General features: G+C 42.5%; 1 protein-coding gene across 2 annotated transcripts; it reads right to left on the reverse strand.

The window, feature by feature from the left end:
* Positions 1–6498: 6498 nt before the first annotated feature.
* STC1 (stanniocalcin 1) lies at positions 6499–38421 on the reverse strand. Of its 2 annotated transcripts, none has more exons than XM_033949948.1 (4): positions 38306–38421; positions 23172–23314; positions 16759–16970; positions 6499–8305 (listed from the first exon to the last, which is right to left on the reverse strand). In XM_033949948.1, exons 1-4 carry the CDS (start codon positions 38361–38363, stop codon positions 8038–8040), a joined length of 681 nt encoding a protein of 226 aa, XP_033805839.1. In that variant the 5' UTR covers positions 38364–38421; the 3' UTR covers positions 6499–8037. The 2 variants fall into 2 exon arrangements, with proteins under 2 accessions (XP_033805839.1, XP_033805838.1); XM_033949947.1 differs by lacking the exon at positions 38306–38421 and adding an exon at positions 27964–28125.
* Positions 38422–72089: the final 33668 nt, after the last annotated feature.

Consider the following 72089-nt stretch of genomic DNA (forward strand, 5'->3'; position numbering starts at 1 on the left):
TTGGCCACGTGCTTTATTTCCACCTCCACAACCCTGTCAGCTAATTCATTAGACTGGATATTTAACACTACAAACATAATTGCCTAAGAGGCAGGTTCAAAAGGTGTGGATAATACTGAGGACTAATTCTAATTCATTGTATAATAGAAGATTTTGTGTTCCTATTAAACACATGTGAACTATTCACTTAGAGTAACCAGGCCAGGACTACATCTGAGCCACAATAGCTAGTATACTTATCACTCAGCTTAGATCTTGCTTGAGAAGTCACCCAGCTGAGAGAGACTGAAAGAATAGTATGCAGGCTTATGAAATAAAAACAGAAAAATGTAGTCAGATAAAGACTATATGGCCTATCTAGTCTGCCCAAGCATACCATCCACTATCCCCTCCTCTCCCTTAGTGATCCAGCTTACTTGTCTCAAGTTGTCCTGATTCAGATAAAGCACTCTTTGTCTCCATCACTGAGGTTGTTCCAAGCATTCACCACTCCTTCTGTTAAGATTTTATTTTGATTGGCTAAGGACTCTGCTCTAGAGGCCTGCACGGGAACGGGTCCCACGGGCTTCCCCCCAGGTTTACAGGGGTCCTGCAGGGACCCCTCCCAGGTCCACAGGACGCTCACAGGGATGGACCCGGGGTTCCAATCCCGAGGCCTACCTAATGATGATAAAGATGAGACGGGTCTGGCATCGCAGCGAGAACAGCCATGCTGAACAATGAGCTCAGAACATAAGCTCAACACATAGGCACACTGAGCGGAGCACTACTGCTGATTCGTCGAGAGGTGCCACATGCACGCTAGAGCGGGAAAACAGCCTATATTTAGTGAGTTGCCTGAGCCCCCCAAAGACCCCGATACCGGCGAATAAGAGAGAACAGCTTCAGAAGCAGTGGCGACGCGACTGAGGGGATTTGAAAAATGAGGATTCCTTTGGAAGCCAGAATGAGTAGCAGTGAGACTCTACACTTATAAAAAAGTAAGTGCACTGAAGTAATAATGTTGCTTCTTTTCTAATTCTTGCCAGTGATGTATGCATCTCTTATTTGGGGTAATGGAGGATTAAGTGCTTGCACAAAGTTACAAGGAGCTGCTGTAGGAACTGTACCCAGTTCCCCAGGTTTTCAGGCTGCTGCACTAACCACTAGACTACTCTACTCGGCCAGGGACAACAAAACCTCAGAAGGTGATGGGATACACAGTATTCAGTTACTGAAAACACATCTGCTATCATTGTCCTCAACATGTTTCATTGTGTTAAGACAACCTTAAAATACTATAGAGATACCACTGAGTGGTATGCTTTGAGGGGGGGGGGGGTAATTTTTTAAGTTTTTTTTTCCCTACAGCTATACCCAGTTTTACCAGAGGAAAATGACTTATTAAAAAGTGCTTGCCTTTGCATAATCTGAGTGTGGACATTTGGGGGAGGGGAGGGGAGTTAGGTCAGCAGTAAACTACACATTGTAGAAGACACATGCATACGTTTACATCGGAATAGGTATAAATAGATGTGTATTCATTTTAACCACGATTTTTGAGGCTATTTTATAAAAAACATATGAAATAGCATTTTTAGACAGGTCTCCTGAGTCTATAAAAGAGATTAATTCTGGATGAGCTCAGCTGTCATAGGCGACAAGTGGACAGGAACAAAAACACCATTTTAAAAAGCTGAATGTCTAAACTAGGGATGTGCCAAAACCAGAACTTGGATGGCAACATGAATGGCTATGTTCTAAACTTTCTACAAAACATTTTAGAACCATGAATGTCCATCATTTCCAAAGAAGATTAAGAAAGCCTTTAAGTTGAAGATTCTTTGTCAAGTCCGCGTGTTTTTCCTATTTGATCAGTTTAAGGTATTAGTACAACCTTTGATTATTGTAATATTTTAGATGGTTGCTACCCCAAAGGACAATTGGAATTATTATAAATGCTGCAAAATATTGTAGCATGTCACTTGCAGAGCAAACAGATATGACAGAGTGAACTCACATTTGTCAAAATTGCACTGGCTTCTGACTGATGCTCAATTAAGAACATAACAATTGCCATACTGGGAAGACCAAAAGGTCCATCAGGCCCAGTATCCCGTTTCCAAAAGTAGTCAACCCAGATGTACATTTGTTTTTCTGTGTTATTCACGGGTTAGCACCAGACTATATGCTTCCTCTAGGCTATCTCCCACTGCGTTATCATAACGCTATATAACAAAATTATACTTTTTTTTGTTCCTGGGTAATAAGTGTTCTTTCTTAATTGCCTATGTCATAAAAGTATTGAAAATGGCTATCATTCCCTTAAACTTTGCTTTTGTGACCAGGACATTAATATTCTGAAATTTACCTTTTCTGCAAAACAGTCAAAATTAATTCCAAGCTGAGTAAATTTAGGGGTCCTTTAACTAATGCACAATAGGGTATTGTAGAACTTGTTAGTTGTTAGATGAAAGTGTGCAAGTCACAGATCAGAAGAAGCATCACCAAGCTTTTTCTACCTTCACCCATCAGTCTGTTTGAGACAATTGAAAGCACCTGTAATCCAAAAGACAGTGGCATCTCTTCATTGACACTCATTCAGGAGCATCAAAGCTGTGCTGTTCCATAACAAAAACAAGTACACATCTTTTATTGGTTCACTCAGTGCATGTCAGAGGATTACAGTACCATCAAGACCTTACTAGGTGCTTTGAAGGTTGATGAATATGGCAGGGAGGTCATCAGAGACTTCAAAATGTGGCATTCCTAATGGGTTTCCAAAGCGATTTTACCAAGTTTCCCTACCATCTCTGCCTTTGGACAGCAGGGACACAAAGGTGCACTAACAAAGGCAGGACTGGCCACAGTGGACTGAGTTCTCTGTGGGGAGAAACAATGTCAAATAGGGATCACTGGTGGACCCCTGGAAGGTGCAGATTCTATAACTACATATCAAATTGGACCTAATGAAAATTTGTCAGAGCTCTAGGAGTCGGCAGCCTTCAAGACATCTTTCCTACTCTGTCTGAGGCAAAGGTCAAAGCTGGTGTCTTCATCAGACCACAGATTTCAAGGAATTTGTTGCAGTGGTTTGGGGCTTCCTGGACAATCACAAGGTAAAAAGTACATGGAGCTGGAGTTGAGAATCTGGTAAAGAATTACAGTAAAATACTTGATGTCTTAAAATGACTTGAGGCTCATCTTGAGACATTCAAGGAGACATGGAAGCAAACTCAAAAGGAGCAAGGTGAGCGCTTCCACCAGGATATACTGGACTTCAAATGCCGCTACCAGACACCATATAATGAGAACATGATGGGAGACATCTAGGGGCTGATTTGTGAAAGTGACTAACATAAAATCACAAAAAACAACAACAACAAAAAACCCAAAACTACTCATCTTCAATATAAATACATGTTATTTGTGATTCCGATGTTGCTTTTTATGACTTTATAAGAATGAAAAGATGAAAATTTGGCTTGTGCATGTTTTAAATAGATAAATTGCAAAAATTTTTGACTATCCTGATCACAAAAGCAAACTTTTTATGGAAAGAACATTTTCTACAATTTAGGTATGAACATTTAGGGCTCCTTTTTTACAAAGCTGCGCTAGCGTTTTTAGCGCGTGGTAGCCGAAAAACTACCTCCTGCTCAAGAGGAGGCGATAGCACGTTAAGGCCCTAACGCATCTTTGTAAAAGGAGCCCTAAGTAAATTACACATTATCACCCAGGAAAATAAATTGTGTTACAAAAGTGTACTCACTTAAGCCTTTGACTTCCACCACTAAGCATGAGTCAAATTGAAATGAATTCATTCTCTAACCTTGTGGAATTTTGTCCCATTACAATTAAGAATATAAACTAATTCTATGACAGTTAGGTATAAATCAGAAACATCTCTAAAATTTGCTGTAATCTGTTGGCAGGTTTTTTTCTGTGTTATTCCTAATTTTGTACTGTCTTCATGCTACGAACTGTTGGGTAATTACATTATCTAAGAATCGATATTATATTGTATTGTTTTCAAGGCAGATGACATGTATATGGAGATTACAGGGGTGAAGCAAAGCTTAATTTGAGCACCCTTCTGTAACTTAGATATTCCAAGGAGCAAATCAAAAAATATCAACATCTATATTTGTGGGAATGCACATTACTTCCCCTTCTAAAATAGGGAAGGGCTGGAACATGGCTGTCCGAGTATTCACCACTGCCTAATGCCCCCTTGTCATATTTTAAATTGTTTTACATAGTAACATAGTAACATAGTAGATGACGGCAGATAAAGACCCGAATGGTCCATCCAGTCTGCCCAACCTGATTCAATTTAAATATATATATATTTTTTTATTTTTTTTATTCTTCTTAGCTATTTCTGGGCAAGAATCCAAAGCTTTACCCGGTACTGTGCTTGGGTTCCAACTACCGAAATCTCTGTTAAGACTTACTCCAGCCCATCTACACCCTCCCAGCCATTGAAGCCCTCCCCTGCCCATCCTCCACCAAACGGCCATACACAGACACAGACCGTGCAAGTCTGCCCAGTAACTGGCCTAGTTCAATATTTAATATTATTTTCTGATTCTAAATCTTCTGTGTTCATCCCACGCTTCTTTGAACTCAGTCACAGTTTTACTCTCCACCACCTTTCTCGGGAGCGCATTCCAGGCATCCACTACCCTCTCCGTAAAGTAGAATTTCCTAACATTGCCCCTGAATATTTATATTTTATACATATATTGATTGTATGTATTTTTTACTTTGTTGTGAACCGCTTTGAACTTCTGGTATAGCAGTATACAAAAAAAATAAATTATTATTATATTGATGATCTGCAAATTTGGACGACCATTACCATGCATTGCAAAAATCAGCATTTGGACATCTATGCATGATGGGACATCTCCATGCCAGGGTAGGAACATCTAGGCACCTGTGCTGTCTTTATAAAATAGCCCCAAGAGAGTTACCTGTTTCGTCTTCTTTAGACAACCTGCTATCACGTAGGGTTACCAGATTTTCCTGAAGGAAAATCCAGATTCAAGGCCACGCCCCCCGAGACCCGCACCATTTCACCCGTATCACTCCCTGTTCTGCCCCCAGATGGCATCCACACAAGCACGGATGCAATGCCATGTTGTCACACGCATGCACTTGCAACAGCACCGTGTTGCGTCCATGCACGCGCAGATGCCCCTTCCCGACGCGATTTCAAAATCCGGACAAAGTGCCGAGTTTTGAAAAGCTGTCCAGACCCCCGGACATGTCCTCGAAAAGAAGGACATGTCCGGGGAAATTCGGACATCTGCTCAACCTAACCTAGAGAAGGAACACATGCACATTCAAGAGAGTTTTCAGGGAAAACTAAAAAAAAAAAAAAAAGTTACAAAAAAACCCCCCCCCAAAACCTCAAACCTGCAATAAAGGTGGCAGCTTACTCAATTCCACTTCTTAAAACTGAAATTATGTACACTTTAAATCATTAATGTAGATATTTACAGCACCATTAAAATTATACCTTTCCTATTTCTCCCTAGAATACCTTTAAAGCAGGGATCTCAAAGTCCCTCCTTGAGGGCCGCAATCCAGTCGGGTTTTCAGGATTTCCCTAATGAGTATGCATTGAAAACAGTGCATGCAAATAGATCTAATACATATTCATTGGGGAAATCCTGAAAACCCGACTGGATTACAGCCCTCAAGGAGGGACTTTGAGACCCCTGCTTTAAAGCTTTTGACTACAGTACCTACACATTTTTTCCTAGAATTGCACCTACATGCATATCACAATACCTACGTATTCTACTAAATTAGCCATTTCTGAAGTTGATAAAGATTGGTTTCAGTGGCATAGTAAGGGTGGGGGGTGGACCTCCTCAGGTGCCATCTTGGTGGCGTGCCAGCAACTCTCGCCCCACCATGCCATGTTCACGCCCTCCCTTCCCACCCCCATAACTTTAAATCTTCACCAGCGCGAGCAACTACTCTAGCCTATTGTGCACATTGACCTCGCTCCTTCCGAAATCACTTCTGGGTCGCAAGGCCAGGAAGCGACAGAGGGGAAAGGCAATGCCAGCACAAGCAGCAGGCCGGCAAAGTTGCTCATGCTGTCAAAGGTTTAAAGAGGTACTGGGAAGTGTGGTGTGTGTGTGTGTAGGGGGAGGGGGGGACACCAGCATCCTGGCTGCTTCCTACCCTTGCTACATCACTGACTGGTTTGTTATTGAAGTAACGCCTAAAGTCTCTCACATTTCATTCATGTTTTTCCATGACCAGCATAGATTCTTAACATGAATTTTATGCCTCCTCTCCCACTATGACAGGACTGCCCAAATCCGGTCCTCGAGATCTACTGGCAGGCCAGGTTTTCAGGATATCCACAATGAACATGCATGTGAGAAATTTGCCTGCACTGCCTTCTTGGTATGCAAATCTCTCATATGCATAGTCATTGTGGATATCCCGTGGATATCCTGAAAACCTGGCCTTGAATATCTTGAAAACCTGGCCTGCCAGTAGATCATTGTGGATATCCTGAAAACCTGGCCTGCCAGTAGATCTCGAGGATCTGACTTGGGCAGTCCTGCTCTGATATTTACTGTGGTACCTTAGGTGGATTTTTACAAATGTGCGCTGCCATAGGAATAGAAAGGGCAGCTCGGCATTTAGCATGGATTGCTCAGCAACATACCTTTGTAAAAGGACCCGTTAATTTGTAGAAGACTAAATCTTGCCTATTCCTCATCTCCCACAAAGAAACTTAGGGCCATTCTATAAACTGTGCCCATATTAGGCACCGCTAAGTGCCCTAACTGCAGCTGCTTAGCAATGCCTACGTTTGGAATCCACACCAATTTCTTTTTGATTGGCATGGTAATTGACCGCATTAGTTTTCAACAACCAATTAAATGAAACAATTTAAGAGAGTTTGGTGCCACGCCCTCAGGATGCTTAGCGACAGCCAAGCGGACAAGCCCTCCCACCCTCAAGGATACTCAACTATACCTATCTAAAAGATTAAATGTGGTTAGGGGCAGAGAAGAGGCATGGTTGAGTTAGGCATCATTAGGCATCCAACATAGGTGCCGCCAAATTAGGCGAGTGACAAGCTGGCCTAATGAGGCAGCGCCTATGTCTAGGACACTTAGCAATGCATAAGTCCACTTGGTCAACCGCTAGGTGTTTATAGAAGCAAGCCTAGCAAAACCTGATAACCATACCAAGTGGCACCATTTATAGAATCCAGGCCTTAAGTGTTGCACAGTTCATATTCCCTTTGCTTAAATGTCTTCAAACCAAAAGCGGGAAATTCAGCTACACATTGCACTAGAACAGCACACATTTGCTTTTTCAACAGTTCTAGGGTCACTGGAATATCCTAAAAAAAAAAAAAAAAATTACTGAGAGCCAGAAGCCAGCCTCTGAAGTACTGCTACAGCTGCCCTCCTCTCCCTCAAGTAAAATGGTATAACCCTGAGGACTTAACCCTTATATGTAGCACTTTTACATATTAGTACAGTAGTTAAATGCTTTGAAAGTTCATGAGCTTTTGGGATGGAACATTTCAATAGGTTCCATGAATGTGGTTGGTATATAGTGCACAGAGGGTAGCGACCCAGGCTTTGAACCAGAAAGGTCTCCAGACTTATAGGTTCTTCTCCATGGACAGAAACCTGAAACTGGCCAACAGGACTGTACAGCTTTTGCAAATATAAATAACTGAGCAGCTGGGGCTTTCTAGCTGCAGTGGACTTATCTGAATGTCTGTCTATCTAAACCCTAATCCATTTTCAGAATACGTAAAGAACATAGGGGGGTTTTATAAGTGAAAATGAAGATACCGATCAGGAACAATGAGAACAGATACCCTACTGTCACATCTCTATCGGAATATTGGAAAAAGGGGAACCAGTGAATCAAAACCAAATTTCTAATTTTTTTGTTTTTAAAGAAACTACATTTGTATGTTTAGTTATTCTTGTGCAGGAGGCTTCTACTTTGGTAAGGTATACATTCGTGTACAGCCCATGTCTGCTTCCTGCAAGCTTATTAAGCGCTCTCTGAAGAGGCATGCTTCATGTGGGGACCCTCACCTCTAAGGTTTCTGAGGTAAACTTTTAGCTTCTGAGGCTCAGGGGCCCGTCTCCTGTTAAAGTCAGCTTGAAGCCTGGCATTGATTTGGGAGCAGTGGTGCGTCTGCAACAGGTGGAAGAGACTAGCCAGGTTTGGGCCAATTTTTTCCATCAAACTGTCCTTTATTGTGTTCACCGTTTCTTCCTCACATTCCAAAAGGCTTCTTATGAGCTTATTGTAATATCTGCATGGAAGAACAAGAGGAGACTTTGAAACTGAGATGCAATGAGAAAGTCAAGAAAAATAAAACAAACATGGATTCTGGAACCTTAAACTATTCTTTAAAATATTCATTACAGATAATACCTTTATATTAGGTTACTGAAAATGTAGCTTGCAAGCTTGAAACTACTAAAGTCCTTCTTTCCTCAGGCAATTCAAGTAGACCTAAAGCAGTGGTCTCAAACTCAAACCCTTTGCAGGACCACATTTTGGATTTGTAGGTACAGTGCTACCCTGAGATTCGTGGGGGTTCCATTCTAGGAACCCCCGCAAATCTCAAAAAACTGTGAATACGGTTTTTCATGGGGGAGCCTGAAGAGGGCAGTGGGAGAGGGCAGCAGGAGAGCAGCTGGAGCGCCGCTCCAACCGCCTCTTCCTGCATGAAGTCGTGCCTTAACCAATCAGGATCTGCGTGTCAAAGCAGCTCCTGATTGGATAAGGCCCGACTTCGTGCAGGAAGAGGTGGTCGGAGCAAACCGCGAGTGATTTCCTGCACTTGCAGTGTTCTGGCTGCTCTCTCCCACTGCCCTCTTCTTGTCAGCGGTTCGCGGTCCGAAAATGCCGCAAATGACTGGGACCGCGAACAACCGGTGGAACACTGTACTTGGAGGGCCTCAAAAAAAAAAAAAAAAGTTAGTCTTATTAAAGAAATTACAATTTTGCATGAGGTAAAACTTTATAGTTTAAAAATCTTTCCTTTTGGCTAAGTCTTAATAATAATATTGTAATTTATAGCTAAAGAGATATATGATCAAGAAACTGATTTTTTACTTTTTTTTTTATTATTTATTGATTTTATAAATATACTGTTCCAGTATATAAATGAGAGAGATTAACACATAATTAAAAATAAACAAAATTCCTTAGAAATTAAACAGTCTCTTTAATAATCCACAATATGAGAAAAGCAATTCACATTACATCATGGGAATTGATGAATATCAAAAAAATATATACAATACTACTACAACAAAGCGGTGTTACATCTTCTAGTTAAGGACTAAGTCCGCGTGAGGGTACTGGGAGGGACAACTCCTTTCCCCTCTAGGAAAAACCATAACTGAACAGGGTCAAAAAAAAAAATGATATGAATGTTGGTCCAAAAGGATCAAACATTTACAAGGGTATCTAAACTGAAATTTAGCACCCAAAGACAGTACAGATTGTCTCAATTGCAGGAACCCTTCTAGTTTTTTAGTTTTGAAACATCTGGGAACATGGAGATCTTAGAATCCATAAAGGTCACGTCTTTAAGCCTAAAAAACAGCCTAAGAAGCGCCTCTGTCTTGTTGAAAGACAAGTCACCAGAAGTGTGGAGTACGAGATGGCTTCAGCCACTGAAGTTTACAATATTCTTGTTATATCCATTATGTTTGCTGGGTCAGGTTGTGAAACCTTCTTTGATACTGGAAGGAAATATTTTATGTAACGGTGGAAGTCCCGAATCAAGATATTTAAATACTTCCTTAAGGAATTTGTTAAATAAATCTCTAGGAGACAAAGTCAGTACTTTAGGAAAGTTGAGTATTCTTAAATTTAGCATTTTAGTACAGTTTTCCATATTTTCAACTTTCCTTACTAACAATTGTCTATCTTGCATTAAGGTAATTTGAGATTTTTGTATCCCTTGAACCTGTTGGTCCAAGGAATCCATTCTTACCCCCTGATTCTTCATTCCTTCCTGTAAGGATTCAATTTTCTTCTCTTGTTCTTTGACTAGAGGTAGCATTCCTGCACATAACTGGTATAGGGAGTCTAATGCCTTCCAGATAGGCTCCAACGTGAACTCTGCTGGCCTTTCCAGTATGGGGACCGCTGGAATCTGTCCTCCTTCTGTTATGGTCAGTTCTACCCTCTTCCCATTCACCTCTGCTACCTCTCGAGAATCCAGGGATGCCGGAGAGCCCTCCAGCTCAGAAAGGGAAGCTTCCAGTCCCTTCTGAGCCACCGTAGTTTCCCTTTCTCGTGGCTGCTGGGGAGGGAGTGGTCCTGCTGGGCTAAGCGACACCTCGCTCCTGAAAGCCGAAACCGCCATTCGGTTCAGCAATGCCGGTTCGCCCTGAGGCAAATATGTGAGGAAGCCGTCCATCGTCCCTTGCCGTCGTGGGGTAAGTTCGGGTTGCCGGACTGTGGCAGCCACTCTCCCCCTCCTTTTAGGCATTGATATAATCTCCGCTAAACTTGGATAAGAGGAAAATTTTCCTGGCAGGGAGACAAATTGTCGGGGTCCTAACTACACCACGGCCATCTTGCTCCGATTTATTTTACTTTTTGTGATTATGATAAATATACCGAGGGCCTCAAAATAGTACCTGACGGGGGCTGCATGTGGACCCCAGGCCGCGAATTTGAGACCACTGACCTAAAGGCTTGTATTTTTAGCTTCTAAACTTAAATTTGAAAATTTACTCAGGCCGAGTTTATAAATTTAGGAGACTAAGAAGTAGGTTGCAACTGGAATAGATTTAGGATGGAGAATCTAACTTAAGTCTCTTAAATTTAGGCGAACGCATGGTAAGCTTGAATCTGGGCACTTAAAACATTAGGGATCAATGTTTAAATCCATTTAACCTGGCACAAAGCTCCGGCAATTCAGTAGAGAGTACCATGTTGGGAGCAATTTTGTTTTGCAGGGCTCTGATCAGCACAAATAGCATGCAAACGATATGCATTCTATTTGTACTGTGCAACTCCGTAAAAAAAAAAGGGGGGGGGGGGGGGTGAACTGTGCCTGGTGCCTGTGCAGAAGAGCAAATTGGTAGGCACTGCTTTTCTGTGCAGGTCCAGCACAGCTCCTGATTGTTGTACAGCCCTAACTTCTTTAGCCTTTACTGATAGGGATGTCATCCCATCCTTTTATCATTTTCATCACCCTTCTCTGTACCTTTTCTAATTCTGCTATATCTTTCTTGAGATGCAGTGACCATAATTGCACATAATATTGAAGGTGCAGTCACACCATGGAGCAATACAAAGGCATAACGTGTTCTTTTCTGTTTTTCATGCTTTTCCTGATCATTCCTAACATTCTATTTGCTTTCTTAGCCACTGCTGCATCCCGAACCGAGGATTTCAATGTTATCAACAATACCTAGCTCCTTTCATTGGGCAGCGACTCCTAATCTGGAACCCTGCATTACAGCTATACTTTGGGTTTCTTTCCCACATGCATTACTTTGCACTTGCTCACATTAACCATCTGTCATTTTGATGCCTAGTCGCAGTATTGCAATTTTTCACAATCCTCTTCGATTTAACGGCTTTGTGTAATGAGCAAATTTAATTCTAACTAGTTATTCCCATCTCTAGATAATTTATAAATTGTACATTCAAGGACTGGCGATGCTATGGTGTTGGTGCTGGGGGTGTGGGGCAAAGCTTGGGAACGCTCTGGCTGGAACTTTGTGGTTATGTGTGTCTAGATTAGGCTTTAAGAAACTATTAAAAAAACATACCTTTTTGTCAATGCATTTATGTGAGGAGATTTGACTAAAGGTTAGGAGACGAGGCTTGCGGTAGGTTAAGGATTTGGTTTGTGTATTTTGATGTTATTCTAAAGTTATGTAGGATTTGCTTTTATAACTACTATGTCTATTTTGTCAAATTTTTAATGCATGTTTAGGTGAACTGTGTAGGTCGGGGCGGCCCAAGTCTGGTCCTTGAGATCTACTGGCAGGCCAGGTTTTCAGGAAGTTCACAATGCAGGCAAGTCGATCTCGTGCATGTTCATTGTGGGTATCCTGAAAACCTGGCCTGCCAGTAGATCTCGAGGACCGGACTTGGGCAGCCCTGATGTAGGTTATATGTGGTATATAACAGGCCTGCACAACTTCAGCCCTTGCCAGGCCAGGTTTTCAGGATTTCCCCAATGAATATGCATTGAAAGCAGTGCATGCAAATAGATCTCGTGCATATTCACTGGGGAAATCCCGAAAACACGAGCACCGGAGTTATGCAGGCCTGGTATATAAACTTTTAAAATAAGTTAAAAAGCAGCGGTCCCAACACAGATCCTGGGGGAACCCTACTATCCATCCACACTATTCTCCCAAAATAATATTTCTTATTGATCCGGAACACAACTTACAACCGATTCTACATCAGAACACATGTACAAGTTCTATTATTCTTTAAATATGGGAACCTTATTGGCACTTAAATTTAGGTGCACTATAGTCAACTGCCCTTCAATTGTTCATTTTCAGAACTTGGGGATAATGATCATTTTTCTTGCAATACAATCTGGACTAACAGCATTATCAAACACTCATTTCACAATAGTACCATTAACCATATAATGAAACTTGATTTCGCACCAACTAAGGGCCCCTTTTAAAAAGTCACAGTAGAGGTTTCCACCTCAGGCCAGCGAGGCAAATGCTCAGATGCTCATAAGAATTCTATGAGCATTTACCTAGCCGGCCTATGGTAGAAACCTCTACCGCAGCTTTGTAAATAAAATTTCCTATGCCACTCTAAAAAGCATTCACTCCTTCCTACCCTCTCTCAGAGAAAAAAAAGAAAAAAACCCCAAAAAACTCTCCTCTTGTTTACTTCAGAATTAGTAAAGCCAAACTGATGTGAATTTAAAAAAAGCCTCTGTGAAGGAGCCATTATGCGTGATAGAAATTTTTTATTTCATAATCTCCATCTTACTGTTGACAGATGCAGATGAACAATGGAAGTGATAAATGTTAAACGATGTTGTTTTTTTTTTTATAGGTGACTCTCAAAGAATCATGACCAAATAGACAACCAGTGCTTTGTGCTTTTCAACAAAAATACCTAGCCGATACCAGTGGTGTACCAAAGGGGGGGAATGGAGGGGGGGAGGTCCACCCCGGGTGCACACCCCAAGGGGGTGCACAACTGGCCACCCACCGGGGAATAGGCTACCACCATCGGAACAAGCCAGCACCGAGTTCTTCCTCCCTGCTTTTCTTCACCATGGGGCCAACCAACTCTCGCCACCCAACGTCAATTCTGACGTCGGAGAGGACATTCTGGGCTAGCCAATCGCTGCCTGGCTGGCCCGGAACGTCTTCTCCGACGTTAAAATTGACTTCGGGTGGCGAGAATTGGTCAGTCCCGTGGGGAGGAAAAGCAGGGAGGGAGAACTCGGCGCCGGTGGCAGCAGCATGTTTCCCAATGGCGGTGGCATGGGGAGGGCAGGGAGAAAGAAAGAAAGGGGGCAGGGTGAAACAAAGAAAAAAAAATGGGGCAGAGAGAGAGAGAAAGAAAGAAAGGGGGCACGGAGAGATACAGACATACAGAAAGAAAAGGGGCATGGAGAGAGAAAAAAAGAAGGGGCAGGATGAAAACAAAGAAAAAGTTGGGGAAGGGAATGAGATCTGGAGGAGAGGAAGCATACAGAGGCTCAAAGGGAAGAAATATTGGATGCACAGTCAGAAGAATAAAGTGCAACCAGAGACTGATGAAATTACCAAACAAAGGTAGGAAAAATTATTTTATTTTCAATTTAGTGATCAAAATGTCCGTTTTGAGAATTTATATTTGCTGTCTATATTTTGCACTATGGCCCCCTTTTACTAAACCACAATAGCGGTTTTTAGCACAGGGAGCCTATGAGCGCCGAGAGCAGCGTGGGGCATTCAGCGCAGCTCCCTGCGCTAAAAACCACTATCGCAGTTTAGTAAAAAGGGAGGGGGGTATATCTGTCTATTTTTGTATAGTTGTTACTGAGGTGATATTGCATAACGTCTCATCTGCCTTGACCTCTTTGAAAACCCGTGGAATATAAATGATAATTAACGTTTTCTCTGCGTACAGTGTGCTTTGTGTTTTTAAAATTTTATTGTTGGTAGATCATTTTGACTTGGCCACAAAGGTAAGGGGGAGGGAGGGAGAAGAGCTGCTGAAAGACATCTAGTAATCCTTGCAGGCTTGACTGTGGAGGGAATTATTTTTATAAAATCATGTTTTGTTATGTGACTGGCATTATTTAGACTTTAATATCTATGAATAAATAGAATGAAAATGATATAAAATTACTTGCTTGTTTTTATGTGCGTGCGCTGAAGGAAAGTGGAGAGAGTGGGCTGAGGACGCTGACGGGAAATGGGGAAGAGAGAGTGGGGAGAAGACGCCGATTTATAAATTGACAATTGTACAGAATATTGTTTTTTTATACTTTAATATAATAGGTTCAATATAAAACAATTCAAGGCTTGTGTGGATGGAATCAGGTGGGGACCAAGCTTATGGGGATTAGTCCAATAAAATGGTATTTTCTTATTTCTCATTTGTTTTATTTTATTTGTTAATTTGTAAAGTGGTGATTGTTATGTATCAGTTTTTTCAAATTTACATCTACTGTCTTTATATTTTGCACAGTATTAGAGGATATGTGTTACTGTTTTTGTGGTGTCATGGTGTTGCATTGTATGCAGAGTCTGGTTTCTTGGCGGTTCAGTTTAACTTTGTCTACATATTTCTATTTTAATTTGTGATTATTCCATATTGGGTGAGGGTTTATCTCTGTTCTGTGTGTATGAAAAGAACATAGTTTTCAGTTGGCATTGACTACAGGATCAACTGACTGTGCGGGATCTAGCTTGTTTAGTTTTACAATGTATGTGCTGGTGTTCTAGTGCTCACTGCAGTGTTTAAGATGCTGCCTTTTCCTAGGTACACTCTTGTGCGATATAGATGGGGGCGTGTCAAAAAAAATGATGGGCCCTGGGTGTCACATATGCTAGATACGCCACTGGCTGATACCACCAAATGATATACAATTAGTTTTCTATAAATCTGCAGTATTTTTGATAGGGCCTAAAGATGTTACAAAACAAACCTATGCTTTGGAATGTCTTCAATAGTGAGGATGGAAATGTTCCCATTTTGGAAAAAACATAACATACATTCCCACATTCTTCATGCCAACTGCCTTGAGCAGAGCTGTTTTGTTTTTACTCTGAATACTCTAACCTTATCCACAATGAATATGGGAATGGAACTTGTATACTGCTTTTTTGTGCTTACACATGCAAAGCAGTTTACATATTATGCAGGTACTTATTTTGTACATGGGGCAATGGAGGATTCAGTAACTAACCCTGATTCACAAGGAGTAGCGCTGTGATTTGATCCCACAACCTCAGGGTGCTGAGGCAGCAGCTCTACCACTAGACCTCTCCGAATATGTATGATATTTGAACACAATGGAAGCAGTACATACAATCTCTCATTCACTCGGATAGCCTGAAAACCAGACTACTGGGAAGTCCTTAACACATCCAATTAATAATAACCACTGGTGTTGGGTGCACTACATTTGTCCGAGCATCCCATTCCTACAGCTTGGGAAGTGAATTTGAATCTTAAAAGTACAGAAGAAAGCACTGCAATGTGTAAGGCATGTAGATTATTCCACATAAATAAAAATTGTGTGGCAGTCTTCAGTTTCTGGATAGTGAATTGGGTCAACTGGACTGCTGAGTAGCTGCTCTCAATCTACCTCAGAGAGGAGGAAATACCTGCTGTCACTGAGAAAACAGCTTAAATATCAAGGAGTATAAGCTGATACTTGACTAAATGTACACATCTTAAGTAAAAACTAGGAAGCATAAGCTAGCAGAACTTTCACTCATCTATAGCTCTCATATTATCACTCCTGCAAGAAATATTTCTGTTATAAGAATAATACAAAGCACAAATAATTGACCTTAAAGTTTGGGCATCAGAATGCTAGCAGAGATCATATTGCAGAAAGGAAGACATTCAAACAATTTGACATCTCTTTAAACTCCCAAGTCATATTGGTGCTCTGTGTGTCCCTTTTTCACATTGCTAGCATGGAATGTGATCTATTCTTGGCCATAGTCAATAGGAGATAAGGTAATAAATACCTCAAGTAGCTAGCTAATCATTCTGACATCAGCTCAGGAAAGACTGCATCCCAAGCCATGCATTTAAACTGTAGTGACTAGATGCAGTTAAAAGCCATTATAACAAACAGATGAAGTAGATGCTACCCAGTCAAAAGAGCAACAATTTAAACAAATTTCTACAAAGGAGTTATTGGAAATTCTTTCGAACAATATTTTGTATGGGTGTAGACAAGTTGGCATAATGGTGCAAGGATGTTGCATCCTTGTATTTATGGGAAAAGAAAAGGTCAGTGTCTTTAGATGTGAAAATGTACTATTTTGCGAACCACGTGGCAGACCTTTGTCTTCAGTATTATATTTCTGAACAATGCATTTGTTTAATCCCCTTTATTAAACAGATGCTCTACAAGAATTAAAATACCACCCTCTATATTGTTCTTATTGGCACTTCGGTAACAAATCACAAAATGAAACATTAGCCCATAAATTGTAGGTTCACCCTTCCTTTTCCTAATACTTGAACAAGTGATGCATCTGATTTTCCCCTTGATGTTCTTCCTCCTACCTGTTGGAAAAGTGATTGGGGAACTGCACAACTTCGGTTATTGCTTCAGGGTTCCTTTTGGCAACGCTGCATATGCCCAGTTTGGTGTAACATTCCTCCTGGACCTCCGAGATCATTCTTTGGAAAGTGGAGCATCTCCGAATAGCTTGGAAAACTTTGGATGTCACTCCATTTGCAATGCACTTCAAACTTTCCTTCACAAATGCTTTTCCCTGTGAATGAACATAGAAGTCTTAAATCGTGTAAGTTACATGTGTAAGTTACATGTGTAAGTTACATGTGTAAGTTCTGATCACTATTCTATGTAAAATGAGCCATTACCTATCTTAGGGATCTTTTTACTAAGTGGTGTTAGAGCATTTTACTCTGGGCTGGTGAGGTAAATTCTGACACTCATTTAATTCCTAGAAGCAATGGAGCATTTACCTCGTCAGCCTGCTGTAGAAATCTCTATTGTAGCTTTGTAAAAGAAGCCCTCAGTTCTTTCCAACCATTGCTTTTTTGCTCTCATTTAATCTGAAGCTTTTATGAATTCAAACCCTTTACGATAGAGTAGGATAGAGCACTTGGACACATTTTTCCTTCAGAAAGGTGACATGCTGCTATAGTCTCTCCAGCATCACTCTCAGGGGTGTAATTGCATCCCCAAGAGTAAATGATACACAAGAAATCAGATTTCTCAATGCCAGTACAGCATTTCAATCACTTGACTAACTAGGTAGCCATTAATGTGTAATGTATATTGAATTTGGTGATTGTTTTATTAATTTATCAGTTGCCCACCGTCTTGATTCTAAACAAATAAAATAAGCCATGGGTAAAATGATGAATGTACAAGAAAGTTACAGACATGCATATAGTTACTGGAAACTGAGGTCTGGTACCATGTGTGATTTTTCAAAATATTTAAGACACAAAAACAGCCAAATGAGCTTGCATTTACATAACATAAGAATTGCCGCTGCTGGGTCAGACCAGTGGTCCATCATGCCCAGCAGTCCGCTCACATAGCGGCCCTCTGGTCAAAGACCAGCACCCTAACTGAGACGACCTACCAGCGCACGTTCTTGTTCAGCAGAAACTTGTCTAACTTTATCTTGAATCCCTGGAGTGTGTTTTCTCCTATATCAGCCTCTGGAAGAGCGTTCCAGCTTTCTACCACTCTCTGGGTGAAGAACTTCCTTATGTTTGTACGGAATCTATCCCCTTTCAACTTTAGAGAGTGCCCTATCGTTCTCCCTACCTTGGAGAGGGTGAACAACCTGTCTTTATCTACTAAGTCTATCCCCTTCAGTACCTTGAAGGTTTTGATCATGTCCCCTCTCAATCTCCTCTGTTTGAGGGAGAAGAGGTCTAGTTTCTCTAATCTTTTGCTGTACGGTAGCCCCTCCAACCCCTTAACATCTTAGTCGCTCTTCTCTGGACCCTTTCGAGTAGTACCATGTCCTTCACGTATGGTGACCAGTGCTGGACGCAGTACTCCAGGTGAGGGTGCACCATGGCCCGGTACAGCGGCATGATAAAACCTTCTCTGATCTGTTCGTGATCCCCTTCTTTATCATTCCTAGCATTCTGTTTGCCCTTTTTGTTGCCGCTGCACATTGTGTGGACTGGCTTCATCGACTTGTCGATCAGAACTCCCAAGTCCCTTTCCTGGGAGGTTCTCTCCAAGTACCGCCCTGGACATCCTGTATTCGTGCATGAGATTTGTTACCCACATGCATCACTTTACATTTATCCACGTTGAACCTCATCTGCCATGTTGATGCCCATTCCTTGAGCCTGATTATGTCACATTGCAGATCTTCGCAATCCCCCTGCGTCTTCACTATTCTGAATAACTTCGTATTGTCTGCAAATTTCATCACCTCACTCGTCGTATCTATGTCCAGATCATTTATAAAGATGTTAAAGAACACGGGTCCAAGCACCGAGCCCTGTGGCACCCCACTGGTGACACTCTTCCAGTCCAAGTATTGTCCATTTACCCCCACTCTCTGTTTCCTATGATCCAGCCAGTTTTTAATCCACGTGAGTATTTCACCCTCGATTCCATGGCTCGCAATTTTCCAAAGTAGTCGTTCATACGGAACCTTGTCGAATGCCTTCTGAAAATCCAGATATACAATGTTAACTGGATCACCCTTGTCTATCTGTTTACTCCCTCAAAGAAGTGCAGCAAGTTCATCAAACACGATCTGCCTTTGCTAAAACCGTGCTAACTGGTCCTCAGCCCGTGTCCATCAAGGTGATCAATGATGCTGTCTTTTATCAGTGACTCTACCATCTTTCCCGTGAGAATCAGCAGCATCGATCTAGGTTTCAAACCAAGCTATTGCCCATTTGCACATCTCCCCAAGAGTTGACAAGGTGACCTCAGTGTTTCCTGCATTTGTAACTCTGGCAGTTCCACAGCATGCATCTTTAGTGTTTTCTCCATTTCAGCATTCTGCCTCATTGAAGCCTGAGCAGACCACCAACTGCCAGAACTTATGTTGATCACCCTGATGCCTGCCCTGCATTCTGGGATACAGATGCCTCTCCTGCCATTTTGCCTTTTGTCTTCTGTCCCACTATCATTGGCAGACTGCACATAGCACTGTGAGCTAATGCAGAATGCTCACTCTTTAGTGTACTGAGGCAAATGTCATTAAAACCCCCCCAACATTTTGTAAGAGTACAGCTCATCTTTGGAGACCACAAGCACCATAAGCTCATTAGCAAAATTTAATTTCAGAAGGAATAAGTTTTTAGGAAAATGCAATTGTCTAGGAAAGAGAAGAGGGTTGGGACTAGAACAAAGCTGAAGGGATCAATTTGGGGACCGAGGTTAAGGTCATGTCCAAGTCAGCATCCCAGGCCCTTCTTTCTCCCTCGTCAGTCATAACGCTTTACAAACTTGGTTTCCCACCGACATTCATGTCTCCTAAAAAAATGCTGATGTAGTAGGATTCAGTGTAGCCAGAATAACCAGCCCTCTGACCAAAGCAAGTAGTGAGTACATGTTAAGATATGTTTACAAAAAAGTCATACTGATGGCTTGATGAATGGGCTATTGTTTACATTTTATATGGAACCCCCCCCCCAAAAAAAAAAAAAACACACAACTTATCCTAATCCAGCCCTAATGCCTGTACCATGTGTTCAATGTACCATACTATATTCAACTATGCATAGACATTTTCCTTCAATCTGCTCACAAGTTTATCACAGTGAGACTTTGTCTAACCCACCTTTGCTGTCTGTTTTAGCTATACATCCCTTTTAATGCCTATTAAAAAGTTTCATTGGCATTGTACTGGGATTGATTAAATTTTTATTACTGGATGTTCTACTTGGCTTTTTAATGAGTGCAATATTGACATTATACCGGAAGCTGACAGGCTATACACAGGAAATGAAGACAGGAAACTGACAGGGATGACAGTCAGTCTAGAAGAGATATGCAAACAGATTGATAGGCTTAAAAACGATATATCCCCAGGACCGGACAGCATTCACCTGAGGGTAATCAAGGAACTGAAAGGGGTTAAAGCTGAACTGCTCCAGCTAATAGCAAATCTGTCGATCAAATCAGGAATGAGGTGAATGTTATGCTGATCTTCAAGAAAGGTTCGAAGGGAGATCGGTAAACTATAGACCGGTGAATCTGACTTCGGTACTGGGAAATATTGTAGAGGCACTGATAAAGGACCACATCGATCACCTTGATGGACACAAACTGATGAGGACCAGCCAGCATGGCTTCAGCAAAGGAAGATCTTGATTGACAAACTTACTACACTTCTTCAAAGGAGTAAATGGGCAGATAGACAAGGTTGACCCAGTTAACATCGCATATCTAGATTTTCAGAAGGCGTTCAACAAGGTTCCGCATGAACATCTACTTTGAAAAATTGTGAGCCATGGAATTGAGGGCGATATACTCACGTGGATTAAAAACTGGTTGGCGGATAGTGAGGTTGAATGGACAATACTCAGACTGGAAAAGTGTCACGAGTGGAGTGCCGCAGGGTTCAGTGCTCGGTCCTGTGCTATTTATAAACGACCTAGAAATTGGCATGACGAGTGAGGTGATTAAATTTGCAGATGATACAAAATTATTCAAGAGCAGTGATGACACAGAAGGATTACAAAGACCTACAAAGAGAAATGCGCTCGCAGAATGGGCCGCAAAATGGCAAATGAGGTTCAACATGGATAAGTGCAAGGTGATGCATGTTGGTAACCAAAATCATGTGCACGAATACAGGATATCTAGTGCTATACTCGGAGAGCACCCCCAGGAAAGAGACTTGGGAGTACTTCTAGACAACTCAATGAAACCATCCATGCAATGTGTGGCAGTGGTGATAAGGACTAACAGAATGCTAGGAATGATTAAGAAGGGGATAACGAACAGATCTGAAAAGGTTATCATGCCGTTATACCGGGCCATGGTACGCCCCCACCTGGAATACTGCGTCCAACACTGGTCACCATACATGAAAAAGGACATAGTACTACTTGAAAGGGTCTAGAGAAGAACAACAATAAATGGTTAAGAGACTGGGGGAGTTGCCGTACAACGAAAGGCTAGAGAAACTGGGCCTCTTCTCCCTTGAAAAGAGAAGACTGAGGAGGGACATGATCGAAACACTCAAGATATTGAAGGAAATTGACTTAGAGATGGAGATTGTTCACCCTCTCCAAGGTGAAGAGAATGAGAGGGCACTTGCTAAAGTTAGAAGGGAAAAGATTCCGTGCAAACATAAGGAAGTTCTTCACCCAGAGAGAGTAGTGGAGGTCTGGAACGCTCTTCCAGAGGCTGTTATAGGGGAAAGCACCCTTCAGGGATTCAAGACAAGGTTAGATAAGTTCCTACTGGAACAGAACATGTGCAAGTAAGGCTAGACTCAAATAAGGCACTGGTCTTTGAGCTAAGGGCCACCGTGTGAGTGGACTGCTGGGCACGATGGACCACTGGTCTGACCCAGCAGTGGCAAATCTTATGTTCTTATATTGCTATATTTAGCCTATTTCACTCAAATGTCAGTATAATAATGCTATTAGGTCATTTTTATAAAACTACACTATTACTACAAGGTGAGTTATCTACAAGGGGGCGCTGAAAAATAGAGAATGGCACGGTGACAAAATTCATCACCGTCCCCGCGGATAACCGTGGGAAATAATCCCATGTCATTTTTTAGTGTCTATTTCAACCTCAGTCTTTCTACACCAGCATTCTTCAAAGCAAAGCTTGAGGGCCAGTGGTTGTGGCCATTCATACTCCGATTCTTCTCTCTCTCCTTAAAGAATGACATGAAGATGGTTTGGGGACTGGAACGGTGATTAATTTTGTCACTGTGTCATTCTCTACTGAAAAATTCAGCCCAACCAACAGAGTTGGGGCATTTCCATCAAGGGCTATACACCTAGTCCAGTGATTTTCTACATTTTTTTGTTCCATCGGAAAAATATGGAACAAAAAAAAAAAAAAGCGGAAAATCACTGGACTAAGTGTAAAGCCCTCAAATCACTGGACTAAGTGTAAAGCCCTCAATGGAAGTTGCTCTAACTTTGTTGGGCTGAGAACTTTTCAGTAGCCCCTCATGTGTCTAATTTCAGCTGCTATATACCACCTTGGATGAATCTCTCCACAAAAGCAGTTGAGAAATCATGTGTCCAAGTATCAATAGAAATTTGGGAAGTGCTTTTTAAAAAATTTAAGGTGCACTAAGAAGAGTGCTATTTACTGAATCAGGTCCATAACGTGTAAGGTGCAACATATTAAAAAGATTGAACTAAAATTTAAAACAAAACTGCAAAACATTTTTCTGGTGCCTGATTATCCAAAATGTGTTGCTACATATGACAAAAACTAGCCATATTAGACCAGTAAAGGAACTATGGTCAAGCATATAAACTAAACTAAACTATACTGGTAGATAAACAGTATCATTTGTCCATACAAACCATAGCTCATTTTTGACCAAAAGAGGACTCAGTGGGTTATAGAAATAAGCCATTCAATTTGAGATTCTTAAAAAACTGCAGCAGTATAAGTCAATATCCTAGAATTAGTTACTGCTGGGTGGAACAATGGTGCAAGGTCCCCCCATTCTGCCAAATTTATTTTATTAAACCAGTTTCCAAAGATAATCTAATCCTAAACTCTCTCTCCAACCCCCACATACCAATAAGAGGTCAATGCTTTGTCTGCAGTCTGAGACTGCATTTTTTTAGAACCTGGATCACTTCCTCAGCTATGACTCCATGTCATATCAATAGATGGAGTAATTACCACAAAACAGTCACAGGAACAGGCAGACCTCTATCTCCCATTATTTCACTGCTATTTACAGCAACAAAAAAGGGATGAGAAAAGACAGTCTAACCTGAAGACGACTTATAAGTAGTAACCTTCATACCTGAGTGTCAAATTTAGCAGCACTGTAGAGGAAGGACATGCAGATGTCATACAATCCATCGGTGTCACAAGTTGAATTTTCTAGGCAAGTGAACACACTGCATCCTACTTGGATGGCGCTATTGAGACAGCGAACCACTTCAACTGAAAAGAAAGGGAAGGTCTGTATAAAGGCAGGATATATGTTTGCATTCTCTTCAGATATGTAGCCTTGCTTTGAAGGCACATATATGATCACCTCTAGGAAAAAGTGATTAAAGCCACCGCAAACAAACAATAATAAGAGTTTTTAAATGAATTTTTAGAGCAAACAATTTGAAATACAACAGTCCAAACCTCATCCTTTTATGTTAAGAATTTTTTTAAAAAGTTAACATGTAACTTTTGTAGACTGCTTATTAAACTCATGATAAAAAAAACAAACACATAAAAACACCACCCTGACCATTCTCTAGATTTTGGGTCTGCTACTTATTCACCTTTTCTCATAGCTAATCACATATGACAAACTAAACCTTTTACAAAGCCGCGTTAGGCTTTTTTTTTTTTTTAATCACTGGCCACAGCGGTATTAGCTCCAACGTTCATAGGAATTCTATGAGTGTTGAAGCCATTACCGCCATAGCCAGCAATAAAAAAGCCTAATGCGGCTTCGTAAATGGAGCCCTAAAGCACTGCTTGCAAAATGAGGAGAATTCTTCCTGGCATGTCATCTTGCAATAATATGAAGAAAAAAAAATCTCCGATTATATACTGTGCCTTACAACAATTGCTCAGAGTTGTATAGCCTTACCAAGGGCTGAATGCCCCTATATTAGGACCTACTACCCAATCATTGCAGATATAATTAATTCAAGGATATTTATACTTGTTTTTAACTTGTACGTTCAATTTACAAAAAGTATGTATATTTGAAGCAAAAATCACTTAGCTTTGAAACGTGCTCATGAACACGTATCAAAGCTACCGGAAGTGATTTTTGCTTCAAATATATATACTTTTTGTAATTTGAAGAACATACAAGTTAAAAACAAGTATAAATATCCTTGAATATACAATTCTGAGCAATTGTTGTAAGGCACAGTGAACTCTATGATAATAGAGTTAAAGATAAAGAATATATAATCAGAGATTTTTTTTTCTTCACATTATTATAATGTTACCCTTAGATCTCCATCTTCACAAAAACAAATATTTCCTTGGTTTTCATTACAAGGTGACCATGTCATCTTCTTGGCCAACCCTTTCCCCCAAGTAGGTGCAACTGAAACACAAGAGCAGTACTCTGTCTAGGAGAGAGTTTCTGACCTCCAGAACGGACATTTACTTGTCCTTTGGCTACAGACTTTTGTAACACCAGTAATCCCAGTTCTGCCTTCTTCCTCTCTCAAGTTTAAACACTTGAGATATTCCAAACATGCTGGCAAAACGTTTCACATCATTACATGCAGGTCTTTTTCGAACCTTCAATATTTTTCACTGCGATAAATTTTTACATTTCATATCAGGGGATTCTGACTGTACTGTATTATATTTTGAGTTAGATACACATTGAATTGCATAGTAAACCTTAAAATAAGTGATGGTCAGTTATAAGCATTTTTTTTGTCTAAGTCAGTTCATTCAAGAGCATGCCAGAAAAGGATTGGGACATGTATACTGCCTTTTTGTAGCTGTGTTACAAACTAGAGAATGACACGGTAACAAAATTCATCACTGTTCCCGTCCCCGCGGATAACCGCGGGAAATAATCCCATGTCATTTTCTAGTGTCTATTTCAACCTCAGTCCTTCTATACCAGCATTCTTCAAAGCAAAGCTTGTGGGTCAGTGGTTGTGGCCATTCATACTCTGATTCTTCCCTTTCTCCTTAAAGAATGACATGAAAATGGTTTCATAAGAACATAAGAAGTTGCCTCTGCTGGGTCAGACCAGAGGTCCATCGCGCCCAGCAGTCCGCACCCACGGCGGCCCATTAGGCCCATGACCTATACGGTGATCATTGTCTGAACCCTTAAATCCCCTTTGGTCTCTATCTATACTCTCTCTATATCCCATCTCTACCTCTATCTGTATCCTTCAATCCCCCTATCTTTCAGGAATTTATCCAATCCTTCTTTAAAACCCTGTAGTGTACTCTGTCCCATCAGAACCTCCGGCAGTGCGTTCCAGGTGTCCACCACCCTCTTGAGTGAAAAAGAACTTCTAGCATTGGTTCTAAACCTGTCCCCTTTCAGCTTCTCCGAGTGCCCCCTTGTACTTGTGGTCCCCATTAGTCTGAAGAATCTATCTCTGTCTACCTTCTCGATACTTCTCATGATCTTGAAAGTCACTATCATGTCTCCTCTGAGTCTCCGCTTTTCCAGGGAGAAGAGCCCCAGCCTTTCTAACCTGTCTGCGTATGAAAGGTTCTCCATGCCTTTTATCATTTTCGTCGCTCTTCTCTGAACCCTCTCAAGCATCGCCATGTCCTTCTTGAGGTACGGCGACCAATACTGGACACTCGATACAGCAGCATGATGACTTCCTTCGTCCTGGTTGTGATACCCTTCTTAATAATACCGCCAGTCCGAGTATTGTCCCTTCACCCCAACCCTTTGTTTTCTGCCTGCCAACCAATGTTTAATCCATCTGTATATATCCCCTTCTACCCCGTGGTTTTGCAGTTTCCTAAGTAGTCGCTCATGGGGTACCTTGTCAAAGGTTTATCCGCGGGGACGGGAACGGTGATGAATTTTGTCACTGTGTCATTTTCTATTACAAACACACTCAAACTAGTTTACATACAGGTACTTCAAGAATTTTCCCTATCTGTTCCAGTGGGCTCACAATCTAACATACCTGGGACAGTGGAGGATTAAGCAACTTACCCAGGGTCATATGGAACAGTACAGGGTTTGAACCCACAACCTCAGGGTGCCAAGGCACTCTAATCACTACACCATACTCTCCCAAACATCTAGTGTAGATGGTTTGCAGGAGGGTGATAGGACTTGCAAGCCTGTCAGGCAAGAGCAAAGAGCAGCTCCACAATGGGCTATTGTTTGTTTAAATACATCAATACTGTGTCTTAAAAGCAGGTGTTAACCTTTCCTATAAGCTGAATGTCTGTCCCATTACATCATCCAGGCAAGCAGGTTCATTCTTTTCTTTGTGTAGAGTCTGAGTGGAGAGAGTGTCAAATAGTTAATAGTTATGGGCATGGCAAGCCTTCAGTACAACCTTCTTAGCCTAACATATCTTCACTTAATTAAAAAGAAAGTGAAAGGTCCTTTGAAACTAGTGTGCTGAGAGAAGGTAAGAAGGAGATCCCATATAGGGTCCCTTTTACAAAGCTGCGGTAGTGGGTCTGATGCAGCAAGTGCACTGAAGGCCATAGGAATTGGATGGGTTTCAGTGCCTTTGCCGCTGCAGACTTGCTACCATGGCTTGTAAAAAGGGCCCATAGTCTTATGACAAAATCTTAAATACAGATGGGTATACTGGTAAATAGCTTATAGATCAGAAAAGGACGGAAGGGAATAATGTAGTACAGTGGTTAAAGCTACAGCCTCAGCATCCTGAGGTTGTGGGTTCAAGCCCACACTGCTCCTTGTGACCTTGGGCAAGTCACTCTATCTCCCCCCCCCCTTGCCCCAGGTACATTAGACAGATTGTGAGACCACCAGGACAGACAGGGGAAAAAATGCAAAATGTTCTGAGCTCCCTTGAATGAAGTGTTTCTGAGCCTGGCATCTGTATAGGAAGAAATGTTAAACTGAGGTCTAAACTGGAACTGCATTTCATCTCATTTGCTTTAAAGACCTACTGTCTTAACACACATATTTTGGCTCCAGTATGAATAAAAGTGTCATTTTGCATTAAAAGAAAGTATGCAAAAAATCTTATGGTAGCCCATCTGTTTGTTGTACAGTGAAGTCAAGAAGCAATTATGAATAAGGCTTCCCACTATCTTTTTTTCCCCCCCGGTTAGCTATTTTAATATGCATTATAAGTTTGCATTGCTTTAGGCATACTGAAGTCAGGATATGTTTCTATAGCAACTAAAGTACTAAAAAAAAAGTGAGCAAATATACCCAGAAACCCCACTGCAGTGCTTTGCAAATGTGCAATGGACCATCATCTGTTCATGTGCTCCAAATTGGCCACCTGTACTCTTTTCATTAATGTCTGATCTCAGCACTTTAATAAGAAAGGGGTCAAGTACATGAAAGGCATTTGGTTTCAGGTTTGACAATGCCCTTATGCCACTTGCTTGTCTTCAAAGTGTTGATCTATATTTCTTTCCAAGACCAACCAGACTGCATAAAACACCTTTTAAGATTTCTGTGAATCTTAATTCAGAGATAGAGAATACTGGCATCCTGACAAGCAATGGTTCAAAATACTTAATAAATTTCTCTGCACACATTCTCAGAAAGGACACATATCAAATGCTACTTTTTAGTAGTTTTTCTGCATCAAAAAATGCAGAATCTATTCTAATATTTTATTCTATTACATCTTATTATTAAGATCTTAATTCTTTGTACAGAAAAGTACCTCTTCCTATTAGGAAAAAAAAAATCCTTTCCCCAGCTAAATTCATCTTTTATTCTCTTGTCAAATAAGTGTATCGCGTCTTTGTTTTCAATTACATGACAATTTATTCCTAACCACTATAAAGTATGTGGCAGGAAGCCTGTAACTGGGACCAGCCATCAGATGACATTTTAAAAAGCTGCTTGATCATGAGATGCCCGGAAAGGAGAGCAGCCGGCTCCAATCGAGTGCTGCTGCTTGGGCTGCCTTTACCTGAGTGTTGGGCGGCCAGCCTCGCCTTCCTGGGGCTCACCGAGTCATTCTGCTCCATTTCGTAGGCTATGGACGCACCGACGAGCAGCACAAGGACCGCACCTGCCTTGGGAAGCATTCTCAGAAGTTCTCGGATCATTTCTCTCTCTCTCTTTCTTTCTTTCTTGGCTGTGCTTTTTTTTTTTTTTTTTGAATGAAGATCTGGAAGTGGTCTCCCTGCTGTCCCTCCTCCTCCCAACCCCACCTTGCTCCCGGCTCCCTCACCCCCCTTGCCTGACTGCCGACTGGTGGGACCGCACGTACAGCTTATATGCACGAGACTTATCTGGAAGAGGAATCGGCGACCAATGGGCAGTCGCCCAGGGTCCAGCCAATGGGAGGCTGGGCTCATTCAAGCACAGGAGAGGTACAGCTGCCGATAAGATATAGTGGAGTAGTAGAATGAAATATATTAGAGCAGTTTCGGCATCGTTGATGCAGAAAACAACTACTTAAAGGGAGATATATTTTGGCAATAAAACTAACATTTAATATGTGCACACTTAGCCACTGAAGTTCAAAACATCTGTGCCTCCAGGCCATCTTGAACTGTTCTCCCCCCGCCCCCTTTTTCGTGGAAGACAGGAGAGCAGCTCAGACCATGGCACCTTTCTTCTGTGGAGCAAAGAAGAACTGCTGAAAAAGGTTTCTCTCAGTTAACTAAGTAAAACTTCAGAGTTCTGTTTTTTTTTTCTCTCTCTCTCTCATCGTTTGACTTTGACCGTGTCTACATACCTCAGGCGGGGGGTGAGCGGAGGGATCTGTTCTTGTAGCACATTGCACAGCGTGGGTGAGATTCATCCAATTATTCCACAGGTCATCTCAGAAGATTTAATAGGCAGATACAAAAAAAACCCCAAACAGTAGACTAAAAGTCGTGTTAAGAATCCTTCTTTTACCACTGCAGTCCCCCCCCCCCCCTTTCTTTAAGTGAGACATATAATTCAACCGTTAGAGTAGCTGGAGTCCAATCCCAGACTTGCACTTTTAATTTTAATCGACTTTGCTAGATCACGATATCCATGAGCCAGCTGGCTATTCTAAATAGAACTGTGAAGTTGGCAAATGCAGGCTATTAACCACGAAAGCCTGCCTTGTAAGTTGTATCTCCTGTAGGGGAGTAGCTTAACGCTTAGAGCTGGCTACCTAAATCATCCTGTAGGTTTAAATCCTCTTTGTAGAAATGGGTCATTCTGCCTATTTTGATACCCTGGATGTATAATTTTCTATGTAAGTTATAGTGCACAGACAAAACATCCACAGTATTAGCCACTGCAGCTCTATGGGAACATAATAGGCTAAGACAGTTATCATTGATGTATTTATCAGAAATGGGAGCCCGAGACCGAGTATCAAGGGCGAAATATAATGCGGGGCTGGAGAGCCTCCACGTGGCGCGTCGGCGGGGCGGTCGGGGGGGCGGAAAATTAAATGAAAATTATAAAAGAAATTTATCTTGATGTCTGATTGGCTGGGGTAAGGCAAAAGCCGACCTTCAAATTTGATAGGTCGGGAATCGACGTGCTCGCGAGGAGAGGGCTTAAAAGGGGGTGGGCCTGGAGGACTCAACCGTTTTGGGTCCTCCAGGGCGTTTTTCTGACCTTCTGTGCTTGTTGTAGCGGCGGCATGGCAGCGAGGTCGGCGATGGCTGGTGTGCAGCAGTCGGAGGCGGCGGAGATTTCTTTCAGGGCCGGTGATTCCCTGATTGAAGACCCCGATGAGCAGGTGGGTGCGGTTTGTGGAGTGGCACAGGGCAGGCCTGAGCGTAGGTCCAAGCGCGATGCGCTCTCGGCCATCGCGATTGCAGGCTCTGCGGGCCGTGTGGGTGGGCGGTCTCCGGTGCAGGGGGTGTCCCAGATTGTGACTGCACCGCGCAAAGCGACGGAGAAGACAAAAGCCGGAGGGCGGTGCAAGTCGGGTGGACGGACGTCCGTTCGGCCTGAAAGCGGCAGCTCTGAGGTTCCTGGTTCTCTGCAGGGGGCTGGGAGTGCGGTTCCTGTTTCCCTCCAGGCTTCCGGTGACTTACCCGAGCCTGTAGTGCTTCCCCTGTCTCTCTCCGGCGCTAGCGGTGTAGAGGTGCATGCGGCCCCGATTTCAGGGTCGGATGGGTCTGCCCGCTTAGAGGGGAGGGTTTTTCAAGCGTCGCCCCAGCCTTCCACTAGCTGGGGCGCTGGAGCGTGGGGTGCTGGTTCTGGGGGGCCTCTGGGGGTGCCTTACGGGGCCTTCCCGTGGGGTCCTAGGCAGCAAGGGTGGTGTTCTGGGCAGCCAGGTTGGGGTCTGGGTTTGTTTTCTCCTTACTGGGGTGGAGGTGTGCCCCCTGGGTGGATGGGCGGTTCCTTGCCGAGTGGGACTGGGGGCGCTGGTTGGGGGGCGCCTGGGGCTGGTTTCCTGGGCTCTGTTCCTGGTTTTGGTTTTTCTTCGCAGAGTCCGCTGGTCATGCAGGAGCCTCCTTGGAGTGCGGTTGGCAGCGTTCCTGGACCCTCGTCATGCAGCGTCAGGGCAGTGTCGGATCGGCAGCACAGCGAGAGAGCTTCGGTTGCTTCTGCGGCGGAGCCAGTTGCTGTTGGCGGAGGCGCTGCTGGTCCCTCGGCCGATGTGGTGGTTGCTGGACGTGGCGTCACTGTTGTGGAGCGTCCATCGGTGGCGTCGACGGAGGTTGTTTCCAGTGGCATCTCCGTTCCTGTGGAAGGACCTTCTACTTCGGGTAAGGCGGCGCCTGCTGTGGTTGCTGGGGGGAAATCCTGTCAGAAGAGGAGTAAGGGGAAGCGGCGGCATAGGCGGCATTCCTCTTCGTCTAGTCAGTCTTCCTCCTCGTCCTCCTCTGCTTCGTCGGCCTCCTCTTCTTTGGGTCCGGGTCCGGTGGGGGATGTTGGTGCTGCTGGGAGCGGTAACGTTGCTCCGCAGGGGGAGGGTCAGGGTGTGCCTGCGCTGGTGGCACTGACCGAACTTTGGGAACGGGTGCCGCGTTCTTTGAGGCGTAAGATTAGGCGGCGTTCTTGCTTGGATATTTTTCGTCTTATGGAGGGTAGGGTTCATCGTCGGAGCCTTAAGTAGTCTAAGCGGGAGGCAGGCGCTACCAAGCCCTTTCCGGTCGCACGGTCCATTCTCAATTGGATCCATTCTTTTATGCGGCTTGCTAGTGTTTGGGGTCGTGCGCATCCGGGAGATTACGGTCTGTTGTTAGCTTATGCGGATTCTGTGCTCGACGCGTACCAGCGCTTCGGGGGCTGGACGTGGTTGAATTACGATGAGGCCTTTAGGGACAAGATGGAGGAGAACTCCCATATGTCGTGGGGTACGCAGGATGTTAACCTGTGGCTGACACATATGTCCTCTAAGCCTGGCTCGGCCTCCGGGAGTGGGGGTCGTGTGCCGGCAGGTGTTTCTGGCGGCGGACGGCCCTTTCGGTCCGGGGCGGGGGTGGGATCCGTTGGGGGAGCTGTCAGCGATGTCTGTTGGAGATTCAACAAATTGGGCTGCTCCTTCTCTGATTGCAGGTTTCGTCACGCCTGCTCTCAATGTGGGCAGCCTCATCCCCTGCCTAAGTGCCCCAAGAAGCCCTCTGTGGGGCCCGCAAGTGTTGGCAAATAGCGGCGGATTCGTTGCTGTTCCCACTCCGGTTTTGGTGGGCGTTTTGGGCCCGTGGCTGCGTCGCTACCGGCCGGTGCGAGTTGCTGCTCTGTTGGAGCGCGGGTTCTCGGTTGGCTTTGACATACCGTTTCAGGGCGAGTTGTCGGGTGTGCGGTCGCGCAATGCGCCGTCAGTTTCTCATTTACGTTTAGTTGTCCGTTGTAAGTTGGAGGAGGAATTGCGTTTGGGGCGGATTGCTGGTCCTTTCCGGGAGCGGCCGTTTCCGGTTATGGTGGTGTCTCCACTGGCGGTCGTTCCTAAGAAGGAACTTGGTAAGTTCCGCCTTATTCACAATTTATCACGTCCTGTTGGGTGTTCTGTTAATGATGGTATTCCGCGGGAGCTGTGTACAGTGCGGTATTCTTCGGTGGACTGCGCTATTCGGCTTATCCTCCGGGCCGGCCGTGGGGCTCTGTTAGTGAAGGTTGATATTCAGTCTGCATTCAGGTTATTGCCCGTTCATCCTCAGTCTTACCCTTTATTAGGGTTTCGTTTTGAGGGTGCTTACTTTTATGACCGTTGTCTGCCGATGGGTTGTTCTATCTCGTGCGCTTATTTCGAGATGTTCAGCACGTTCCTTCATTGGGTGGTGGTTCAGCGTGCTGGGTTGGATGCCGTGGTTCACTATCTGGATGATTTTTTGTTTATAGGTCCACGGGGTTTGGACGATTATGGGCACCTAAAGCGGGTTTTCGAAGCAATGGCTGATGAATTTGGGATACCTTTGGCGCTGGACAAGTCCGAGGGACCTGTTACGTCCCTGGTTTTTCTGGGTATTGAATTGGATTCTGAGGCCTTGGTGACTCGCTTGCCTTTGGTTAAGGTTCGGAAGTTGCTCGATCTTATTGAGCGCGTGTTATCCGCTTCTAAGGTTACTTTGCATGTCGTGCAGTCTCTGATTGGCTCCCTTAACTTTGCTTGTCGCGTCTTGCCCATGGGTCGTGTTTTTTCGCGTCGGCTGGCTGCTTCCACGGCCGGGGTTAGGGATAAGCAACATTTTTTGCGTCTGTCAGCTGTGGTGCGGGCGGATCTCCGCATGTGGGCCTGTTTCTTGCGAGACTTCAATGGCTGCTTGCCTATGCAGGCTCCGGAAGTTTCTAATGGGGATTTGGAGTTATTTTCTGACGCTGCGGGAGGAGTTGGTTTTGGCCTTCACTGTCAGGGTGCTTGGTGTGCTGAGCGGTGGCCCCAGGCTTGGGTGGCTAAGGGTATTACGCGCAATATCACGCTGTTGGAACTGTTTCCCTTCGTTGTGGCCTGTGAACTGTGGCCTGACAAATTGAGGGACAAGCGTGTTATATTTTGGTGCGATAACCTTGGGGTGGTGGAGGTAGTTAACAGGCAGACGGCTCACTGCCTGTCGGTGGCCGTTTTGGTCAGGGCACTGGTTTTGCGCTGTCTGCGCCTCAATGTGTTTCTCAGGGCTCGGCATGTGCCCGGTTTGCAGAATGGCATTGCTGATGCTCTCTCTCGTTTCCATTTTTCGCAGTTTCGACGACTGGCACCGGAGGCTCGAGAGGAAGGTTCGGTGATGCCGGAGCATTTGTGGAGCCTGGTCGAGAAGGAGTGTGGGAAATGCTCCATTTGTCGGTAGCGCCTGCTACCTGGTCACAGTACTCAGCGGGTTTCCGCGTGGTTTCTACCTTCTTGTTCAGCAAGGGTTGGGTTCCAGGGCATGTGGCCGAGTCCTTTCTTGAGGATTTTGTGCTGGATTTGAGCAGGGCTGGGGTCTCTAAAGGGGTGGTGCAGGGGCGGTTGGCTGGTTTTGCCTTTTTCTGTCGGGCGCTAGGTTGGAATTGTCTTTCCTCGGGTTTCGTGGTTCAGCGTTTGCTTCGTGCTCTGGGGAGGGTTTTGCCTTCCAGGCCCGATTCTCGCTTGTCTATTCAGCACGACTTGCTTGTTCAGCTTCTGTTGGTGCTACCTGATCTGGCCCACTCTCCTTATGAGTCGTCCCTTTTTCGGGCGGCTTTTTCGTTAGCCTTTTTTGGGGCTTTGCGGGTAGGGGAGTTGCTGGTTTGTGTGGGTGACAGGGCTAGAGGGCGCGGGTTGCTAGTTCACCATGTGCGGCTGGGAGCAGGGGAGGTCCGGGTCTGTGTGGCTAGTTCTAAGACGGATCAGGCTGGTCGTGGTCGGTGGTTGGTGCTTCACCGGGTCGTGGGTTGTGTTTCTTGTCCTGTGGCTTGTTTGACCGAGTTTTTGTCGGTGCGGGTTGCGGTTTCTCCTGTATTGTTTGTGCACGCTAACGGGTCCCCGCTTTCCAAGTTTCAGTTCTTGGCTGTGCTTCGTTTGGCCTTGGTCCGCTGCGGTGAGGAGCCTAGGCGTTATGGCACTCATTCGTTTCGGATCGGTGCGGCCACCAGTGCTAGTGCCGCTGGTATGTCAGAGGCGGGCATTCGTCGGTTGGGTCTGGGGCTTTCCGCGGTTACATTCGCCCGTCGGGTTCGGTTTCGGGAGGTGGGGGTAGTTCACTTGGTTTGTAATTGGTCCTGTGGGATATTGTGGCTAGTCTTGTCCTGTTATGGCTCTTTTTGTTTATTTTTCAGGTGCTGTTCGGAGCATTTTGGTGTGGATAATCGGCCATTCCTTTGTTCATTGGGATGGAGAGAGGTCCTTGTTGCGCCCTGGAGGTCGACATCTTGGACTTGGCCATCTTGGCGTACAGGTGTCCTGCTGGGGTCAGCGCGGCATGAGATGGTGTCAGCTTTTGCCGTTCTTGTTGCATTTGCGTGCTTGTCCTCGCTGTCCTGATGTGCTTATCATGCATTTGGGGGGTAATGATGTTGATTCGCTGTCGGCCAGACAGTTAGTCAATGTCATTAAGGATGATTTGCGGGTTCTGTTTGCCTGGTTCCCGGGTACGTGGGTGCTTTGGTCCGATGTTATTCCGCGACCGCGGTGTCTTGCGTCCCGGCGGTGGACGAGGGGTTTGGCTAAGTTTAATCGTCAGGTCGGTAAGTGGGTGGAGTCGCAAGGCGGTACTCAGTTATTGCATGGGTGGGTTGACGTCGGTTGTGGGGGGCTTTACCATAAAGACAGAGTGCTTTTGTCTGACATTGGGTGGGATTTGCTGTTAGATGATTTCGCGGTGGGTTGTGAGCGTGTGTTGGGTTTGGGTTAGCCGCTGCTCTGTTGTTTGGGGGGGGGCCTGTGGGGTCACAGGCCTGTGGCGGATCTCCCGAGCTACTTGGTCATTGGGGCTCATCGGGTGATGAGCGGTGGGCCGGCGTGGTGCCGTTCCTGGTGGGGTCAGGTGACCCTGATAAAGGGGCATGAGGGACATGCCACCCCTCTGACCCTTGTTGTAGTGGCAGGGTCGAGGGCACAGAAAGTTTGTTTTTGGTAGCTCGGGGAGAGCTCTTGTTATGTTCAATTAAAGTTGTAATGAAATTATAATATGTTATTTTAATATTAATAAACTGAGCTGCGGCTAATTACCAAATGCAGAGTTGGTGTGTTCTTGTTGAATAGGTAGGCTGAGGGTCAGGGGATCCAGTGTAAAGGTTAGGGGGAACAGGGGAGCTCGTCCAGATCCCGACATTATTGCATTTCTGTTTCTTGTTGTGAGCCACTTAGAACCTCCCCGGTATGGCGGCATATAAATAAATAGTAATAATTATTATTATTATTATTGAACAATAATTTTAGTCACCCACTTTTATTATACTAGCCTAGTACACTTCTTGAATAGGAAACTAAGAAACGGGAAGGGGTAAAACACGGACCTTGCGGATCTAAAACCGCATGTCCTTAAAAATCCGAGGTACCGCGCCACTTTTGAGGTCCGTGCCACTTTTAGTCTCTGGCTCTGACAGAGGTCTATGACAATTTAACTCTGACGGGACAATTTAACTCTGACGGATCCTAGCATAGGGAGGGAAAAGCATTAGGATCCGTCAGAGTTAAATTGTCCCATCAGAGTTAAATTGTCATAGAGCTCTGTCAGAGCCAGAGACTAAAAGTGGCACAGACCTCAAAAGTGGTGCAGACCTCAGATTTTTAAAGATGTGACGTGCAGTTCAGATCTGTGAGGTCCGCGAGGGAGCCGGGGGCCTGAGCTGAGTTGCAGGGAAACGAAGACGGACTTGTCAATGCACGGACCTTGGATTTTTAAGGACGTGCGGTTTTAGATCCGCGAGGTCTGTAAGGTCCGTGAGGTCCACGTTTTACCCCTTCCACTAAGAAACACAAATTTAAGTATCCATGTAGCACAAAATTACTCTGACCCCCATTTTGCTGCTCTGATGCAAGACACACTCACACCTGATCAAAATGCAGCAGAAGCCAGTGCTAATCCATCCCAACCTTGGTTCACCATACTATGCCTGCCACCACATAGATTTACTGATTCAAGGAACCTTCCCATTCCTAAGCTCCATGGCTGAGTATCCACCATCACTCAGGGAGCAATCACCAGTCCCCATTGCTTCAACATCGTTGCATTTTGCCCCTTCACAAATGCATGTTCTAATGGCTACTGAAAATGCACAACAGGCAGAGACAATCATGACACAGATGACCTTTTTCTGTATGATATTAGCAGAAGTTCAGAGCCATCAGTCAGTCAGATATCTTATACCCTGACATATGGCCTGACGCTTCGTACAGTCATCAGGGAGAAATAGCCATAGAAGGCACAGGCAATATTCCTGTTGCTCTACCCATAACTGATGAAAACATTTACCTCAGGAACTTATCAAGATCATGTGACTACCACTCCCCCAGATCAGATAAAAGTAAAAGAAATCTCAAAGTTAAGTGAACAACTTATGACTGCTGTTAAAATGATCTGGTTCACTTAATTTCCTTATGTTCCCACACAAAATCTGGTCTGATATTATACCCAGGACCCAGACTGAAGTGGTTGGGGAGCAAATTGTGGAACAGAGGCCTCAAAAAAGTAAACAGATAAATTGGCAAGTGGGTTCAGGAAAAGGGGGTGGGGGATAAAGATTTGGCAGCATTGAGTTCAATCTAACCCTGGTTATTTGAGATGAAACAAGGGGCACCTTTCAGATGTGGCACAGGATTTGTTACTTAATGACGTATAGGAGGCCTTGGAAGAGTTGTGAGATTAGGCCACAGGCCCTCTTCCATAAGAAGGTGTGTAGGTGGGGGAGGGGTTACTCACAGTATTCTTTGAATTCCCCAGATCCATTTTGGAGCATCCAAACATTGAGGGCTTAGGGAGTAATATAATTGTGAAATGCTGGAGTATCGCTGTTCATTAGGGTCAAGATAGTACTGGCTAAGGGGCAAGCATAGTACAAGCACAGCTGGCCCTACAGAGGGCTCACTATTTTGGAGGTGTTGGAAACCCTGTCAAGTGAAGCACATTGGGTATGTATACAGTTGCAATGGAATGAGCTCTAAGCCTAGTGACCGAGGCAAAACTGAGTTTTGTTTAGGCCTGTCCTATATTTTGATGGGAGTTATTTTTCTTTGCATTTCATTGTATTTTAAGCATGTAAACTGCTTGGACCTGTCATAAGAACAAGTGGTATATCGTTTTTATTGATAAAACATAAAACACAGGGTGAACAGCTATGATTAATTAGACAAGGATTGGATGACTTTATCATAAATTGTCATAATGGAATTGTTAATATAATTTTTTTTGCTTCCTGTGTTTTCATTGAATAACTGAAAGAATAGGCTTGGCTTATAATTCCTGCAAGGTAGCAGGAACTCAAAACTATCCGCACACATTTTCAGAAGAACACACATATTAAATACTATTTTTATGTATTCCTTTTAAATAAGTAGTTTTTTCCTGCATCAAAAATGCAGAAACTGTTCTAATAGTTCATTCTACTATATCTTATCATTAAGATCTTATTCTAGGTATAGGAAAGCACCACTTCCTCTTACAGCAATTAGAGACTCTTTCCCTCAGCTAAATTCATCTTTTCTACCTTGTCAAAAAAGTGTCGCTTGCCTTTGTTTCCAGTTATTTAGGCCCCCTTTTACTAAAACGCGCTAGTGTTTTTTTAGCGCCGGGAGCTGCGCTGAATGCTGTGCGCTGCTCCCGAAGCTCATAGAGTTCATATGAGTGTCGGAAGCTGCGCACAGCATTCAGTGCAGCTCCCGGAGCTAAAAACTGCTAGCACGGTTTAGTAAAACGGGGCCTTATTTATTTATTTTAGTATTTATATTACCACTAATAAACTAAGGGCTCCTTTTACAAAGCCGTGCTAGTGGTTTAACGCGTGTAACACACCTAATAGCGCACACTAAACTGCCGGTCGTGCTAGCCGCTACCACCTCCTCTTGAGCAGGCAGTAGTTTTTCGGCCAGCGCGGGGGTTAGCGCGTGATGAAAAGTCACGCGTGTTAAACCCGCTAGCATGGCTTTGTAAAAGGAGCCCTAAGTGCTGTACATTCAGGTACTAAAGCATTTTCCCCTATCTATCCTGGTGGGCTCACACTCTATCTAATGTACCTGGGGCAATGGGGAAGTAAGTGACTTGCCCAGGGTCACAAGGAGCAGCATGGGATTTGAACCCACAACCTCAGGGTGCTGTGGCTCTAACCACTGCACCACTATAAAGTATGTGGCAGGAATCTTGTAACTGGGATCTAGCCATCAGAAGACATTTAAAAGTTGTATGATCATGAGATGCCCGGAAAGGAGACCAGCCGGCTCCAATTAAGTGCTACTGCCTGGGTTGCCTTACCTGAGAATTGCACAGCCAGCTTTGCCTTCCTGGGGCTCACTGAATCATTCTGCTCCATTTCGTAGGCTACAGCGGCACCAATGAGCAGCACAAGGACCACAACTGTCTTGGGAAGCATTCTCAGAAATTCTTAGAGCGAGTTTTTTTTTCTCTCTCTTTTTCTTTGCTGTGCTTTTCTTGAATAACGATCTGGAGGCGGTCTACCTGCTGTTCTTCCTCCCAGTCTCACCCTGGCTTGTCTACAGATTGGTGGAACCACCTGTAGAGTTTATATGCACAAGGCTTATCTGAAAAAGAAATCGGCAACCTATGGGCAGTTGCCAAGGATCCAGCCAATGGGAGTCCGGGCTCATTCAAGCAGGGGTGAAGTGCGGCCACCAAACTCGGTGAGAATTGTTTTCCAGCAGATTAAAGCACCTGCCAACACTATATCAAAGGAAAATTTAATGAAGGGGAAAAATAACTTCCTATTATTGCGCTGAAGGAAATTACCTGGCAGTCATAAATCTCTATTTCCCATGATCACCTGTCTTATTAAACACTTATCTAGATGGCATCTACTTAATTGTTGATGTATTTTAAGTATTTGTATGCTGTTAGCAGCCTTGGGAAGACAGGTTAAAAATCAAAATAATTTGCTCAATAATAAGGCAGTTGTACACTGTATATTGAATGCTATAGCTCTCTATGGTATTTCCAAAACAATATATTTATCCCAGTTTACTAAATATCATGCAAGTAACACTTGTGTGTTTAAATTATACTGATGTATCTTCTATATCAAAAGATTTTCTCTCTCTATTGTTTCTCTCTATTCTTCGGGCATCAGACATGCCAGTTGTTCGCCTCAATTTTTGGCTATGGCTGTGGCTTCTTCATTCATGCTCGGGATGGTCAGTTAAAATTGAAAAAAAGGGGGACTTAATCTTGAAAAAGCCTTATGGCGAAACATGTCGATATGACAGGTCCCTGACCCGATCCTATCAAGGAAACAACGCTTTTAAGATAAGTTATTTCTTTACAATCATGTGTGAGATTATATAAAAAATCTAAAAAATATAAATATATAAAAATATAAAAAATGTTAAAAGTTTTTTCAGCAAATGGGCGAATGAAGAAGCCACAGCCATAGCCACTAAGATTGTTGTATCGCCAAAAATTGAGGCGAACAACTGGCATGTCTGATGCCCGAAGAATAGAGAGAAACAATAGAGAGAGAAAATCTTTTGATATAGAAGATACATTGACTGATTGATATTTGGTACATTACACTGGCCAATGTAGAAGTTATAGACTGGCACATTTACTTATAAATTATACTGATGACATGGGAGGAGGGGGCAAGCTAAGGGCTCCTTTTACTACGCCGCGTTAGGGCTTTAACACGCAGAATAGCACACACTACTTTGCTGCGTGCGCTAGACCTTAACGTCAGCATTGAGCTAAAAACACTAGCGCACCTTAGTAAAAGGAGCCCTAAGTCAGCTGTGTGGGTTTTTTTTCCCTACTGCATGCTTACTAGAGAAATAGAACTATCTCTCTGCTTTCAACAAAATCAAACCTACTTAATTAAAAGACTCATGAGTGGCTGAGCCTGTTTCCATTCACATGAACTTGGAACAGTGGAATAATGTACCTTCATAAGGGTGAATGTGCTTATTGACTGTAAAATAACCTTACATATAGGTGATTATATAAACACACATACACACAAATGCATACTAATATAAGACCATAATTCTGGATTCTACATGCAGGTTTCTAACAATTTTGTACACTCACTTTGCTGAAGTGCAATGAAAGGCAAGATGTGAAATCTGAATAATTGAAATGAAATCTCCACTGACTAAAATCAATTGTGTTTCAATGATAACTCAACTGACTTGGATTATAATATCCCCCCAGAGAGAGCTGCAGTGGAGTCTCTCAACTGGACATGTGAAAAATGGGTTGGAAATTCATATAAATACAACGCCTTTCAGTTCTACTAAACTCTTGCATATTTTGACCACTGAGTATTTCTTCATGTCATTCTTTCACTGTTCTACAGTGGGAACAGATATTTAGACTCAGGGGGACTATGAAATATGTTCATTTCTGGTCGCCATTCTCAAAAAAGATACTGTATACCAGAATTAGAAAATGTTCAAAAAAGAGTGACCAAATTAATAAAGGAGATGGAGCTCCTCTCATATGATCAAAGGCTAAAGAGGTTTGGGGTTTTCAGCTTGGAAAAAGACAACTGAAGGGAGATATAATTGAGATCTACAAAATCCTGAGTGGTATAGAATGAATAAAAATGAATCAATTTTTCACTCTTTGAAAAAGTTCAAAGACTAGGGGATACTCAAAGATATTACATGGAGGAAATATTTTTTCAGTCAGAGAATAGGTAAGCTCTGGAACTCATTGCTAGAAAATGTGGTAACTGTGGTTAGTGTAGCTAGGTTTGGACAAGTTCCTGCGGGAAAAGTCTACAGTCTGCTATTGAAACAGACATGGGAGAAGATACTGCTAGCTCTGGGATTGGTAACATGGAATATTATTAATTGAGTTTCTGCCAGGTACTTGAGACCTGGATTGGCCACTGTTGGAAACAGGATACTGGGCTAGATGGACCATTGATCTGATCCAGTATAGCTATTCTTATGATCTTATTACAGTGGGTTGTATAGACAGATTCTAGGAGAAAAAAAACCCAGTATTAGATAGGCATAAAAAAAACTATCTAACTTATGTGTTTAATCTATGCTTGGCTTAAGATGTCAGTAAACACATCAAGACAACTGTTTCACATTGTATTATTGAACCAGTTAGTACAGTATTAATTTAAACACCCCTTAGTACAATTCTAACACTTTTTTGTATGCAAACAATACTTGCTATGGATTTGAAATATGCTAGTTAATGTAATAACCCTTCCTCCATCCAAAGTTAAATTTCTGATTGATATAAAAGTTGTAGGCAATGAGGGATTGCAAATAGTAAACCATAAACAATTGTGATTCTCAGCCTGGACATACTCTTCACCTCAGCTCTACATTGTCCTTCTCCCCAAAATTCAAACACACACAAATCAAATTAATTCCAGGATATTCAGCAAATATATGCATGATATATATTTACATAAATTAATCTCACTCTTGGATCCAGTGTATGAAAATGCATCTTACTTATGATCTGAAAACCAGATTGGCTTGTAGAGGTAGGGAGGACCTGGATGAAAACTACTGCTATGCTGGTAGAAAATTTACTACTAAGAAAAAAAAAAGTGATTAAAGAAAGATGCATCTTCAGTTAAATCTAAAACAAATTGGAAAATTGTATGCTCACTTGATTTGTGTATACAGGTATGTATAGACAAGTAGATAAATATGACAGAGTTCAGGGAAGGGACTTGGTATTTTAACTGAAGGTGAGTTACATATAGGCATTGGGGAAATTGAACTAGAAACTGATGTCAAAGAAGAACCAGATAGTCTAAAAGAAGAAGTCAAAGCAGCAATTAAAGCTTTATTGAAAAACAAGTCACCTGGTATTGATGGTATTCCAATTGAATTAATCAAAGGCTCAGAAGGTGCTATCTTGGCGCTCACTCAACTGTGTCAACATATTTGGAAGGAGAAAATATGGCTAACTGATTGGAGATCAGTGTTCATACCTATACCAAAGAAAGGTGACGCCAAGGATTGTAACAACTACAGAACAATTGCATTAATACTACACACCAGCAAAATATTGCTGAAAATAATATAACAAAATAATATAACAAATATGTTGAACAAGAACTACTCAAAGTTCAGGCTGGTTTCAGAAAAGGTTGAGGAGCAAGATACATTATTGCCAATATTAGATGGATATTGGAGAAGAGCAAAGAATACCAAAAGCCCCTATACTTTTGCTTCTTCGACTACAGCAAAGCTTTTGATTGTGTGGATAATCATAAAATATGGAGAATTCTAGCGCAAATGGGAATACCCAAACACATAACAGCTGATAAAGAGCCTCTACAAAAATCAAGAAGCTGCAGTGAGAACAGAATATGGCAACACTGATTGATTTCCAATAAACCATGGCATCAGAAAAGCAAATTTGGAAGAAGAGAGCATTGGTTTCAAAGTTGGTGGCCAAACTATAAAGAACCTGCGTTATGCAGATGATACAACACTCATCACTAGAAGCAAAAAAGACATGATATATCTACTAAGAAAAATCATAGCCAAAAGTCATAACATGAGATTAGAAATGAACATAAACAAGACAAAGATCATGATCATGGAAAACTATTAAGATTTTGAGCTTGAAGGTGATAAAATAGAAGTTTTAAAGGATTTCAATCTTCTGGGCTCTTTTGTAAACAAAGAAGCAACTAGCAGGGAAGAAATACTCTGCAGAATAGTAATTGGTCATTCCTCAATGAAGGCTCTTGACAAAGTATTCAAAGGCAAGGAAATAATACTCCAAACGAAGATCAGATTTGTCCATGCACTCATTTTTTCAGTGGTCAATTACAGATGCAAAAGTTGGACACTACGGCAACAAGACAGAAAGAAAACGGACTCGTTTGAGCTTTGGTGCTGGAGAAGGATTTTATGCATGCCGTGGACTGCCAGAAGAACTAACATATCGATTCTGGAAGTGATCAGACCAGCTATGTCGTTCAAAGCCCAAAGTTATGACTGGCTTATTTTGGTCATACTGTCAGAAGAGAAAGATCAATGAAGCTCTGCGTATTGCTAAGTCAGCCGTAGTGACGCCGGGGCTCTGGATAATAACGCTGCATGAAGTGCTTCTCTCCTTTAAAACCAGCCCTCATTTCATTGTGAAAAACACCTAACAATTAGAACTTTCTGACATTTTATAGTGGTACCATGTGCTTTCCATATGCACTGTGGGATTCTGGGTTTCCAGTATTATTTAGCCTTAAGGGGTAGAAAAGAAATCCTCTACTTCTTCAGTTTCCTAATCTTGGGGATTGCATTTTTAAAACAATATTTTCAGCCAGTTTAACATATTTGGCAGTTAAGGTTTGGAATTTTTTCCTTCCCAGGTTGGGACTTATTGGTTATTATTTATTTAGGAAACACTTGGAAGCTTATTCTTTTAGACAATATATTCTGTGTTAGCTGTAACAATAATTGATCAGCAAATGTAAATTTTCTAGGGACTGCCTGGCCTTCTTGAAGATCTTATAATCCGCACAGAGCTTAAAGGTTGTTTCGGGAATATAAGAAAGTATTGGCATTGGTGTGGATTTGTGAAATAAAGCCTAGTAGCATTAAAGCCAAGGAAAAGTGACTCGTGCCAGGGGTTATTAATGCTCTCATACACTGGATGGCTAATAAAATCTGCTTTAGAAAGAGGAGAACCTTTTATTAAGGCCAATAAAAAGTAGAAGGGAAAGAGAGGAAAAGATTGCATAGGCTTTATATGTTTTAATGGGGACTCTTGCAAGAAATATGGATCTGTAAAAGCAGTGACAGCTCAGTGATTTTAAATTGGAGATTTTATTTTAGGTTTGCCAAAAAAAATAAAAATCCTCCTCAGCTGGCTTAACATCATTGCACTTGCCCCTCAACTGCTCCATGCAAAATAAGTTTCTATTTTTTTTTTCAGCTTCTTCTGACTTCATTTTTGGCCACAGTTAAGACATTTCCCCTGTCATGTATGTAAATTAGATGCTGGGCTTTTCAGTCAATCTAGCCCCAAGCACATCTTGAGAAACCAAGGAGGACGTGAGCAACTGCACTACCTCAAGTGATAACAATTCCTTGCTAATTGGTTCCTCTCATCATGCCTTCGCATCTCCTGCTGAAGGCTTCCTAGGAGCTAGAAGTCCTTCCTTTTACCTGGTCTCTTAAAATTTACTCTCTAAAACAGTCACAGTTGAGGATGTAGAAAATTTCTAGGCGTTAAGGATTCTGGTTTCTGTGTCTGGTTGCTCAGGTTTGTAGAATAATGGATAATGAACAAGTTGCATAGAATGGGGTAGTGAATAGAGAATGACACGGGAACAAAATTTTCCCCCTCCCCGCGGTAACTCATTTTCACGTTCTGCCCTGGTGAGGTCTTTTCCTGTCCTTGCCCCATTTCTGCAAGCTCTGTCCTCATCTGCACAAGCCTCAAACACTTTAAAATCATAAGGGTGGGTTCGAGGCTTGTTCAGTTAAGACAGAACTTACAAGAACGGGGCAGGGATAAGGACAGTGACAACACTCACAGGGAGGGGATGGGACGGGGAATTTGAATTCCTGAGGGGATGGAGAAAAATTTGTCCCCGTGTCATTCTCTAGTAGTGAATGCAAGTTTATCTCATATGTATTCACTGAGGATATCCTGGAAACCTGACTAGCTAAGTGTATCCTGAGGATTGGGTTTTATTGTAGTCCAATAAAAATTCTCACCTACAACTTGCTTGTCAACAGTTATTTCTAAAGGAATACAGGGATAAAAATGATAGAGGCAGGTCACACCATATTGACTAACCAATCTATTGAGGCTTCTTTGTTGAATGGAACCTGACAGGTTGTACGACCTGCTTGCAGCAGGTTTAATAATTATTCAGTCAGGATGGTTTTTTTTTTTTTTCCTTTTCCTTTTCCTTCAGCCCCTGTAAAGCTGATACAATAACCTTCCATCTGTAAACCATTTAAGACAGAAATCTTCCAGGCAATATTCCACTATTTATTATTTCTATGTGCTACCAGATGCACGCAGCACTATACATTAAACACACAAGAGATGGTTCCTGCTCCAAAAAGATGACAATCTAATCCATGGCAGTCAATGGTTTTGAAGCTGCTGAAGTCACAGGTTGAATTAGACCCAGGTAGTCAATCACAGGCCATGTCTGGGCACCGGCATTGGATGGCTCTGGTCATCTATGGACCCTAAGTTAGGCAGGTGCTGGCTGATATTCAGTGCTGACATCTGCATACCTAACTAGGCAGAGCTAGGACTGCTTTTTGTGCGGTCCTATCTGTCCACTTAGGTATGTGAGCATTGGCTCCAAGTATGGCTAACTTTCACACATTTGCTGGCTCCACTCTAATGCCACCCTAACTACCCTGACACTTACTAAACAGTGCTGCAATAGTCACAGGGGATTTTCAGTGGCACTGTCCATTAAAGTACCACAGAATATCCCCTCCTGTCCTGTTGATCAGGGTTTAAGTGGGCAAGAGCCTCTGCTGCCCATGTAAACCCCTTGAATATGTACCTCATTATTTCTATATTTAAAATCCTTAATTTGATATTGTGACAGGGAGAGTCCTGTCATGCTGGAAGAAACCCTGCAGTGCTCTAAAATTATCCCTAAAACTACCCCTAGAAGCAGGCTGCAGAATTTATCCCCAGTGAAAAGCATCCTAAAAGTGACACTATTATACTTTCCTAGTTCTAATGCAGGGAATGCTAAAGCAAAGAACTATAAGGGCCAGCATGCACCAGGCAGGTGATAGCAAAACCCGCAAAGGGATTAGCTCCTGCAATCAGCTCTGGGGGCAGGGCTAATGAGCAGGGAAGCTATCCAGGCTCATTAGCAAAGCACCAGAGAACCACAGGTGTTTTGAGGGGCAATCAGCCCATGCTAGGGAAAAGGGTGTGTTCTCTAGGCCAAATGAGGCAGAAGCAGAGGTAACCACAAGCTTACAAGATACCTGAATTCTTGGAGAGAAGCAGATTTGTGCTAGTCAGGATTCATAGGACAGAAGCCAGCATTCTCTACAGAAAGCAAGGAGTAAACCGTTGAAACTTCTAATCATTATTCTGAAGATAATGATGAATTTGATACAGAAATGCCAGAAGAAATGCTTACAAATGATGTTGAAATGGAACCTGAGGAGTCATGCTTATTTGAGAGTACGATTACAGAGTAGAGTTTGGGGAAAGTAAAAATGCTGTTTCTGATAAGGTGGTGTTACCACACAAAACTAAGAATTACTGCCTCTGACTGAATTAAGAATACCAGAAAGATCAGGAATCACTGCTTCTGAATTTTCATAATCACAGAAGAACTATGAGGAACCTGTCCAAATAGTGCAAGCAGGTTGCAGGTTCCAGGACTTGAAACTGAAAAGTTATTTTTGTATTTTGCTTGAAGTTTAGTAGTGAATAAAACATGGTGGGCTAACAGGCTGTTTAGCCACCAATGAGAGTTTTGTGTTTTGTATGTTTTGGAATTGCACTACAATATAAGACCAGAAAATAAAGTCATCTTATAATTCACATTAATACCTGTACTGAACCTTTTTATTTTAATGCAGATACCCCTCTACCTCTCCATGCCTCATTCAACTGATTGGCTGAGGCTTGGATGATCCAGGTCAGGGCTTGGGCTACTCCAGTCCAGGTCTTACCTGGTCACAATATATCTTGGAATATTACTTTTGTAGACCTGTTGTGACCTTTTCTGTTTTAACATTTCCCTCACAAAAAAAAAAAAAAATGGGGAAGGGACACAATTGACCAATTTATTGAAAGTATAACACATAAAGCATATACAAAAAAATATGTAGCAAGGCCTAAAAAGTCTTTAAATCCTCTGTTTCCTATATGTATTATATTTTCAATAAATTGTTCATTCTCATAATTGGTTGATTGTGTACCTTCCCCACTCTCTTTCTTTTGATATTACATTTCCCACATGGGGTTGTATTTTCCTTTTTTTTTTTTTTTGATAACATTTCCCTCCACATAAGCTTTTTTTTACAGGAAAGGGGGTAGATGCATGAACAGTCTCTGGTAGAGGTGGTGAAGACAGAGACTGTGTCTGAATTCAAAAGGGCCTGGGATAGGCACGTGGGATCTGTTAGAGAGAGGAAGAGATAATGGTTACTGCGGATGGGCAGACTTGATGGGCCATTTGGCCTTTATCTGCCTTCGTGTTTCTCTGTTTCTATAATTTTATTCTACCTATTATGAAAGGATGAAAGATCAAACACCCACCCAGCATATTTTAATATCAAGATGAACAAAGTCATTTAAATCCAAAAGGACATCCTTCAGAAAATGAAAAGAAGACCCTACTGAGGAAATCGGGGATGAGCATAAGTTCTGGTGAGTTGGATGTAGAAAAAAATGAAGGTGCTCCACCACCTCTACCCATAATAACAACCACTACTTTGATCTTGTCCTTATCACAGTCCTTCCCCGTTTTGACCATGATCTGATAACTTTCACAACCCTTCACCTTCCCCCCCCATCCCAGCTGATCTCTACCTATACATTTAGGATTCTTCAGGCCATCGACCCTTTCACTCTCTCCTCCTCCTTCACCCCTCCTCTCTACCACTGTGCTATACTAGTCTGTAAACAAGGCTATCTCCTTTTATAATAACAAGCTTTCCTCTGTTCTAAATACCCTTACTCCTCCCCAAACCCTATGCTCTGTAAGGTGTGCCAAACCCTAGCCCTGGCTAAACTCTAAAATCCGCTACTTACACTCCTGTGCCAGGTCTGCTGAACATCTCTAGCTCAAATCCTGCACTCATGCATACTTCATTAATTTCAAATTCTTCCTGACCTCCTGCTCTGCTATGTTGCTTTCCAAACAAGACTACTACATCCTCCTGACTGACTCTCTCAGCTCCAACTCTTGCCATCTCTTTGCCACACTGCACTCCTTACTGAAGGTCCCTCTACCTCCATTCCCTCTGACTCTCTCTCCCAGACAATGGCTGAGTACTTCTACGACAAGGTTCACAAAATTAACCTTGAGTTCTCAACCAAGCCATCTCTCTCAACCCCTTCTCAGCCCTCACCACCTTCTCTTCCTTTCCTAAAATCACTGAGGAGTAAACCACATATTTTCTTTCCTCTTCCAAACTCACCACTTGTTCCTCTGATCCCATTTCTACCCATCTACTTATCACTATATCTTCTACTATCATCCCCTTTATCTGCCATATCCTCAACTATCACTCTCCATTGCAACTGTGCCTGATGCTTTCAAACATGCCATCATTACACCACTCTTCAAAAAACCCTCACTGGACTTTATCTGCCCTTCCAACTATCACCCTGTCTCCCTCCTTATTCAAGCTACTTGAAACGTGCTATTTACCATTGCTGTCTTGACTTTCTCTTGTCTCAAGCTATCCTTGACTTAGTTCAATTGGGCACTCACCCTCTTCATTCTACAGAAACTAAAGTCTCCAATGATCTGCTATTGGCCAAATCAAAAAGGTCCCTACTCCATCCTCATTGATCTACCTGCAGCTTTTGCCATGGTAGATCACCACCTACTGTTTGATATGCTGTCCTTGCTTGGGTTTCAGGGCTATTTAATCTAATGGTTTTCTTCCTATCTTTCCCATCGCAGTTTTAACATATGGTCTGGTGGATCTTCCTCCGCAGCCATCCCACTGTCAGTTGGTGTACTTCAGGGCTCTGTGCTGGGACCACTTTTTTAATCTACACTCTTTCCATGGTGCTCTAATCTCCTCCCATAGTTTTCAGTATCGCCTCTATGCCGATGGCTCACAGATCTATCTCTACACTTGAAATCTCTACAGACATTTAGGTCCAAGTCTCAACCTGCCTGTCTGACATCGTTACCTGGATGTCTCACTGCCATCTATAACAAAACATGACCTAAACTGAGTTCATTATCTTTCTTCCTAAACCCACCTATCCTCTTCCCCCATTCTCTATTTCTATGGATAATGCCCTCATCCTCCCTGTCTCATTGGCTTGCAACCTTGGGGTAGTCTTTGACTCATCTCTTCATAAATCCAACAGAGTGCCAAAACCTGTCATTTCTTTCTCTATAACATCGCTAAAATCTGACCCTTCCTTTCTGATTGCACTGCTAAGAACCTCATGGAATGTTGCTACTCTTTGGGTCTTGCTAGGTACTAGTGACCTGGATTGGATACCACAAGAATGGGTTACTGGGCTTGATGGACCATTGGTATAACCCAGTAAGGCTATTATGTTCTCATCCATACCCTCATCACCTCTTTCCTAGACTACTGCAACCTGCTTCTCACTGGTCTTCCACTAAACCATCTCTCCCCCCTTCAATATGTTCAGAACTCTGCTGCATGCCTCATATTCCACCAATGTTGCTATGCCCACACTACCCCTCTCCTCATCACTGCATTTGCTCCCTATCTGTTTCCACATACAGTTCAAACTCTTTTTACTGACCCACTCTACAGCTCCTCAGTATATCTCCTCTCTCATCTCTCTCTCTATTCCTCCCTGTGAACTCATTGGGTAAGTCTCTCTTATCTGTACCCTTCTCCTCTATGGCCAACTCTAGACTCTGTCCCTTCTACTTTGCTGCACTGTAAGCCTGGAACAAATTGCCTGACTTGGTACATCAAGGTCCATCGCTGGCAATGTAAGCCTGGAACAAACTGCCTGACTTGGTACGTCAAGGTCCATCAATGGCAGTATTCAAATCCATGCTCAAAGTTCACTTCTTTGAAGGTGCTTTCATTTCCTAACTCCAACCCACCCGAGCACCTTTTGTATCCACTTTGTCTAGATTGTAAGCTTTTTCAAGCAAGGACTGTCTCTTCCATGTCTGGTATACAGCACTGCATATGCCTGGTAGCACTATAGAAAAGATAAGTAGTAGAAGTACATCTTTTGGAAAAGAAGCTTATAGACATATTCTATTCTGAATATTTATACTAATTGGGATCTTCAGACAGCTGTTTGAGTGTATAACTCAAACACAGCTCAATTCTTAATTGATCCATAAGCATTGCACCAATGACTTTCTTAATACTTCATATTAATTCATCTTATTTTGCCCTTAATTCGAGATTGTGATTATAACTTTTTATAACTTATCTTGGTATATCTGAGTTTCAATGACACCCCTCCCGACATCAGGGTTGAGGTGCTGTATTATTGAAGCAGAGCGGTATCTCTTCAATCTGATACTTTTCAAAATGCAATGCAATGCAATGTAGTCAAAGGGCTGTAGACAACACTTGCATAGAAAGAAGTTCCATCTTCTCTTTTCAAATTGATCCATATCACTTGTTCCTTTCCCCAGGCCCCCTGCATTTCAGTTGCTTTGATATTGGTCTTTACATAGAGAGCTACTCCTCCACTTTTTTGACCATCTCTGTCCTTCCTGAAAAGATTGCAACCTGGTACGAGTATGTTTGTGTCCCATCCATGGTAATCATTGAACCATGTCTCTGTGATGGCAACAATATCTAAGTCTTCCTCTAATGTCAGGGCTTGCATATCCTGATTTTTATTGCTTAGACTGTGAGCATTTGTGGTCATTGCTTGCCAGCTACCATTCTGTGGCAATCTTTTTTTTTTCTATAGTTTTTAGTTCCATCTCATCTGCTGCATTGCTATGAAGTGAATTGCTAAAATTGTTGTTTTCATTGGTATCTTTAGTACCATCATATCTTGACTTTTGCTGGGGGTGGCCACTGGAAATGACCTGCATACATATAACATCCTCATCTTCTAATTTAAATGGCTAGAAACATATTGCCTGAATTTCTCCAATAAGAACAGAAGAATTGCCATACTATGACAGACTAAAAGTCCATCAAGCTCAGTATCCTGTTTCCAACAGTGACCAACCCAGGTATGATGTCTGATGACCTAGCTAGATCCCAAGTAATAGAATTCTTTTTCCTGTCTGAGGATCTGAAGGTGACAAAACAGTATGATAAAGATAGTGGCTATAGCCAGAAGGATGCTGAGCTGTATAGAAAGAAGAGTAACCAGTAAAAAAGGGAGGTATTGATGCCCTTGTACAGGTTATTGGTGAGGCCACACTTGGAGTGTGTTCAGTTCTGGAGGCCATATTTGGCAAAGGATATAAAACTTGAAGTAGTCCAGAGGAAGGTGACAAAAATGGAAGGGATTTGTGCCAAAAGAAGTAAGAGAAGAGAATGGAAGACTTGATTATGCATACTTTGGAGGAGAGGAGGGACAGGGTAGATATGATACAGATGTTTAAATACTTGAAAGGCATTGATATAGAACCAAATCTTTTCCAGAGAAAAGAAAATGATAAAACTAGAGAGCATAAATTGAGATTGCGAGGAGATAGACTTAGGAGTAATATTAGGAAATTCTTTTTCATGGAAAGGATGGTGGATGCCTGGAATGTCCTCCAGAGGAAGGTGGTGGAAAGAAAAATGGTGACAGAATTCCCCAAATCATGGAATAAACATAGAGGATCTCTAATTAGAAAATAAATGGTATAAATTGAAGAACTAAGTCCGATACTGGGCAAACTTGTGTGGTCTGTGGCCTGTATATTCGGTATAGGATGGTCTAGGAAGGACAATGATGGGAACTCTAGTAACTTGGAACATGAGGATGTTGCTGGCAGACTTTATGGTATGTATCCACAAATAACAAGATAGTTGGATAGGCTGGATTGAGCTTCGATGGTCCATTTGAACCTAAGGACAGTACTAGGTGAACTTTACAGTATATGACCGAGAAATATCAAAGAAAAAAGACAATTTATTTGAACCATGAATTTATAACGTGTGTAACTTATGGGCAGATTGGATGGACTGTTCAGATCTTTATCTGTCATTACTACTATCTGTTACTATCTATTCAGGAGCTCAAACATGAAATTGCTAACTTGTACCAGTAATCTATCATTCAAAACCAGTCACAATATCTAGGACGAGGATAGTCAATATAAAACCAAACTTTTAAAAGGACTCCAGGGATGATCTGGGAAAATATAGCTTAGTGAGTCTGATGTTGGTGCCTGGAAAAATGGTTGAAATTACTAGAAATCAGATTTGCTGACCACAGATAGACATAGCTTAATGGAAATTAATCAGTATGACTTTACCATAGAGATGTCTTGACTTCTAATTTATTAGATTTCTTTGAAAGTGTATTTGAATTTTCAGAAAACACCTAAGGATCTTCATGAAAGACTTAGGGCTCCTTTTACTAAGCTGCACTAGTGGTTTTAGCGCACACTAGCGCGTACTACAATGCTGCACGAGCAAGACACTAACGCCTCCATTAAGCTGGCATTAGTTTTTCCGCATAGCGCGTGCTAAAAACGCTAGCGCACCTTAGTAAAGGGAGCCCTTAGGAAATAAAGAGTCATGGAGCAGGAGACTAGGACTAAATGGAAAAGAGTCAGTAGTTGAGGGTCTCAAGAGTCTGTACTCTTATCTGTGTTGTATGACATATTCATAAATGATCAGGAAAAAGGATCAGTGAGTGAAGTGATCAATTTTACAGAAGACAAATTACCCAAAGTTATTAAAACAGCAAAGAATCATGAGAAAATATAGAATGGTCTTATGAGACTAGAAGACTGGGTATCTAAATAGCAGATTAAATTTGATGTAGATAATTGCAAAGTAATGCACTTAGGGCACACACTGTTGGATTCCCTGTTAAGAGTCACCACCTGTGAAAAAGATTTTTGAGTCATAGGGTCAATATTCAAACATGAAGAAAGTATAAACCCTAGCACTAGTGCCACCATTTGTCTAGTTGGCTGTTTTATGAAATCATTGTGCTGGCACTATAGGCCTGCTTCTACTGTATAAATGGTGCCTAAGTGTTACCATGTATATTCTCTATCCCCCTAACTATGCTTACTTCTCAGGTAGGCTGGCTGCTTGGATGTCCAAAAAGATTGCTTTTTTGTGTGAGGTTTTTCTTGTGAACGTCTACAGTATACATTCGAGAATGGCCCAAAAAGATAGACGTCTTCCAATTTTGAAAATGAACATTTTCTCTACTGGATTTCTGGACGTCGTTCCCAAGACGTTCAAACTCAGACACAAGAACATAAGCAATTCCTCTGCTGGGTCAGACCTGAGGTCCATCGTGCCCAGAAGTCCGCTCACGCGGCGGCCCAACAGATCCAGGACCTGTACAGTAATCTTCTATCGATACCCCTCTATCCCCTTTTCCAGCAGGAAATTGTCCAATCCTTTCTTGAACCCCAGTACTGTACTCTGCCCTATTACACCCTCTGGAAGCGCATTCCAGGTGTCCATGTTGGGTAAAGAAGAACTTCCTAGCATTCGTTTTGAATCTGTCCCCTTTCAACTTTACCGAATGCCCTCTTGTTCTTTTATTTTTTGAAAGTTTGAAGAATCTGCCCCTCTCTACTCTCTCTATGCCCTTCATGATATTGTAAGTCTCTATCATATCCCCTCTAAGTCTCCTATTCTCCAGGGAAAAGAGTCCCAGTTTTCCCAATCTCTAAGCATATGAAAGGTTTTCCAAACCTTTTATCAGACGTGTCGCTCTCCTCTGAACCCTCTTGAGTATCTCCATATCCTTCTTAAGGTACGGCGACCAATATTGGACGCAGTACTCCAGATGCGGACGTACCATCGCCCGAAACAACGGCAGGATAACTTCTTTCGTTCTGGTTGTAATACCCTTCTTGATTATACCTAGCATTTTATTCGCTCTCTTAGCGGCCGTTGTGCACTGTGCCGTCGGCTTCATTGTCATGTCCACCATTACCCCCAAGTTCCTTTCTTGGGTACTCTCATTCAGTAACATCCCTCCCATCGTATAGTTGTACCTTGGGTTTCTGTTTCCCACATGTAATACTTTACATTTCTCAACATTGAACTTCTGCCATCTCGTCACCCATTCCCCTAGTTTGTTCAAGTCCCTTTGTAATTCTTTGCAGTCCTCTTTAGACCGAGCTCCACTAAATAGTTTGGTGTCGTTCACAAATTTTATTATCTCACACTTCGTCCCTGTTTCTAGATCATTTATGAATATGTTAAATAGCAGCAGCCCGAGCACCAAGCCCTGCGGGACCCCACTCGTGACACTCCTCCAGTCCGAGTAGTGGCCCTTCACTCCTACCCGCCAACCAGTTTCTGATCCATCTATGTACGTCTCCTTCCACCCCATGGTTCTTCAGTTTCCGGAGTAGGCGTTCATGGAGCACCTTGTCAAAGGCTTTTTGGAAATCTAGATATATGATGTCTATGGGGTCTCCTTTGTCCATCCGTTTGTTAATTCCTTCGAAGAAGTGCAATAAGTTCATTAGGCACGATCTCCCCTTGCAGAAACTATATTGGCTGGTTATCAGAAGTTTGTTTCTTTCAAAATGTTCATCGATGTTTTCTTTTATCAGTGCTTCCGCCATTTCCCCCGGAACCGAGGTCAGACTCACCGGTCTGTAGTTTCCCAGGTCACCTCTTGATCCCTTTTTAAAGATGGGCGTAATGTTGGCTATCTTCCAGTCCTCTGGGATCATGCTTGTTTTCAGGGATAGATTGCAAATTTGCTGCAGTAGTTCCGCTATCTCCTCCTTTAATTCCTTCAGAACCCATGGATGGATTCCGTCTGGACCCAGGGATTTGTCAGTTTTTAGGTTTTCTATCTGCCTGCATACATCTTCAAGGCTAACTTCCATGGATGTTAATTTTTCTGCTTGATTTCCATTGAAGAATTGCTCAGGTTCCGGTATGTTGGATGTGTCTTCGTTTGTAAATACAGACGAAAAGAACATGTTAAGTCTTTCTGCCACTTCTTTCTCTTCCTTCACCACTCCCTTCCTATCTCCGTCATCCAGCGGTCCCACCTCCTCCCCAGCCGGTTGCTTCCCTTTAACATATCTAAAGAACGGTTTGAAATTTCGTGCTTCCCTGGCTATCCTCTCTTCATACTCTCTTTTGGCTTTTCGAACCACTCGGTGACATTCTTTTTGATACTTACTGTGCTCTTTCCAGTTCCCCTCAGTTTTGTCCTTTTTCCATTTCCTGAATGAATTTTTCTTATTGCCTATCGCTTCCTTCACTATTTTAGTTATCCACGCCGGGTCTTTTGTTCAACTCTTTTTGCACCCCTTTCTGAATCTGGGGATATACAGATTTTGCGCCTCGCTCACCGTGTTCTTGAGAAAAGACCAGGCATGTTCTACCGTTTGCAATTTTTTGGAAGTGTTCCTAAGTTTCTTCCTTACCATTTCCCTCATTGCTTCGTAGTTTCCTTTCCTGAAGTTGAAAGTTGTTGATATGGTTCTCTTTCCTTTCGGTATTCCTACCTCAACCTATTGAAAATGCCCCTCCATGTGTTTTAAGTGGCTTTAATGCAATCCTAAACGAAATGTAAAACATATCTGGAGAACAGCTAAATACCACTTCTGTCTAGATAAACTTTGTTCTGCCCCTTTTTCTTTAGATAGTATCAGACCATTCAGTCAGCAAAAGTATAATTTTATAGAAATATGATGGCAGATAAAGGCCAAATGGACCATCCATTCTGCCTATCCGCAGCATCCATATCTCCTCCTTTCCCTAAGAGATCCCATGTAACTGCCCACACTTTCTTGAATTCAGACACAGATTATTTCCACCACCTCTACCAAGAGACTATTCCATGCATCTACCACCCTCTCTGCAAAAAGATATTTCCTTAGATTACTCCTGAACCTATCACCCCTTAACTTCATCCCATTCCCTCTCACTCTGGAGTTTCCTTTCAAGTGACAGAAACTCGTCTTATGCATATTTATGCCATGTAGGCATTTAAACGTCTTATCATATCTCCCCTCTCCTGCCTTTTCTCCAAAGTATACATATTAAGATCTTTAAGTCTGTCCCTGTAAGCCTTATGACATAGAGCACCAACCATTTTTGTAACCTTTCTCTGGACTGACTATATCCTATTTATCTTTTTGAAGCTGCAATATTCTAAATGAGATTTTACCAGGGTCTTATACAGGGGCATCAATACCTCATTTTTCCTACTGGCCATTCCTCTCACTATGCACCTGGTGTATAATTTAGCTATGGAATCTGCAGGGTCAGATCGAAGGAGCTGGGGTAAGGGGAAGTGGGGGTTCATAGACCCAGAAGAGGAGTAAAGGAAAACAAGTGCCACAGTGAAGCTCCATTGAAATGGCACATACACATGGCTCTAAAGTGAACAGGCTCCTCTGAACTGATATTTGGTGCCTTAGGCAGTTGCCTGTGTTTATGCCAGGTATCTGTTACAAGATCAAGGCGATTAACAGACAGATCCCAAAGAGGTTTGGTGAAGGTCATGGAGGACAAGTCCATAAAACATTGTTAGCCAGATTCAGAACAGCTGTCACTTATCCCTTGAAAAGAATAGATCTCTTCATGGGGATTTGCTGGGCACTTAGGACCTGTACTGGCCACCATCAGAATCATCATACTGGGCTCAATGACTTTGGTCTGACTGATCATGGGTTTTCTTTTTTTTTTTTTTTTTGGTGTTTTATTCCTTCACATTTTTTTCCCCCACAATGCTTAAATTAGACAACTCTAAAATCAGTCACAATCTTTGTGTTTCTTTCCCTAATTTGATCTGGTTGTAAACTTTCCAGGTCACTGGTTTAATACTTACTTTCTGTTCTTTATTCAGGTTGCTAAGTTTTGCACAATTAGTATTAGATTAATTAGAATTTCTTTCCGAGCCCTCTCACTGATGGCAGGAGCCACTGTAGCCGGATTTGTTTTTGATTAATATTGCCTTTTCATGAAGTGAGATGAATACTATACATACTTGGGTAGTGATTTTATTTTTTTCTGTATAACTGAAAATGTTTTTGTCCTAAGGTGTAGTGGTTTAGCCTCTAAGAGATAGGAACCCAAATTCACTAACTTTATAAATAGAATACCTTAAAGCAACAGACTCTTTCTTCTGTCTGTCTAGCAGGCTCCTTCTGAATGAGGCGGGCCTGCCCCTTTGTGAATGTGGGATGTACTGGGAAGGAGTCTGTTGCTGTAAGGTATTCTATTTATAAAGTATTTATTCAAAGTATTTTAAAAAGTATATAAAAAATGTATAGTAAATTATTTTATAAGAGGCATTGAGACTGTCATATATATTCTTGCAGGGGGATTTTCTTGATAAAGCCCTCACAGGCGAAACATAGTTCTATGTCGGAGTGCCTGCCCCCACCCGCGTAGATAAAGATGAGTATTCCATTAATTTAAAATATAATTAATGCTTATAAGCAGTGGTGTACCTAGCATATGTGACACCCAGGGCCCATCATTTTTTGCCCCCCCCCCCCCATCTATATGAAAAATATGATTTTTAGTAACAATCCACATATCGCACAACAGAGTGTACCTAGGAAAAGGCAGCATCTTAAACACTGCAGTGAGCACTAGAACACCAACACATACATTGTAAAACTAAACAAGCCAGGTCCCGCACAGTCAATTGATCCTGTAGTCAATGCCAACTGAAAACTATGTCCTTTTCATACACACAGAACAGAGATACACTCTCGCCCAATATGGAATAATCACAAACTAAAAATAGAAATATGTAGACAAAAGTTAAACTGAATCGCCAAGAAACCAGACTCTGCATACAATGCAACACCACAACACCAAAAAAACAGTGACATATGTCCCCTAATACTGTGCAAAATATAAAGACAATAGATGTAAATTTGAAAAAAACTGATACATAACAATCACCACTTTACAAATTAACAAAAATAAAACAAATAATGAGAAATAAGAAAATACCATTTTATTGGACTAATCCATTTTTCAATTAGCTTTCAGAGGCCAAATCTTTCTTCAGAACAGTACAGTATACTGCTGTTATGGTATCCTGTCCTGAGGAAAGGGGTTTAGTCCAAAAAATTGTCTTATTTCCATTTCCTATTTATAAACTTTTATCAATACAGTTACAATACTACTTGATTCTAAGTAAAGCAACAAAAAAACTTTCTACCTTTTGTCATTTCTGCTTTAATCATCTTCTCTTTGCTCTCTTCTTTGTATACAGTATTTGTCCTCTCTCCCTTCCATGCAACATCTGCCCTCTCGTTGCCCCTTCCACCCAGCTTCTGTACTCTCTCTCTTCCATATGGCATCTTCCCTCTTTCTATGTCCCTTCAATAAACTGTATATCTGGGGTCCCTTCTCTCCTTTGCACATGATTCATTTCAGCTTCACCCCCTCTCCATTTTTCTGTCTCTACCCCCTCCCCTATGCTTTAGCATCTCTCTCTTTCTGTTCTCCTTTCCTTCCTTCCTTCCCACTCCACACCATGGTCTGGTATCTCTATCTCTTTCCCTTCCCTCATGCCATGGCATCTCTTCCTCCCCCTCCATGGTCTGGTATCTCCTTTCCTTTTTACCTTTCCCTCCCTCCCATGGACTTGGCATTTCTGATTCCTCTCCCTTGTCTTCCTTCTCCCTCCTTCCTTCTCTCTCTCCAATTGGGTGCTGCAGCAGCATTTCTTCCCCCCTTCTAATCTAATCTAATCTAATCTAATCCTTAGGTTTGTATACCGCATCATCTCCACGTTCGTAGAGCTCGACGCGGTTTACAGTAGGAGAAATAGGAAGGAACTACAACAGAGGGTTAGAGGTAGAAGTGTGAAGAAAATTTAGAGGACTTGGGATGCCAAGATATAAGAGTTTCCTTGATTCCTAAGTTGGAGGGAGACTTTTTTGACATTTTTTGAGAAAAGCCAGGTTTTCAGATGTTTGCAGAAAACTTGGAGAGAGCTCAAGTTCCGAAGAGGGGAGGTAAGGTTGTTCCAGAGCTCAGTGATTTTGAAGTGGAGGGAGGTCCCTAGCTTTCCTGTGTGGGAAATGCCTTTTAGCGAGGGGAAGGATAGTTTTAATTTGTGGGAGGATCTGGTGGTATTAGGGTTTGAAGAATTCCAAGAAAGAGGGATAAAGGGATAAAGCATTTTCCCCCCTTCCCTGTGCAGCAGCAGCAGCACCAGCAGCATCAGCATTTCTCCCCACCCTTCCCTGTGAAGCAGCAGCAGCAGCAGCATTTCTCCCCCTTCCCTATGCAGCAGCATCAGCATTTCTTTCCCCTTTCCCTGTCCAGCAGCAGCAGCAGCATTTCTTTCCCCCCTTCCCTGTGCAGCAGCAGCAGCATTTCTCCCCCCCTTCCCTGTGCAGCAGCATTTATACCCTCCCCCCTCCCTGCCCAGCATGTTTGGCCAGTTCCCCTGCTGAAAGCCGCGGGCGTCTTTCCTTACCGATCCACGACTGCATCAGAAGCCTTCTCTCCGATGTCGTGACATCAGAGAGAATGCTTCTGACGCAGCCGCGGATTGTGCGGGGAGCCGGCCAGAAGCTAAGTAACGCTGGTGAGCACCTACGGACACCCCTGTTTACTGCCGTTGCTGTAGGTTTAGGAAAGGCAGCAGCGGCAGAATAGGGAGGGTAGCTGGCTGTGCACCCGGGGCGGACCGCTCCCCCCCCTTGGTACGCCACTTCTTATAAGTTATTTTGAGATTGATGATGATTTGGGTGCTGCCATTCTGTATGTTTAAAAGTTTGGATAAATACAGAAGGTACTCTGTTGTGTGTTTAGTAGTGGCGCTTAAGATCATTTCTGGCTTGTTTTGACTTCTTTTTGCAGGTGCTTACAGATTGCTATTTTTTTTTTAAAATTAGGTTTTAATTAGTTTTAAATGACTCAGTCATATACCGTGCCAAATAAAGCCAATTAAACCAATTAAGATAGGTAGTGGTAGGACACCTACCGTTGCCTAACTTACGGCACCTTTTCCATAATCAGCCCCTAACAAGCATTAAGATTTGGTGTATTTGGGTAGTAATCTTATTAACTCTGTTTCTGTGATTGGGAAGAACTCCTCCCAGTATCTGCTGGGCATTTTGGCCCGGATTCTGTATAGGATGCCTGGACTCAGAAGCCAACGGGCATCCTATACAGAATCGCACCTAAAGTGAACCCGATTCTCTAACTGACGTTCATGTTATAGACGCCGGTTAGAGAATCAGGTTGGAAGTAGACGCAGCAAGGGATCTCCCTGCCGCGATAAGTTTAGCAGCTGCGACTGTGGCCACCCGTCTGTGTCCCCCCCCCCCCCGAACGAACGCAGTAGGAGGGATGTCCAGTCCCTCCTACCAGGAACAAAAATAGCAAGGGTATGCCCAATCCCCCCTGCCCGGAACACCTCCCCCCCCCGAATGAAAGCTGCAGGAGGGATGCCCAAACCCTCCTGCCTGGAACACCCCCTCCAGTAGATTGTGGCAGGAGGGATGCCCAATCCCTCCTGCTGGAACCCCCCACCCCCCACTGCTGCTGCCCCACCACCACCCAGACTCCCCTTCTGGTCCACCCTCTAACCTTGTAGGAAGGTCGGCCGGGTCTTCCTTCCATCTGTCCAGCAGGCCCGCCTCCTTCTGAATAAGGCATGTACCGGGATTGTGCATTGTGGGATGTACCGGGAAGGGGCCTGATTGGCCCAGGCACCTGAAGCCCCTCCCATCTTCACTATGTGCCAACTAAGACTGATTAAACCATACTTCCACCAACATCATTTCACTCTGATTGTCCCGCTGATGGTACTACCCCAGCTGGACTACTGCAATTCAGCATACATGGGCATCAACACTACTCTAGTTCACAAACTGCAGCTCATTCAGAACACAGCTGTTAGACTTATCTTCAACCTAAAGAAATACGATTCGATCTCAGCCTTCCTCAAACAACTACACTGGCTACCAATTTCATCGCAAATACTCTTCAAAATATCATGCATCTTACACTACATAATTCACAGAAACTCAGCCACTCCTCTCACCCAACTATTCTCAACAGTCTGGTTTACCTCTAGGAGATTCAAACAGAATACAGTTAAATCTACCTTCTACAAAAAATCTCCATTACAGGCACATGTTCTACTCCATGCTTACCTTCATAGGAGTAAAAACCTGGAATAACCTACCAGAAATTATCAGAAAAGAAACTAAACATACAACATTCTGGAAGAAACTGAAAACCTTCCTCTTTGATATCTGAAACTACATGACTTCTCAGAAATTAACCTTTCCACCTCTTTCTCTAGATGAAGCTCGTAGACAACTGAGATTTCTCACCCCCGCCCTCTTACACACACCCCTTTCAAGGCCCCCTTTTATTCCCTCCTCCTTTCAACCCCTCTCTGAAAGTCGCCTAAAGCCTGACTAGGTATGTGCGACACACAAATAGAAGATTAGATTAGATTATCTTTTAGGAAATTATCCAAACCTTTTTAAACCCTGTTAAGATGATTTTACCACATTCTCCATCAATGAATTCCAGAATTTAATTACATGTTGGTGTGAAGAAATATTTTCTTCAGTCTGTTTTAAATCTACCACATAGTCTCTTCATCGTATGCCCCCTAGTCCTAGTATTTATGGAAAGAGTAAACAAGTGATTCACATCTACCCTTTCTACGCTACTCAGCATTTTATAGACCTCTATCATATCACCTCTGACGTCTCTTCTTCAAGCTGAAAAGCTTTAGCTTTTCCTTATAGGGAAGTTGGCAACCAGAATTGCACATAGTATTTGAAGGGCCAGCTCCGCTCACTCGGAAGAAAACTGAAGATCAGGGAGGTGAAGGTGGCCTTCTCTGAGATTCTCCCGGTACCAAGAGCAGATGGAAGGAGACAAGGGGAACTGCAAGCGATCAACGCCTTCGTTCGCAACTGGACAATGTTCTGGGGAAGAAGCAAGTACTACAGAAAGGACGGACTGCACCTCAACGAGGAAGGAACAAGAGTATTAGCAGGCAACATGAAGAAGGCCATCTAGAAGGCTTTAAACTGAAGGACAGGGGAAAGCCGACATTCGACCACCAGTCGATGGTCCAGGCGACAGGATGTCCCGAAGAGGGAACTACAGACAACTGCTGAGACACAGGAGGGGACGACCACAAAGCAAATAAGAGAGACAACGCAGGAGCAGAAAAGGATACCGTGAAAGAACCAGGGGAGACTGCTAAGCTTAAAGAGTCCAAGAAGCTAACACAAAGGGAACTCAAATGTATGTATACGAATGCTAGAAGTTTGAGAGACAAAATGGGAGAATTAGAAGCAATAGCAAAAAATGACAAACTGGAAATCATTGGCATAACAGAAATCTGGTGGAATGATGAAAACAAATGGGATACAGTACTACAGGGATACAAACTGTACAGAAGAGATAGAGTGGGGCAGAAAGGTGTAGGTATTGCCCTATATGTTCGGGAAGGAATAGAATCTATGAGAGAGACTATGACGGAAGAGAAAGAGCAGCTGGAATCCCTCTGGATAAAGATTCCCAGACACAACAGTGCTGACACAAAGATTGGCCTTTACTACCGACCGCCAAGACAGAGGGAGGAGACAGACTCGGAAATGATAGAGAAAATTAAACACGAATGTAAGACAGGTAATGTCGTAATCTTGGAGGATTTCAATTTCCCGGGGATAGACTGGGACCTGGGAACCTCTAACTGTGGCAAGGAGGCAAATTTCCTGGAAGTGCTAGGGGACTGCTTCCTGGAACAATTGGTGGGAGAGTCGACAAGAGGAAACATCACCTTGGACTTGGTCCTAAATGGCATTACGAGGCCGACAAAAGAAGTAGAAGTCACAGTCCCGCTGGGGACGAGCAATCACAACATGATCAATTTCAAACTTGATGTCGGGAAGGGGAAAGGTACTAAAACCTCAACCACGACTTTAAACTTTAAAAGGGGAAGACACGATAGCATGAGAGCCATGGTGAAACAACGGATCAAGAAAAAGATGGGCAAAGTCAGAACGGCAGAACAGGCATGGTCCTTTCTGAAAAATACTATCACGGAAGCACAAAGCCTCTACATTCTGCGGATGCCCAAAGCAAAGAAAACCAAAGGCAAAAGAGAGATGGCGTGGCTTACTAAAGAAGTGAAGGAAGCCATAAAAGAAAAGAAGGACTCCTTTAAAACATAGAAACGCACAAAAACATCCGAAACTTGGAACAAACACAAAGATGATCAGAAGAAATGTCACAGGGCGGTGAGGGATGCCAAAAAGGACTATGAGGAGAAAATAGCGCAGGAGGCCAAAAACTTCAAACCCTTCTTTAGGTACGTGAAAGGGAGAAAACCCACAAAAGAGGGGTGGGACCGCTGGACAACCAGGGAAGGAAAGGGTACATCAAGGAAGACAAACAAATTGAAGACAGACTAAATTCCTTCTTTGCGTCTGTCTTTATGAAGGAGGACACTACAACAATTCCAGAAGCAGTGAAAGTGTTCAAAGGAGTAACAGAGGACAGCCTCACCACAGTAGAAGTGGACTTGGACCAGATTTACCGCCAGATCGACAAACTCAAAAATGACAAATCAACTGGACCATCCGAGAGTCTTGAAAGAGCTAAAAGTGGAAATCGGAGAGCTATTGCAAAAACTTGCTAACCTGCCAATCAAAACAGGACAGATACCGGATGACAGGAAGATAGTGAACGTCACGCCGATATTTAAAAAAGGATCGAGAGGAGTGCCAGGCAACTATAGACCTGTGAGTCTCACGTCAGTCCCTGGGAAGATGGTTGAGGCGCTGATCAAGGATAACATAATCCAACACACACGACCTGATGAGAGCCAGCTAACATGGATTCAGGAAAGGGAATTCATGTTTGACGAACCTACTTCAATTTTTTGAGACAGTGAACAGACAAATTGATAATGAAGAACCAGTGGATATTATATACTTGGATTTTCAGAAAGCGTTCGACAAGGTTCCACATGTAAGACTTCTCAGGAAACTGCAAAGCCATGGAATAGAAGGAGATATACTAAGCTGAATAGGCAAATGGCTGGAGAACAGAAGGCAGAGCATAAATGGGAAGTTCTCAGACTGGGAGAATGTGACTAGTGGTGTGCCCCAGGGCTCATCTTATTTAATATTTTCATCAATGACCTAGAGGATGGAACATCCAGTGAGATCATCAAGTTTGCAGATGACACAAAGCTATGCCGGGCAATCAAATTTCAGAAGGACAGTGAGGATCTCCAGAGCAACTTGAGTCAATTGGAGAAATGGGCAGATAAATGGCAGGTGAAGTTTAATGTGAAAAAATGCAAAGTGATGCACTTAGGCAGAAAGAATAAGGAACACAAGTATAGTATGTCAGGTGCAACTCTGGGAAAAAACAAACAGGAAAAGGACCTGGGTGTACTAATTGATAGGACCCTGAAGCAATGCACGTCGGCAGCGAAGAATGCAAATAGAATGCTAGGTATGATAAAGAAGGGAATCACGAGTAGATCTGAGAAAGTAATAATGCCACTTTATAGAGCGATGGTCAGACCACACTTGGAATACTGCGTCCAACTTTGGTCTCCATACCTAAAGAAGGATATAAAGCTGCTGGAGAGGGTGCTGAGATGAGCAACGAAGCTAATAAAAGGTATGGAGAATTTGGAATACGAGGAACGACTTAAGAGACTGGGATTGTTCTCCCTTGAGAAGAGGAGACTGCGAGGGGATATGATCGAGACTTTCAAAATACTGAAAGGAATCGACAAAATAGAGCAGGAAAAAAATTATTTACAATGTCCAATGTGACACGGACAAGAGGACATGGACTGAAGCTAAGGAGGGACAAATATCAGGAAGTTCTGCTTCACACAACGAGTGGTGTACACCTAGAATGCTCTCCCAGAAGAGGTAACTGCGGAATCCACCGTTCTAGGATTTAAGGGTAAGCTAGATGTACATCTCCTTATAATAATAATAATAATAATAATAATAATAACTTTATTTTTCTATACTGCCACAATCTTGCGACTTCTAGGCGGTTCACAAAGAAGAAGAGCTGTACAATCAGCGAATTACAGTAGATGAATACAAGGTGGGGCCTCCGCGTGTGCGGATCGCCGGACTTGATGGACCTAGGGTCTGATCCGGAGATGGCAATTCTTATGTGCTTACCATAGAGCAATACAAGGGCATTATAACATTTTCATCTTTGTTTTCCATTCCTTTCCTGATAATTCCTAACATTCTATTTGCTTTCCTAGCTGCCGCCACATATTGAAATAAGGGTTTCAACATATCCTTAAAAATGACACCTAGATCATTTTCCTGGGCAGCAACTCCTAACATGGAACCGTGCATCATATAGCTATAGTTCAGGTTTCTCTCCCATATGTATCACCTTGCACTTGCTCACATTAAACGTCATCTGCCATTTTGATGCCAGTCTTCCAAAGTCCTGTTGCAATTTTTCACAGTTCTCTTGCGATTTAACAACTTTGAACAACTTTGTGTCACCAGAAAATTTAATTTTCTCACTAGTTATTCCCATCTCTAGATCATTGATAAATATATTAAAAAAACAGCAGTCCCAGCATAGACCCCTGGGGAACCCCACTATTTATACTTAAAGCTGAGATCAAACGGAACAGTAATCATACTGCAGAGTGTCTGTTTAGTAAGTACTGTTCTTTTTGCTCTCAGCCTTATGTATGGTAGTGGATGAATGATTAAGGCAATTAGGAGTTTTTGATTTTTTGAACTCCACTATTTACCCTTCTCCATTGAGAATGTTGACCATTTAAACTTACTCTGTTTTCTGTCTTTCAACCAGTTCTAAATCCATAATAGGACATTGGCTCCTATCCCATGACTCTTTAATTTCCTCAGTCTTTCATGAGGTACTTTTTCAAATGCCAAATACACAATATCAACCGGCTCACCTTTATGTGCATTCATCCCTTCAGAGAAATGCAGTAGATTGGTGAGGCAAGATTTCCCTTGACTAAATCCATGTTGACTTTCTCTCATTAATTCATGCGTATGTTTATGTTCTGTCATTTTGTTCTTTATAATAGTCTCTACTATTTTGCCAAGAACTGATGTCAGACTCACTGGTCTATTATTTCCAGGATCACCTCTGGAACCTTTTCTAAAAATCGGTGTCGCATTGGCCATCTTCCAGTCTTTCAGTACTTTGCTGGATTTTAGAGAAAAATTACTAACAATAACTCTACAAGTTCATTTTTCTATTCTATCAGCACTCTGGGATGTATACCATCTGGTCCAGGTGATTTACTACTGCCTCATGTGTATTTTTTGCCACGTAGGTATTTAAACATCTTTATCATATCTCCCCTCTTCCCTCCAAATTATACATATTGAGATCTTTAAGTTTGTCCCCATACACCTTGTGATGTAGATCACCGACCATTTTAGCAGCTTTCCTCTGACCCTTTCTGTTTAATTCTTTTTGAAGATGTGATTTCCAGAATTGTACACAATATTCTAAATGATGTCTCATCAGAGTCTTATACAGGGGCATCAATACCTCCTTTTAACTCTCCCTATAAACTCAAACATCCTCCTAGCCTTCACCATCTGCACCTAATTTAGGCATGAGGATTTATACCAGGTTTCAGTTGGTGTAGATCCTTCAACCCAAAAATGCTATTCTGTAAATGGTGCCCAAATTCTGGGGCCATTTGTTGAATAGTTCTTGATGCTAATTTTTTTTTTTGGCATCCAAATTTGAGTACCATTTACAGAATCCATTTCAGGGGAAAGGGTTTGGTTTACATAAAGGTACTTCAAGCATTTTCCTTATCTGTCCCGATGGGCTCACAATCTATCTAATGTACCTAGGGAAGTGGAGGATTAAGTGACTTGCCCAGGGTCACAGGGAGCAGCACGGGGTTTGAACCCACAACCTCAGGGTGCTGAATCTGTAGCTCCAACCACTTCACCTCACTTTCCGAGAAATGCTGGGCTGGAAACCAATGTAGGACCTCCAATTAGGCCTTCTATTTTTCCATTATGAATTACTATAACCAATGTTGTCATTATTTTATTCTAATATTATGGGCAATTTGTATATACTTGTTAAATACTGGAGCACTCAGCAAATAGATTTATTTTTTTATCTTAAAGTCCACTCTTGATATTTTATATACTTAACTCTTCATTGAAATAAGCTCGCTAACTAGCAGGGAAACTATTATAGACTAGGGGTGGGAAACCACAGTCCTTAAGGGCCATAACCCAGTCAGGTTTTCAAGATTTCCTCAATGAATATGCATGAGATCTATTTGAAAGCAGTACATGCAAATCATTCTCATGTGTAGCCCCAGCTTAATAGCTGAGAAGGAAGGAGAGTAGTTTTGACTATACACCTTACAAACTGATTATGTACCTGTACTCTAAGGTGACCCTCAACCCATACAATCGAGGGGACTGCTATCTATCTATTTAATATCTGGTTCTCCTCCGATCCGGGTTTGTGCCACACAATAAGAAAGAGATTGAAATCATCCTCCTTTACTGAGCTCTGTAGATTTGAATGTTCAAATTCTGCTTAAAGTATGTGCACTTCAAAGCAGTAGCCCAGAGCAACAGACTAAGAACCAAATAAACTGGGTTCAAACTCAATTTTTATGATCTTGGGTAAGTCATTCAATTGTCCATTGCTTCAGATCAAGTCTAGAAGAGACAGGAAAATATCTACTGTATCTGAATATAACTGTGAAAAGGTATGAGTTAAATCCAAACTCCCTACTCTTTCCCTATCAAAATACCAATTTGGGCCAAGAATCCAACACAAACTCACAGGACCACTTTTTTTTCTCATTTAAATGTGAAATATTTTTTTTCTTTATCCTTTCCATATCCATCTACTAATTCAGCATTTGCAAGAGAAGCTTAACCTCTGCGTACAATCTGGCACTGAAAATATAAATGCAATTTCTCTTCTATTAAAACCGCATTTGGCTGATAAACCTTTTCAGCTGGTAACTCGGGCATTAGTGCAGCCTGCAGCAGCATCCTCAAAAGTTTCTGAAACAGCTCATTGGTTCCAGTCATGAATAATGTAGAAAAAGATGTGCCTGAGGAGAGAGACCTTCTTTTTTTTCAAAACCAATTTCTAAAACTCCAGTATTTCAGAGTGATAACTTTCTTTCACCCAGAAAAAAAGGTGGAAACGTACCTTTTTAACATTAATATGTTCCTTGATTGTCTTTTATGGATTTAACTTACATAAGTTTATTCAGCATATCTAGACATAGGTATCTATGTCTATGAATTTATGACAGGAAAATCTGCAAGGTTTGAACAAGTTCCTAAAAGAAAAGTTCATAAGTCATTATTAAGATGGACTTAGGAAAATGTATTGCTTATTCATGGGATAAGCAGCATAAAATCTGTTTTTACTCTTTGGTATTGACATGGATTGGCCACTGTTAGAATCAAGATACTGGGTTTGATGGAACTTCGGTCTATCTCAGTATGGCAATGCTTATGTACTAACAGTATGTTCAGTCTTCATAAGTTCTTCCATACATATACAAGATATGTGTAGATATTTGGAGGCAAATTCTATAAACAGCATCCTGATTTTAGGCAGCGGTAGGCATCCTACCGCTATCAAACCAGCCAATCAGGATGCACGTTTTTAGGAAAAAAACCTTACCGAGGCAGGCAACCTACACTGTAGGCATTTTTGCGGGGCTAGGGAGATGCGTAGGAATACCTAAGCTCCCCAAGTCTGGGTGTGGGCATAGTTTCACCTGGAAGTGGCCTTGGGAAGTTTACATGGCCCTAGATGTCTCCCTATAGCTAATTGCTCCCCCCTGAACCCCACCATAAGTCATTTGGCAGGAGGAATGCCCACTCGCTCCTGCCACCAACCCTGATCCCCTTACCCAACACTATCCCTAGCAGGAGGGATGCCCACTCCCACCTGCCAGCAGGCCCCCCACAAACCCATGACCCCCCAAATATACAACCCCTTAACCCTCCACTGTTGGGGACAGTGTCAGGGGGGTCGCTGCCACTGCCACTCAGTTGATCATGGGAGGAAGATTCTCTTGCCGCAATCAGCTCAGTGGCAACATGATTCTTTAACCAGCACCTGTGACATGGACGCCGGTTAGAGAATTGGGATGGTTAGGTGGGGTTAGGCATCTGGCCGTTAGGGTATAAGCGATTCTGTATAGGAGGCCGGTATGTGATTCTTGGTCATTTCTTAACTGGATGTAGAAACCGGCATCCTATAGAATTCCTTTCCCCCCCCCCTTGATTTGCAGCATTAATTATCGAGCTGCGAACCTAGCTGTGTTTCATGAACTATGTTTAATTAAGGGATTTGTTTAATAAACTGACATAAAGTGGTATCTTAATGCACCCTTTTACCATAGGTCATGCAAACCCCTTCCCATTTTACATGTGAAAACCAAAACCACCTGTATAAATCAAATCAATGAATAGTGATAGTACTGGAGCACTTCCCCTGAAGAAGTCTGGGTTTTCCTGGTGAAACGGAGGCCCCTTAGGGCTTAAATGAGCAGTGTTGGCGTTTCATTGTGGCGTCAAGATAAGTACTGTTTTCAAAAATATAGGCGCTATCTTATTGACATTAAATATCTATTGAATTTATATTGCACTGAGCGCTTATAATTATGTTTAAAACATTGGGATTTTAACCAGTGATTGAGACATGACCTGTTTCAATTGCCAAAATATAAGCAGCATTGTGGTTTTGGTCTCTGAATTTTTTCCCCTTATGCTAAATACTGGTTTTACTATGAAGCCTTGTATCTCACAATACAAAGGAAAAAAAATCACCACCCCATGCGTGAAATATAAAACCAAAAAAGAAGATGGGAAGGGACACAATCAAACAATTGTAGGGACAATCCATTTATTAGAACATTGTAAATCAATAATACACACATAACATATTCATAAAATGAAGCAGGCATAAAAATAGATCTTTAAATCCTTTTTCATACTGGACCTCAACACTGTCCATGTTTCGGCTAAGGTAGCCTTCTTCAGGGGTGTATGAAAGAAGCCCAGTAGATGGCGCCAGAATACAACTAATCAAACCAAAAGGATTACTCTCAATGTCTAGTGGGGAGCCTGTTGCCTGCTACAATATCTAAAAAACGCAATTCTGGAGAATGCTGCAAAGTGCAAAATGTCGCTGCTAGTATGAAACCTTCCATGGTGTGATTCAGATATGAAGATCAGATGTATTACCTCCACCTAGCAGCAGTATTCAGTTTGATAGATGACTCCCTATTGCTGCACCAACTTGCTGTTATCTGTGTGTCTGGCACAGTGTTTCAATAGCTTTGCTCTTTTCATTTTTATTATTCTTTTATGGTCTTATCTTGTGGATTTTTATCATCTGACATACCAGGCCATTTGCGGTTATGAATTTGGTCTGAATTTCAAGAAATTGATTAAAAAAAAAAAACTTCTCTTATTTCTTTGTGCAGGCATTCTGTTAAGGGAGGTAGCATGTGGTCCAGGCATGTTTACGCAGAGGAAAGAGTTGCTGGCTACTATTATTATTGTCAGGTAGTTCATTGATGACTGTATAAATATCTAATATAATAAAACGGTAAGCCGCGCATGCACACTTCCTATGCATGCGTCCGTTTTCCGTGAGCTGTAGCGAGCCATAGGAGCGCTACACAGGGAAATGGAGGGGAGAGAGACAGAAAGAAAAAGACAGACAGACATATATTCTAGCACCCGTTAATGTAACGGGCTTAACGACTAGTATATTAATGTGATGGATGTTTTTAATTGTAAACTGCCTAGAGAAATTTATTCTGGTACTAGACCCCGAAATGTGTCGCATTAGGATAAAAATTTGAATTGACAGATCTTCCACAGTAACTATGGAAAATTTAATCTGTAAATTGTACATTATGGGGCTCATAATCGAAAGAGAAATACGTCCAAAAAGCGGCCTAAGTCGGCACTTGGACGAACATTTCTCAAATACGTCCAAATGCCGATACTAAAACGGGTTTTGGACGTATTTCTAAATGACCAAAGCTAAATGGGGCGTTTCAGGAGGAGTGTCGAGGGCGGGAGATGGGCGGGACGTGGGCTGGCTTAGACTTAGTCATACAGCATGTATAACCTAAAGTTATACAGCCCACGATCGACGGAACTTAGACGTTGTGACTTAGACCATGTAAAACATGGTCTAAGTTGCAAAAACCCACCTAAATTCACCAGATAAGCACTGAAAACACATAATGCAGACCCTCACACACTACCTCAGTGATCACTGACCTGCCCCCCTCACCCCCATAAAAATATTAATCACAGCTTTAAAGTGCAAACTCCAGACCATCATCACCTGGCCGCCTGGGATAGGAGAGACTAGTCGTCCAGCACAGACGCAACTTAAGTCATCTTGGAGGTGGGTTAGGGACCCATAGAGAGGAGGACCCATGCCCATAAGCCCCTGTAATCACTGCATTGATATTGATACATGTGCACTCCCCTATACACCCCCAAAACCCTTTTTTTACTGGCATATAAGTGGCTCCTGCAGCCATAAGGGCTATTGGGGTGGTAGATAAGTGGGTCTAGGGGATTCTGGAGGTGGTTTTGGGGGCTCACCATGACCTATAAGGGAGCTGTAGTGAGGAGAAGACATGGCACCCTTTTTGTGAAGTTCACAGCAGTGCCCTGTAAGGTACCCCATTATTTAGGTGGTATGTCTGGGTGTGCAGTCCATCACTTTGCAGACCCCTCCGACATCCAACAAGGCTTTTTCTAGCCGTTTTGGACTTGGACGGAAAGTTGGATGAAAATGTGGTATACAGATGGACAATTAGCGGCTTGGTCGATCAGATCGGCAGGACGTATAATTAGACGATTTTCAAAATGAAAACAAAGTTGTATGTATTTTTCGAAAATGTGTCTTAAGCTGTTTTTTACTTTGGATGACTTGCGAGATGGACGTAAACGGACTTAGACATCCCTTTCGATTATGCCCCTCAATGTATATTGGTATTAGATCACTAATGTATGTTGGGTTAGAATAATAACTTGCATTGAAAAAACTTGCACTGAAAGGATAACTATTGCAAATTGTAACCTATAAACCCATATAGTGGGTATTAGACTCCTAGTATGTTTCGTGTTAGGATAAAAACTTGTTTCATAAACTTGTACTGTAATTATGGCAAGTTGTTACCTGTTAACTGTATTTTATGTATGTTTAACATGGAACCCAATCTGAGCTTTAAGGGGAAATGGGATAGA

Source organism: Geotrypetes seraphini, chromosome 6 (genome assembly GCF_902459505.1).
Source record: "Geotrypetes seraphini chromosome 6, aGeoSer1.1, whole genome shotgun sequence".
Lineage (NCBI taxonomy): Eukaryota > Metazoa > Chordata > Amphibia > Gymnophiona > Dermophiidae > Geotrypetes > Geotrypetes seraphini.

What these genes read in the sequence shown, in the direction of transcription:
- STC1 (XM_033949947.1), bottom strand. Translation starts at nt 28,102, where the DNA reads ATGATCCGAGAACTTCTGAGAATGCTTCCCAAGGCAGGTGCGGTCCTT. An exon ending in GCTGGCCGCCCAACACTCAG is followed by an intron (nt 23,315 to 27,963) that starts GTAAAGGCAGCC and finishes CTTTCTTTTCAG; the next exon opens with TTGAAGTGGTTCGCTGTCTC. An exon ending in CCCAATCACTTTTCCAACAG is followed by an intron (nt 8,306 to 16,758) that starts GTAGGAGGAAGA and finishes TCTTCCATGCAG; the next exon opens with ATATTACAATAAGCTCATAA.